This window comes from Prinia subflava, chromosome 1 (genome assembly GCF_021018805.1).
Source record: "Prinia subflava isolate CZ2003 ecotype Zambia chromosome 1, Cam_Psub_1.2, whole genome shotgun sequence".
Classification (NCBI taxonomy): Eukaryota; Metazoa; Chordata; class Aves; order Passeriformes; family Cisticolidae; genus Prinia; species Prinia subflava.
Window position 1 is genome coordinate 79,104,904 of NC_086247.1, and position 72,089 is coordinate 79,176,992.

The 72,089-nt window shown below is 35.2% G+C and overlaps 1 protein-coding gene across 1 annotated transcript; it reads right to left on the reverse strand.

Annotated features, from left to right (window-relative positions):
• Positions 1-3,978: 3,978 nt before the first annotated feature.
• On the reverse strand, positions 3,979-59,810 carry CDH10 (cadherin 10). The gene is made up of 11 exons (XM_063400449.1): positions 59,580-59,810; positions 36,824-37,118; positions 26,896-27,015; positions 26,108-26,275; positions 21,269-21,456; positions 18,192-18,445; positions 16,541-16,677; positions 14,141-14,262; positions 7,488-7,596; positions 5,331-5,582; positions 3,979-4,472 (listed from the first exon to the last, which is right to left on the reverse strand). Exons 1-11 carry the CDS (start codon positions 59,808-59,810, stop codon positions 3,979-3,981), a joined length of 2,370 nt encoding a protein of 789 aa, XP_063256519.1.
• Positions 59,811-72,089: the final 12,279 nt, after the last annotated feature.

The window sequence follows — 72,089 nt, forward strand, 5'->3', positions numbered from 1 at the left end:
GATAGCACTGTTACGGATAAGTGAAATTGTTTTAGCTTGAGCATCTATTTGTGCATCTTGTTATGAACAGATTACAGATGAGTGATTTCTGTGCTGCTCAAGTGAGCCTGATAATGATAACACAGTGTTTGAAGGCTTCTGGTAACTTTTACTATCCAGTCTCTAGTTCAACTTATTTGACAAAAAGTAAGGAAACCTAAACTCTTTATATTCTTATATAAGATGCATGTTACTAATTACCCTATTGAAATGTTATTTTTTAATTTTTTTTTTTCAGTAGTTAGTGATGGGCCAAAAGAGACTATTTGCTTTTTACTCAGTATTGGATAAACTTAGAGGAACACTGTCAAAAATCTTAATTCTCATCAAATAAGGGCAAACCAGTCTGAAGCAACCTGGAGAAACGATTGCATTTAATTTTCTCCATCATTCATGATGATTCTTGTGGGTCCCTTCCAACTCAGAATATTCTGTGATTAGCATAACCAGCAGCTCTGTAACATTAACAAGTGTTTATGTAGTTAAACCAGTGGGAGCAAACTATAACTATAATGAAGGGAAATAATGTAGCAGATTTGGTCCTCTTTCTTCCAACTTTGTGTGTGACAGCACAGGAAGACTTTAAGAAGTCTTAGGAACATGTGATTGATTCAAAGGCAATGGAGTCACACTGGAAAGTGAGTGAGAGGAATGCAGGGCAAACTCTTGACAGTAATGCAATTGATAAATAGTTTAGCCTGGAAATAATATTACATATGACTGAAGGATAAATGATGGAAATATGATACGTTGTAAGAGTGAATGAGTGAAAAACTTCTGCATATACAGAGACTGAAGCTGGTGGATATTGACCTGATAATTTGCAAAGTGAGGGGTTTTTTTGGTTTAAGTGCTATTTACTCTCCTTAGACTGTTCCGCCTATCAATCACTTTCCTGAAGGCCCTATGAAATATTACTCTTTACATTGTTGTCACTAACATAAGATCATGTGCACATCTACTTCCACAAAATTCCTTTAAAATTTTTTTTTTTTGCAACAGACTCTAAGAACTCACTGTCTACTGCATGTACAGTGGCTACAATAGTTTTTATACATTTCTGACTTTTTAAACATTCATAAGGTGTTTCGTTGTACATAACTTGCAAGTTCCAACTGAAATGCAATATTAACGTATTTTCTTTGTTTCTGTGGTCCTGTGGCATTTTTGTCTTAAGAACACATAAAAAATTCATTCAGACTAAACAACACCATGATTTTGTTTACTACATGTTGGTATGTTTTGTTAATTTTCATCTCATTTCATGCGGATAAGCTTAGGAGGTACTACTTGGTAAGCAGGTATCCTGTTTTACACTTTTTCCACTTTGAGTTGTCTAGGAGTTTCACTTTCCAATTCCTCACTATTTTAAGGGTGCAGAAGAAGACATTGTAATAATGCCCTTGATTCCTAAAATTTCCTAAAATGTACTGAGAAATAAATGTCCAAGGATATGGTAACACATAAAAAAAGATAATTTATACTAATTACATAATAATGTTAGTAGTATGTTTATATATGGTTATGTACTTTCACAATGTATACTAATATTTTATTTAATAACACATACAGGAATAAATTTTAAACATCAGATTCACATTCTGCTGAACAGTTATAAAATAACTTCCTTCAACATAGTGATAGAAAAATATTTCCTTATAGTTATTACTTGGAAATTAGTACTGTAATGCAAATCAAAGTCATAGAGTCTTATTTGATGTTTTCTGATATAGATGAATAGTCAGGAAGATGTGTGTATTTGTTCTTTTTCTTTCTGGAAACAAACCAGAGATTTTTACTGAGTTATATGTGAAAGTGTTGTCTGGACTTGTTTAATCAATTTGGTTTTTTTTAGCTTATAGGTAAAAACCCAGATGTTTTACAGACTATTTTATCTTCTTCTTAGTACATACTCATTTAAATATGTAGGATATCACTGGTCTCAGTGTTGCTGAAGAAAAATTTAGTTTTGGAAGAGTGTCTTTTTTCTATCTATATTTTTAATGGATGGATATTATCTGTTTGTCTCTTCTTATTGCATGATGTTTAAGGACTGATGGGGATTTGGAAGAAAAAAATTAGGTCCTGTTCACTAGGTGACCATAAAGAAGATCAATTGTTTGTATCACCTGTAGGACTTTTAAAAAGCTTTCTAATGCTGCTTATGTAAGACATTTCTTAATATTCTCAGATTCATATTCTATCAAGGAATATAAAAAATCATTAGTTAATAAAACTATTATTGATTGAAGTGGAGAAAAATCCATAATACTCACAGTTTCTTAATAGATCAAATAATTTAACTTGATATCAAGTCAATAAAAATTTGGTCTCCATTGCACCAAAACAGATTGCTTAATGGCAGTTTAGTCAGCTTTCAACTTCACTGGGTTTTATCAGCCCATTAAGGAGAAGAAATATCTAACTAAATGAGAACACAGCATTCTACTTTTCAAAGGAATAATATGTTTCCAATATCTCTTGGTTTTATGTCAATAATTAGCTAAGAGAAAGAAAGGAGGAAAAAACCTTCCACAGCAGCTAATACAGACCTTGTAACGTACTGCTTTGGCTCTGGAATTATTTAATCTCAGCAGCATTTCAAAATTTCAGTGCTTCTCTAGTACAAAACTTGTGTAACCTAAAGATTAAAGGAAGAGACATTTCAAAATGTTTTTGGATACCCGCTTTTTCTTGTGATAGCTAAAGTATATTTTTGGTTACAGTTGGCTAGTTGCTCATGCTTCTTTTCACTAGACTTGAGAAAACTGAGTAAATTGAGAGGATGCTAGTTTTTGTGACACTTTCTCAGTCTTCAGATTGACAGTTTAAAGGTGGTTGAAAAACAACACAGAGTGTTTGTCAGCAAATGATTTGTCTTTGGAAAATAGAGCTTAAAAATGATTGAGCGTCTTTTTACGCTTTATCTGTGGCTCTTACAGATGTAACTTCTGATGATCTAAGTATGACTCAAAATGGAGAACTGTAGAACAAATAAACTGAGATTTTGAAACTAATGTTATGTGTTTGGATAGGTAGATTGTGCCAGCGTGCTTTTAGAGTAAGGCTATTTGAGTTGATACAAGATAATAATTCATCTTTCTAGACTAGAATATGTTTAGTTCAGTTAAAAAAATAAAACAAAAAATTTCTTTTAAACATTGACCTGCAGAAAGTAGCACTTTTGAGCAAGCAAGTAATTGTATAACTTGTTCCTGTCTCAGTGAGCACAAGCACTTCCGACTGTTGTATGTATGGACAATACTTCAGCACAGAAGTATTAGCAGTTGGCTGTCATACTGCTGGCGAAATTCCATGTTCTCTTCAAGCTTGAAATTCATGGCCAGAACAGGCAGGAAGCGTTAACATAGTTGTAAAAACTGGTTTATTTTTTAAAAATAAATACAAAAATATAAATATAAAACATTGGCAGATAGAATTTGATGAAATGAAGTTGCACAAACTTTTTTTTAAACCAGCTGCATATTACACCTATTAACACCACGTGTACATTTTGTTTTATTTCAATGTACAGAACAGGATATATTGGATTTTTTTCTTCTTTGCCATCTTAAAAGCTGCACTTGCAGGAATAGGACATGTACCTAACAGAAGCGGCTTGAGGTTGCTTAAGGGATTATCACCCCGTTCAAATTTCTGAAGGTAAGATATTTTTTTACTTACTAAAATGTACAACACTGAATTTCCATAGCTTTGGCTCTTGGAAGTTGATTAAATAAAATGTTGTATATATTCCAAGTGGCATCCTACTAGAAAGAATGAATGACATTAATGGACAAGTTTAAAACAAATTTTAAAAGGAAACCATTGTGCTGAGTGGCAGGAAAATTTTCCTGAATGTTAAATACTGTTGAGTGCAGAAGGTGTCTGTAAAATTACTTCCGCTCGAAGGAAAAGAAAAAAGTAGCCTACTGTAGGTTAAGAAGTGTCTTTGTCACTTTCTCCTCCACCGTACATCTCAGCTAGCTTATTAAACCGAGGCCCCCACTCTCGGAGGTAATCATAGTTTTGGTCTCCTTCGGTAGTACCTGACTCCAAGGAGCTCAAGGATTCAGCTATGGAATCGTTCCCTTCGTAGGCATAGGTTGCAAGCGAGTCGTACGGCGGCGCAGAGGGATCAGTGTCGTGCTCTTTTAGCCTTTGGTTAATGAAATCTCGGACATCCGTGTTGTCTGGTGCCGAAGGAGTCCTCCGTGGCACAAACAACGTTTCAGGGATAATGTCTCGCCGCAGCTTCTTGTCTTCGATAGCTGCAGGATTCCTCAGGGTGCCGATATCAAAGGCTTGGGTGTCTTCCTCTCCACCGCCTTCGTCATTGTAGCTCACAATGTTGTCTCTGATGTCCTCTTTAGAGAGGATCAAAGGCTCCTTCTTTCGTTGCCTCTTCAGAGCAGCAAATAGCACCACTATAACTTAAAGAGGGAAACAAAGAATGGGTAAAAATCTCTATTTAACAATTTCTTAGCAGCAAATCCACCAGGTACAAGAACTACCTTTCACCAGATCATTTTTTTGATAAGCGGATAAACACCTCTATCTGTATAATGGTAGCACAATAAAGTCTGCATCAAAAACCTATTTTGCACACATTGTGTGCTCTGCTTTACAGGAGCATGAGTTTGTCTGCATGCTCCTTCTGTAGCTGTAATGAGCTTTAAAATAGCCAGGTCTGTTCTGAAGGTATTTTTCCTTTTTCAAGCTCAAAGGATATTGTTAAAAAGTAGGTTTGAGTTGAATTATAGGTCATTAAGTGTTATTCTGAAAACCACAAAATGGAAAATTACAAAATTTTCCTTTTTTTATTACAGCACTGAAACCCCTGGATAGACAGGGTTCTGATGTAGTCAAATTACTGCTTACTGTTATGTTATATGTGAAATATATGCTGCATATTGATTTTTAGTAGTTATTTAAATAAAAAAGAGACTTTTCCTCAAAAAAAAAAAAAAATTAAAGACATTAAAGCAATTTTTGATTATGCTATTCATCTCCCTGAACTTCTGTTTTTTTGGACAACTTAACAAAAGAACATAAACGAGCTTCTGGTTGCACAGTGATAGTTTTAACAGTCTGGGACTTGAATTCTTATTTACAATGTTAAATTAGCAGATAATGAGGGTTTGAATTTGTTGTGGGTTTTTTTCCTTTTTATTTTAAGCCACAGTTATATTCTTCTTGCAAAACCCAGGAGCATTAATGCTATCCACCTGCATAAAGCCAGGCCTCAAATGTTTGTTCCTGGGCAGGGTAAGATGCGCTTCTCTTCCTACCTAGCAGGATGATGATGCAGAGGAGGATGGCCACCAGCGCCCCGGTGCTGAGGCCGGCGGGCAGGAGCAGGGCCTCGGCGCTGCAGGACTGCATGTTCCCCCGGCTGTCGCAGGCACACACCCGGATGGTCAGCGTGCCCGTGCTGCTCTGGATCGGGTAGTCGTTGTCCGATATCACCACCGGGAGAAGGTACGTACTTATCTCGTGTCGACTAAAGCCGTTCCTTCTCGTCAGAATCCTGGCGGTGTTATCTAGATCGATTAGAAGATACTGTTGTAGGCTATGCAAACAGAAACCGTATCACTTACAGTAGATGCAAATATTTGTATTTTATATGACTTAAAAATGGTTCCTGATATCATAGTGGTATCTCTGTTTTTTCTAATAACATCCCGAATTGATCAGAAAGCTATTTATAAGTTTTTAGGTACATCTGGCCTGCTTCTCTGTGCCTCTGCACCACTTTGCGTGTGATTTAAAAAGAGAAGATTTCTCAAAGCTTAAAATGTTTTACAGATTAATGCACGCAGTGTGTGACACAGTTACAGTTCAGGGCTGAAACCCTGAAACACAGCGACCAACTGAGGAAAAATAACCTTACATTTTGTGCAGTTCAGCAAGTACTCCATTCTGGAACATTCTTTCTACGCATCACCTGCGACAACACCCACAGGAATACTGTCAACTCAGTATGATTTGCTACACCAAACCACTTTCAACACACTGTAGAACAATGAATTATGTTCCTTAGTACAGGATGTAGGGGTTTTTTTTGGATAGAAATTGTCTTAGGAATTCAGAAAATGTGAAAGATGGTAGGTATTCCTGAACATTTTTGAGAAGTGAAGTTACTAAACTGTATTTGTAGCAAACAAATCTTAGTTGTCTGCAGGACACTTCAGCATCAAAGGCTGTCCACTGAGTGGCCAGAGGGAAGGGAAGGAAGGAATGAAAAACACAGAAAGACTATTTCTTCTACTGTTAGAGCCACAACACTTGAGTGGCAGCCAGCACCAGAGTTGATAACTTTTTGGTCCAAAACAGAGAAAATACTGTTTAGTGTGCACTAAAAGGAAAATTTAATTCCCATCACTTTGTGGATTGCTTGAGGTTGGCTATGTGGTTAGCTATCTTGACAGCCAACTTCAGGCACAACTAAAATAACCCATGTGAAAAAACAAAGAAAATAATTACAGATAGCAAGATAATATCAAGATCTATACCTCTCTGTACTCAGGACCTAGTCACCAAGACATAATTTTTGTTTAAAATATTAAATTATGTATTCTTTCATAGACTTCAAGATGTGAAACACAGTTTTTCTTTATTGCTTCTTGCCACTGGTCGTGTGTATTTTAACAGTTTGTTTTCACTCAACATCAAAAATTACGTGTCTTATGGATCTTTAAATACCTCTTCTGCAAGGGATTTTATAAGGTATGCAAACTATTTGATTTAATTACTTCACTTTCCCTACCGTTAGAATTTTTTTTCTGCTGTTGTTTGTAGTCTACTACATCCTGGAATATTCATCAGGAACAGAGGGTTATTCCCGTTGCCTTTATGTATTTGGCACATTTGAAGGCTGATATGATGTACTCTTTCATTTATTTCTTCTGTAATCTAGAGTCCCCTCAATTAGTCATACTAATAATGAAGGCCAAAATTCATAGTCTCACTTCCCCAACAGAAGCTTCTGAAAATTTTCTCTGATAGAGACAGATTGAGAAAGGATCAAAAGAAAAGCCGAAGAGGCTCTCAGACCCATTATTTTCATTAATGGTCAGAAAGAAGCAAAACAGAAGGCCAGGGGAATCAGAACTAGGTGACAAAAAGCTAAAGTGAAAAATCTCAACTTGTCAGCTGAAGGCATTTTGGAAATCTATCTTTCTTTTGCAGTCAAGTATTTCATCTGTCTCTTACCCCAAGCCAATATTTTTCTGATGCTCTTTATAATTTTTTATTAGCATATTTCTGCCTCACTTATACAGATAAAAATGCAGAAGTCCTAAACCTCATTCAGGTAAAGTATTCTTGATAGCAGCAACCTTCACAGCTTCTCTACATACTGACAGACATCAAAAGCAAACATATTTCAGGAATGTAGCCAGACAGAAAAGATAAAACTCCTTCACTGGAACAGGCAAGAATTTTACCTTCATTATCCTGAACAGTGAAGTTAGGGTTAACAGCAGCTAAACTGAAGAAAAATTTTTGTCCACCAAGAGGGTCATCCTTGTCTACTGCACTTATGGTTTGAATAAGCTGCAGAAAAAAACCAAGCAAACAAACAACAACAACAAAAAAGACCAAATACACCTAGGTTTTTGACAGAGCTGTCTGATCAAAGAAGATGAGAAGCGTTAGAATAAATTAGCATTCACACATATTGACTTAATATTTATTCTGTAAAATATAATGACTAAACAAAAATGTTCAACAAGTGTCTTATGTAAGCTTTTTTGAACAAGAACATCTGTATTTTTTATGAGATAGTACATGTGCACCTATATTTTTGTAGCTACACAGTGGACAAAATTTACCAAAAATAGTTTTAGTTGTATCTGGTAGTTTTTATACTTCATCTTTGGTTCATCGTTTTAAATTCAAGGCAACACCTAAGACAGTAATTCACATGAAGTTTTCTATTTTCATGATAAATATGGCATTTTATCATACAGATATTTTTGAAAGGGAAGTTAACATTTCAAATTACATTTCAACATGAAAGCATTTTTTCTTAAGCATAACTTTTCTATTTATTAGTATAGCAGAACACACCAACATGATTCCTGAGATTAAAAGTGCCAGTTAGATTTTATACATGTTTCAACTCTTGTAAAACATTGTAGCAGGCCCTAGAGATGCACAATTTGGAGCGGGATGACAATCTGGTGTCATAATTCTCAGAGTAAGCTGCACCAGATCAGTTCCATACTCAGACTCAGAGTTTTCTGCAATGCCTACAAAATGTTTTGGGAATTTTTGGGGTAAGTAATGGCAAGCCCTTTATCAGCACTTATTGACCTGTCAGGTAAGTGAATATGGGGCTTTTTCACTGAAATTTCTATACCTAAGAGTGACAAAATATTGTTTCCCAAGCAAAATGAATTTTTTGACTTTTACTTTTGACTTTTTTGCTTAATTTCAGACTGAGGCTTTTTTTATACCATGGCATATAAAACTGAATTTATGTCTGGATTTTTGTGCGTGCATGCATGCTTGAAGGTTCAGTTACATTCTTAAGTTTAACTTCCAAATAATTTTTATTCTTCATTTCTTATCCATCATTTTAAATTGCACTGCTTTCTCAACCATGGAATTACATCTAATTTTTAACACTATTCCTTCCCTGTGGTGTACTTGTTAAACCCTGTTTGTTTTTCCTCTTCCAGTTCTTTGAAATACAGCCATTTCTCTTTATACCACAGTTTTTGTCAGGTCTGATCATCTTTAACATCAACAACTGCAATGCCCTCCTGTTTGCCTTAAAAAATGCATGACTAACTCCCAACTTCTCTCTTGTCCATCCAGAGAACAGCAGCAAATTCCTTAATGAGGCGAGGATGGGGATTTCATTTAATATAGCAACTTCCTTGCTTTTTCAACAGGAGTTTTGTCTTTCTCTAAATCTATTTTCTTATATAATCCTCCAATAATTTTCTAAATAAATAAAAGTGATAATGCAAGCACAGAATATTATTTGTTTGTGAGGAATTAATATTTTCATTATCTAGTGAGCAGCTAGCACATGAATTTTCATAGATATTTACAAAATGAAGTAAAAAACCCCACTAGTTTATTTTACTTCACAAATATGGTCACTTGTAGGTGTTAGGCTGAGTTTTAAACTCAGAGTTGAAAAAGAGTGTGTAGAATTGAAAGCATTACATTACAGTTTGAGAACTGTTTCCTGATTATATTGATTACTATTGCAATGATAAACATGATAAATCCTGTTTTATATGTAGTTTCAAAGTTTTTTTCTCTTAGACCTGCCAGCCGTGGGAAACCCCAATCACCTTGTAAGTAGGGGTATAACACTCTAAGTTGCTTCTTTGTAGAAATGCCACACAGCAGTAGCTGCAAGGAAGCCAAGGATGTTACTCTGTATGGTAACAGTCAGGAAATTAAGGGTCCACTGGCAGTCATAATGATCATTAGCCACTAAAACCTGATAAACCTTGCTGTATGGTCTGCTTATTCCAAAAAAACTCATCTTTCTGCTTGGCAGGACCTCTGCAAGCATCCTTTCTATCAATTGTTTAGGTAGAAGTTTTCTTCTAAAATATGCTATGCATTTGCTCTTAAATTTAGAAGAAAGAATGAAAATATAATGCGCTATTAAGAAAAAGAAAGCAGCAGAACTCTCCAGAAATCCTTTGAGAGTTTTTGAAAAAGGTAAGGCAAAGACAGAATTCTGATACTCATAAAGCCACTGGATGCTGTAAGATCTATGGCTATATAGTGAGGAAACTAAAGTAAGAACGAATCAGGGGAACTAGGAAAGAGAGAACAAAATCTCAAGTAAATTGATCCCTAATTGTCATTTGTTAAAATAAATGAAAGAGATGTAATAAACAAAGATAAAGTAACACTTCAGGATTAAAGGATTTAAGATTTTTTTTTACAGAAATATCTGAAAAATAGGAAGGGAAAATTGAATGCTAGAAAAAAAACTTAAAGGATTTTAATTTTTCAATAGATCTGAATTTCAGCTATTTTTAGAAAGACACTTGGTGAATATAACAAGGAAATTTCTGGAAATATGAAGATCCCAAAAGTCATGTCTAAGCAAGATTATGGTGAGAAAAGCATCCCTCATAAGGATGTTATATATAGGTCAAATGAACTGATAACATGAGGAACAGCATAAAAAGAATTGGTTCAAGAAACCTTGTGAGTTTATACAATCTATACTGAATTAAGTTATTGGAAAAAGGAAAATAGACATCATCATTCATATTTTAAAATGTCTTTGACAGAGAATCCATTATTAGCTAGACTTATTTACGTAATATTTGGCCATGTGAAAAGGGAGTGGGCACGTGTGGACTTGGTAAAATGAAGGCTAGTAACAGCAAGATAATAACAAGCCTTTAAACATCGCAGGGTACTTGGGTCAGGTGGGGGTGTCCCAGTGCTGGGGCTGTGCCGGGGCTGCCCGGGCAGGGCCCGGCTGAGCCCCTCAGAGCCCCGGGGAAAGCCCGGCCAAGGGAGGGCAAAACGCTGCCCGGCAGCCAGGGCTGAGCTGGGGAACCGAGCCACGAACAGCCCTGCCAGCCCCGAGGGGACAGCGGGAGCAGGGACGGGGCAGCAGGGACCCGGCAGGGATGGGCCTGGGCCAGGGAGGGACCCCGGCGGGGCAGCGCTTTCCTGCGGGCCCGAGGGCGATGCCATGCTGCAGTAGATTTGTCCTGAAGGAATGCAGTCCATGGGGAATGCTCACACTGGGGCAGGGAAAAGCGTTAGGAGGAAGGGATGTCCGAGAAGAGCAAGCCAGTAGTGAAGGGGTGAACCTGGGAAGGAGGGGGTATTAAGGGAAGTTGGTTTAGTTCTCTCTTTGTTTCTCACAATCCTACCCCATTTATAATGGACCGCATATTAAATTAATTTTCCCCAAATTGAGTCTGTTTTGCCAGTGATGGTAATTTTTAAGTCTGGCTTTGCCTCAAGCCATTTTCTTTTTCATCCTTTCTCCCCCAGTACTGTTGAGGCGGGAGGAAGTGGCTGGGTGGGCATCTGGCTGCTGACCAAGGCAACTTCTGCCTTCTTTTGTTTGGCAGATCATTTACAAATAGAGAAGAGTCTCTCTTCTGACATCTACTATAGGGAAAATGAATATACCAAGAAGTTATACCCAGCTTCCATGCAAGGTCTCTTCTCTAAAGTGAGACTGACTCCTGCTTTCTAAACTGATTCTCTTATCTTTTACATCAGAGGATCTTTGGAGGCTGGCAGCTGAGCTGCCAGACATGTGACAGCTGGGAGCTGACAAAACCAGTGGGATTCCATCTGTCCAGATGCCCAGCTCCTGGCTCTTCTCACCTGGGGGCAGAGGACAGCTGAACCAACTTCTTTGGTTGCAGGGCTGCAGCAGACTGAGCATTTTGCAGCTTTATTTCCCTGAACTCCTACTGAGTCAGCCTCCTGTAGGTCACATGAATGCCTGTGTCCTCTTTATGCCATCACACCAAGACTGCCCTGGTTTTTTGGGGGTCGATTAAGCAGCAACCACCAAAATAGCATTCTGCCAGAGGTGCTGCTTGTGTATAGCTTGAACTTTCTGAGATAGGATGTTTGCATCGTTTGTAAGTCCACGGTACCATCTCACATAAGCAGCAATAGCAAGCAGGAAAACAATCACAGGCTCTTGGAGTCATTCAGACTACAAAAGTCACATTTCTCTCTTGCTATATATTTCCATATATGTGTATGTTTGTATACGTAGATTTATGTGCACCTACCTAGGTATCATACATAGTATGTGTGTCTATATACATGTATGTATAAAATTTAAGCTTCTGTACAAATTAAGTAAATGGAAAAGTATAATACTGATATTTACAACATCTGTCTTGAGTAGATGGGAAATACTGAAATGAATACCACAGAATCTGTGACTGATGAAGCATCATTAGTTTCAGTGACCTAATAGAACATACAAATTTCATGGATCAAATGTAATTAATGAAAACCTGAAAGGGAAGAAAAATAGCAGAAATGCGGGAGGAATCAAGCTCAGAGAACCATGTTCACTTTGGCTTGATTAGATTCTCTCAGGACACATTGAATTTGAAAAATGAAAAATCTTATTTATGACCTGCCAGTAAACAAGAAGTATATAACTGAATTCAAATAGATTATTCATGTTATCCTGCATTATATTTTTCTTCTCCTGCGAACTGTTTTCTTTAAGCAATCATTTGAAACTTAGATTTCTTAAAAAGTGTTTATATTTATGGCCCTCTCAATAACTTTGGCAGGTTTTTCTGATAAAGACACTATTGAGCTCTATAACAATTTACATAAACATTTGTGGATGTGTAAACCTTTTTAGCCTCTTATTTATTAGTTATAAATGATTAGTATTGTTTTATTCAACTTTTTAACTGACAGCCTATTCTGATTGTAACCAATAAAACAATGCAATGTAGAAATAACCTTTATATTTACTTTTAAATTATACTATCTTCAATAGTATAGTGCAGAAAAAACTGTCCCTCAAAATACATTTACATGGAAATTTAACTCTTCTATTAGCATCTCCTGTATGCTCTAGAACTAGTAACCTGCACACAAAAAATTCTGAAATCTCAGATGAGTAAAATTTGTGGATTCACGCATTTATGTTTTTTTTAACACAGGATTTTTTTTTTTGGCAACTGGAAGAGGAAAATTCAATGTTCTTCTTTTACAGTTGTTAATCCATATGTCCTATTGAAAATGATTAAAATAATATTTTAGCATTTATAGTAGACACTTCAACTGTTCAAAATTCTACATTTTTAGCCAGTGATTTCTCTTTACCTAACAGCTTGAATTCTCTTGTGACTGTCACAGCAGACAAATGCATTTGCTCAGTACCTTTAGATATTTTATGCATTATAAATTTGAGCCACGGATTCTTTGTTCTCAGTTCAAACTTATGCCACTTTGGAAGGAAGAATGGCAACCTGAATGTGAAATCTGCAATACAACCTGAATGTTAAACCTGTGGGACTCCAACAGTTAAGACAAGCTGGCACTTCCACCACAGTCTATTTGAGCATACTGAACAGGTTGCACTGAGCTACTACTGCCACCATTTCAAAGGCTTTATTGTTGCCTGATTGTGCTCTGTGATGTGTAATAGGAGAACATTTTTTAAAGAGTTCTAATAAGCAACTGCCTATTGGGAATTAGGTATTAAGCAGTACAGTCATTTCACTTAAATTGAAGTACACATTGTGTAGCCTCTAAGAAGCAAAAAAAAATATTATGCTGCCATTTAAAATATGTATGTTTTCTTGTCAGAAATTTTCAGTGTGATAATGAAAGATGAATCTAACAATTGAAAAGAAAAAGTGTGATAGAATTTTGTTTGCCATCATGAAATAAATCCCCCTGTAGCCCCTCCAATGTTCCTAGGCTAGCCCAAATCTTAGAGGGCTTTGGAGGAATATTTCATGGACAGGACAAAGGATCCAAAAGAGGCTCTGACCCCCAGCTGCAGATCAAGATGTTTATTCCAGGTGGTGTCCAGAGGAGAAAGAGGGTGTGTGCAGAGGAACAGGGTCTTTTCTAGCTTCTGCCAGGGAGGGGCAGTTTGGGACACAGCCAATGGGGTCAGAAAGGGGAGGAAGGGTCAAACTACATGGTTACAGGCTCTAGGGGTCCCTGAGGGGGGAGAAACCATTCCCCAGGGAAATGTAACACCATCACCGTCAGCATGGATTGAAATATATTTGAATTTTGTTCTTGGAGAATTATTGAAAATATAGATCAGATTTTTTAGATACATACAGTGTTCTACTTTGTGAAATTAAGGGCAAAGTGAATCATGACCATGTCATGGAAATATCTCATCAGGATTTAACAGCAGTTCAAGGAAATAAGTACGTAAGGAAAAGTGGTGATTGAAACACTGATGTTTTTGTAACATATTGGGATTTCACCCTAAGCCTCAATTACAGAGCTTCTTTGCTCTCATTTTTAACATTTCAAAAGCTAATTTGGATATGATTTTTCCTAAGCAATCGGCAAGAATGATCTACAATTGAGTGCTGTAGCAAAACTGGATAGTGGGAAGTGTTTTTCAAAGGCATACCTGTCCAGCTCTTGCATTTTCACAGACAAAAGTGTCGTAGAATACAGCAAACTGTGGGGCATTGTCATTAACATCCAAAATTCTTACATAGACAGGAACACGAGTAGTATCTTTGGGGTTATCTGACAGCAGAAGAAAGAAGAAACATGAAATTATTTTCTTATTAAGGGTTTTCTGTTTTCTTCCAAATTTCATGAGCAATACATATGCAAGGTGAAGTTTGAATCTGGTCAATATTTAGTGTACAAACTAGTAACAAGTCAGAATCAGGCCTTCTGGAAAATAAATTAATTATTTGTGTATAGTGAAAAAAAGAAGTATTGGGATCTAGTGAGCAATTAAGTTTTTCATGAAGATAGGCAGCTGAAAATGTTAGTAATATATTCAAATATTACATATAAAAAGTATGCCCACTACTACAATAACGATTTTGATCACTTGGTGGACTCAAGGTTTCATAAGGTTTTGATCTTTAATTTTAAAATTCTTTGTGATCTAGTTTGTTTTACAGAGCAAAGACATTGTTGACTCTGTATTGTGTTGGTTTTGGCAGGGATAGAGTTAATTTAGTTGATGACATGCATACATATTCTGAAAAATTTTCAAATCCGACTTTCTTCCCTTGTCCCTCCAAGAAATTCCACCAAAACAAATGAAAGTACCCCTCCAAAATTTGGTAAAGATTTTATTAGAATAATATTCTTTTATGTTTAAATTGCCTTTAAAAATATGAATGTAGATTTCCAGACCTTAGGTTCAGAAACAAGAATAACCTCCCCCTCGCCAAATGCCCAGATCCTACTATTATTTAGAGTGCTCTTTTGTTAGCATAGGTTAATTCAGGAATTCAAGTGTCTCTGTTCTCACTTGCTGATCTTGTTGCCATACCAAAAATATTAAATAATGCCTGGATGTTAGTGCAGCTGTTTCTTGGAATTCTGCTGCATGGTAGCTAAGCACTATACGATTTTTCAGCATTAATGGAATTGGATAAGTAACAACAGTAACAGATTGTTCCAAATTACTGATTTTCCCCCCTTTTCTTCTACTTCAAATAAAACAGAAGACATTTAGTAGCAACTGGATTTACATTGGCTTGTTATCAGTAACACCTTTGCTAAAGAGCGTGATGTGGATCTTTTTTGACATCCTACATTGTTTAAATTTCCAGGTTTAGGGCACAGTTTTTCATAGCCTTCTGTAAGTTTGTACTAAATTTCCAAATCAGTTCTAACACTGCTTTCACATTCTGTCATGCTTCATAGGTAAAATCTTAAAATATTTAAAGATCTAAATCTCCCTCTTTGCTTCTTTCTCCAAAATTAACATATCTCTGTGGAGAATGCTAGTAACTCCAGGTATGTCCACAATGTAAATTGGGTCTAAGTTTCCTGACAAGGAGGTAAGTTTAGCACAAAGATCTAGTCATATAAGGATGCTAAGTTTCATCATTATATACATCTGAAAATAATTTGTACAACATTGGACAGCACTCTGTCCAGCTCTGGAGTGGTTGCAAGCTCAGGACAAAGCATCACAAGAAAAAAAAGAGTTATGGAAATTTAAAAAAAAACCCCTACAGGTTTTTTTTTTTTTTTTTTCTTAAACACAGAATGTTTAATTGGCAGGACACAATGTTCCATTTAGTCCTCTGCAGTGTAGCTCCTGCCAGACACATTTCACTGCTGATCAATATTTTTTTTCTTCTTTTTTTTGAGTGATACAGAATTAGACCTAAAAAAATTAGTGATCTTGAGAGGAAGTGATTCTTAGTTGCTGATTTCAAAGATGAGACCTTTGTCCCTTAGAAAGTTTTCTGTCAATTGATTAAAGCTATTCTCAATAATATAGTAGGTTTAGGAGGATATCTGCTCTTATCTTTACACTCTTAACATGAAAATATCTACGGAGAGATGTTCTAAATGGTCTAAGAAATGCTACAGCTTCTGGATCAAACTGAATGGAACTTGCAAGATATATTGATTCTAAGAGCTGTAGGTGTAAATACCATAGGAAGAGATAATGAAAGTACTCCTACGGAAAGGAAGAAAATAATAGAGACCAAAGCATAGATTACTATGCTAAACTCAGCTGGTTTAACAGCAAAATCATGTTATTGTCCTCCAAGAAAAGGAATAAAAAGAATTATTCCATTATTATTATTTAATTGGCTAACATTTCAGAAGTAACTTAGACATTAAAGGTCTGTGATGGAGGTAGGTGAGGAAAAGAGCAATGAGGAGACACCTGCTGTTAGCTACCCCCCCATTCACTTTTCCAGAACATCTAGGAGAAAAGGGCAGCAGGAAAATATAATAGGGATGTTTTCATCACAAAGCTGCAGCTGTAACTTTACAGGCTAAGGAAAACTGAAAGGAAAAAAAAACCAAATCAGCTTACTAATCTCAGCTGCTATAACACTGAGATTGTGCCATTGGGATATCTCACGGTCAAGTGGCTTAGAAGTATAGATGGAGCCGTTTCCAGAATGAATGTTAAATATCCTGTCAAGGTCAGTGTGACGATCCAGAGAAAACCTACATATGAGAACGAGATATAAAATATCATCAAAATGATACAAAGTCAAAGAAAACATATTTCACAAGTCAGTACAGGTTTTGTGTTCTACATTACAAAGGTTGGTTTTGAAAAGACATATATTTAGTTTCTATAAATGCTTCTTGAGAATTCTGAAGGTTAGTTCCCTAGAATAAGGACTTAAAATCTAAGTTTTAAAAACGTGGCACAGTAGTGCAATATTTGATAATTGGAACTTTTGGTAAAAATATATGAGAATTATTTAAAAAAATCAGAATTTCAATATATTAATTAAAGAATTAATTCAGTCATGAAAGAAATGTGGTGTTTGATATACTGTTTCTTAAGACTGAGACTGACAGCCAATTTACAAGCTATTCAAAAGTACTGATATAAGCTCAGCCTCTACTATTTAGGATGTATTAATTCACTAGAGATCAAGATAAAACAAACAAACAAACCTCCCACTATATAAAAATAAGTCCAAATTCAGAACTCTCACTTTCACGCATAGATGTTAAAGGACCTTCTATATTTCTTCAGCTGCTGTATTTGTGGCAGTCAAGATGTCCACCAGAATGATATGGTGGTGTCAAACTAGCATCAGAAAATTTCTCTTTCGTCCTTTTTTTTTTTTTTAATAATTCACATTGCCTTAAAATTAGAATTGAACCTTTCATGTGGAATTAAACGTAGGATTTTGCCAAATGCAGAATGATTATCAGAATATGTGTCAGAATTGGGCCATTTTTAAAAAAAAAGTTATATAGTACACTTGTATAGTACCATAGAAACAAATGTTTATGTTCCTATGAAAATTTATGAGTGATCTAAACTGTTCATCAACTGCATCTGGTTTCACTTACAGTACTTAACTAAACTGAGCTAAATAAAAAATGCTGTTATATGAATCGATAGGGTTTTGGTGGCTGTTGTCAAATAAAACCCCAACAAACAAGTCAACACCAAAACTAATATAAAATCAACCAAAGAAGGATATAAGAACAGCCAATAAAAACTTCTGATAGTGCAATAAAAACTTGATCAAATGTGGGCTTTTTAATACTAGCTTACTCTAATAACTCCGAACTATAATAAAACAAAACCCTGCTGTTTTCCAGAGAGACTTGATTTGAGACTACTTGGCTTATATGATAAACATTTCACTTTACTTCATACATGATGTTAGTTTTAGTGAAGACTAGAACTTGTTCCATCAGCACTCTAAAAGCTTTTCACAGTGTGAAGCAAGAAGCAATCCTGATGGGCCTACTTGAAATCAAGTTTTCTATGAATTCAGGCACTGGAAAATATTCTGTCTGTCTCTTGTGTGCAAGTAAATTGCTGTTGCCTGACATGTTTGTAGGTTTACAGACAGCACCATTCTCAATTCTGCCTATCTCTGGGACACTAATAAGTAAGAGAAGAAAACCTCTATGTGAAATTGATGTTGCATTACTATTTATCTTGATTTCTTTAGCAAATAATATGTTTACAGACAATGAAGTATTACCTTATTGGACTTGAGGCAGAATCAGGATCCCGTGCCATTACTGTTCCTATTATTGTCCCCAGCTCAATATCTTCATGCACCTCAAAAAGGTAAGAAGACCTGCTGAAAACAGGAGGTTCATCTACATCTTCTACGGAGATTTTCACAATAGTTGTGTCTTTGAAAGGCCCAAGGTAATAGAAACGGGGATCCACATGGGTATTTTCAGCTTCTACTTTCAAAGTATAAAGTCGTCTTGTCTCATAGTCCAGTGGCTAAAAATGAAAATTGAGATAAATTTTATTAAATTAGATTTACATATTGACAGATGTTGACCTATGTACATAACAGAAACTGAAGAGGGCTCAAGCCTTATCAGATCCTGCCCTGCATTGTGGGAACATCAACATGAATTAATATTTTCCCCACCACAGGAGTAACTTTCTCTAATAAGAAATTAACATTGTTTTTAGAACAAGTATCTTTTCCTAAATATTAGTTAAATCATCTCAGAATTAATGACAAAAATATTTCCAGTGCATATTAACCAATTATTCAGGGAATTCTGAAGCTGTTGCACAAGAATATGGATTTGAAACAATCATATAACCATTTAAAATGCTTGAGATACTGACTGGAAATACAAACCTTCCAGAACAAGGTATTAAAAACTAATATTTCATAGGAAATTCTGTAAACTCCTGGATAATCAAAATGACCAGAGTATTTTATTGTCAAGCTTATATATCAGGAATGTTTTAGGTGTCTTTTGAGGAAAGTGTCTCTATATCTAGAGAAACAGTAGGATTTAATCGTGTTCCTTTTAATTTAATTTAATGAATCCAACATCAGAGGATTTTTTTTTTAATATATTTGACATTTTTGTCAGCAGTTCCTTTTTAAAATGGAAGGAGGAACAGTACACAGTTATAATTAGAAATCATCTTGGATTGAAAAGCATTCTATTCCCTCAAATTTTTCTTGCTGTCATAGATGAAAAGTGTTAGCTAATTAATGATTCTAAGGAAATGAGCAAGCTGAAAATCTACCTTACTGACAGAGAGAAGACTTTATTAACTCCCACAGATTCTCAGAGAGATATAGAACTGGTGGTTTTCATTCATCAAAATGGGTGGTTGATGACTTATTTTTTTCTGCATAGCTGCTTTTTAATACTAATTAATGTTCACTGAAGATGCCAAAGTGACAGGTTAGATATTTAAATACACTATTCAAAAGCAGAAAGATGCAGTCCAGTGAAAGAATGAGTTTCCCCACTGCCCCGTCTTGTTTTAAAAAAGTAGACAGAGCAGATGGGAGAGTATCTATGAATACAATTGTGAAATGCAACTATTTAACCTAGATCTGAGGCTACTGCTGTGTATCATTCAGCTGTTAAGGGACACTGGCTTCAATCCTAAATGCAAAGAAGACATGCTAGTCCTGATTTATTCTAATTGATTTAATCTGGCAGAATGTGCACCATGAATATGTAAACTTGCTACTATAACATGCACATCCAGTTTGGACATCTTGTCCATCTAAAGTGCAAAACATGGATTTGAAACCTGTGGATTATAGAGGCATTCCAGTACATCAAAAGTGATGAACAAAACTCTTGCCCAAATATATGAAACTGTGGAAAATCAATTGTTTTGTCTGTGAGAAATTGTATAGAAAAATTTGTATAGAGAATGTTCTTTCACAGCAGATAATAAATACAGTCTTAATAACTTACAGGCTTTGTAAAGGAACACAAGCTATTTTTGTTATTCACCACTGAAAACAGAAATTACAATCAAAATGGATAAATGATAATGATAAAAAAGAGACTATTTTAATGAATCAATGAACTTAGCATTCTCATCTCCTTCCTTGCTTGTTAGTGCTGTTGTCTGTGGTACTGAATAAACTACTTATTCATGACTGAGAAAGCATCCTGAAAAATGCAAATTCTGTCAGATGCTTAATGACAAAATCAGATCTTTTTCATTAGTATTTATTGACATTTTTGGAACTGCTGTATTATAATTAAATAAATTTCTTATGCTTGATTCAGCTACTAGAACTTTTTTTCAAGACACTATTGATTTAATATAATAGTCTGTCTGAAAATCTGAAGCAAGAAAGAAAGGAGCATCTCAAGAAAAGCCTTCACGAACTAGGACAAGGAAAAAGATAAGACCTCCTTTTTTGGGTTTTTCTTCATTTTTTCCCAGATAAACAACTACACTGACTATAAACACAATAAAACAAATTAAAAAGGAACACCCTTTGCAGAGCTTCTCTCTTCCTTGGCTGCCATTATCAAAAGATGTGGAGGTATCTTTTATATCATTGTTTATTTCATTATTCTATGCTTAAGGACATTTGTTTAGAAAGCTAATATAAACAGTGCCTTATGTTAAAAATGGTGCCTGAACTCTTTGGAGTTCATTTCAAAGTCCCAAAGACAAAGACCAAGGGACTTCTAGAAGAGAAATTTTTGAGAAGTAGGAGAGTGGCATTTCTACTTGGGAGACCTTAGACTGAGAAGATCTGAAAGTGCTCTGATAGTGCAAGACAGAGGGCAGAACTAAACCTAGCTCTGGAACAGGAACACCTTCATTACATACACATGGCTCATGTGGCAATCCTCTCATAAATCGGAAACAGGAACAAAACCATACAGTTTGTAACTCATGTCTGTGCTCTGGCATACAGATCTCATCTCACCCGAGTAGATGAGAATCTCACAGGGAAGGAAAATCTGTGTCTCTCATTAGTGGGTGAGCTGCTGATTGCTTGCTGAAGAAAACAGGTTAGAGAAATACCTAAGAAGTCTGCATTTGAAATCACAGAGAGAATTAGTACTAACACATTGGGGCTGATGCAGTTTTTCATACTTTGCTGACAACGATGCTTTAAACCTATACTGCATCTCAGATATGGTCACCACCTTTTACTTCCAGTGCATCTTAAAAGGCAATGGTGCCTTTCAGTCACACTGGTGGGGGATGCTTGCAAATGTTAAGCAGCTAGCATGTGTTATCACACGATGAACGTTTGTGACATAACACTGACATCAAAATAATTTAGTGAATGCTGTTAATAAACACCTTTCGCACAGTGATGATGCCTTCCTGTGTGTCCTTCTGTGTCACAATATCAAACATATCAGTCCCATCGCCATCTATAATTCTGTACTCTACTTCTGCATTCTTTCCAGTGTCCGCATCTGTGGCTTTAACACTGCCAATGGCTGTCCCAACTGGGGAGGACTCAGGAATGCGGAGATGGATGGTACCTGTCAAAGAGACAAAGAGCCATTCAGGACCCCCACAGGCATGAAGCAGCATACATGAAGTAACACTGTGTGACACGGGAGCTGGTAACATAATTTTGTGTATTTTTTATTCTAGAGAACATGCCATTTTATACTTAGACAATGGACAAAATACAAGGCAAAGAACTATCCAGAGGAAAACTTTATATGGAAGACTGAAAACAAAATTGTAGAAAACTAGGGTTGAGAAAGACCTTTATTCTGTCTCAGAGAAGAATCAACTATATCTGCACTCTTCTTGCCTTTCTTTTCTTTGTAATTTTCTTGTCCTCGTTTTTCTTCCATTCATGAAATATCATCTGGAAAGACTGCTTTGTGCTCTTGCAAGGTTTCACTCTTCTTTTTTACCCCTTAATATCTAAGGGCAATCTTTGAGATATATTTTATCATGGAAGCAATAACAAGAATTGAATTCCTTGATCTTGCTGGGCAATTCTATGCAACAGACTGACATTTCAGCTTTCAAAATCAGATAGTAAGACATCATATTAAATAAATTTGACTAACATATTAATGTAGGGTGAGGTGTTTTAAAAATCTATGAGCAGAATGTGGGCCTATACTTGTTAAGGTATATTTAACAAGTATAATTGTGTTTATACTTGTTAAAGAAGTATTTCACACTTAAATAGGCTTATGAATATTGCAATTCTTGGTTTGTGCTACTTTTCTTATCTCAGTTATATCCCTTTATGATAGTGTCATATAGCTGATAAAATATGTAGGAATAAAACTGTCATCATTCAGAAATGCTGCAGTAAAATGAAATAAGTATCTTACCATTTATTTCAGCATCCTATGTCCTAGTCTTACTGTGAAAACTGTAAATAAGGGTGCACATATTTGATCTCATCTGTTGGAACATACACTAGAAAAACATGTGTGGTACATAATGGTCTATGAAGAATTCTCAGAAAAAATATTTTAAAATGAATGCATCTACAGTTGTCATTCCAAAGATGAAAGTGAATTCATCAAATCCATCTTGGAAAACATTTTTTTCTATGGCCTTAGTTACGTTTTTCAAGATTTTCTGTTCTACTTAAGAGACTACCTAAGTTAAAGGAGTTAGAAGTATGCTTCAAATAACACAAAAGTGGAAATAGTAAAGGGCAGCAACCACAACAGTAAAAAGTGGAACAGTCTACACAAAAAGCAACACATACATACATTGCCACAAATAAGTAGTACAGAGAAGTTCATTAAGGGCATATTAGTTTTGTGCAATCAAGAACAATCATGGGGAGAGATTGGCACAGCTGTATGGAAAGCCCACTGGCAAAATGGTTTTATCATATCTCAGGAAAGCATGAGTCATTTGAGGATTATTGATGTATTTCAAGCCAGCCACAGAGTGACACTCACTACAAAAAAAACTCTATTATTTTCTGGGTCATTTGAGATTTTTTTTCTGTTTCTACAGAGTTATTTTTTCTGTTCCATTGCATTATTATATTCGTATCTGACAAACTTAAAAAAAAACCAAAAAAATTTAAAAATTAATGCATTCACATTTAGTTTGCAATTAAATGTTAATAATTATTTTTGTGAGGTGTCAGTGACTCCCCACATTTTTTATCTTTTGCACGTAAAACTACATCCCTAAGCTATGCCTTGTGGACACTACTTTGACTCCCAGTGCACCACCCAAGTCACTAATTTAGTCTATAAAGTGCTAAGAGCTCATATCATGAATTGCTAATAAGGTAGTGGAAACAGAAAGGGAAAATAACCAGAAACTTATCATCTAAAAGATAATTTTTAATCTAACCTATCCATTTCTAGAAATCTCCACCATAGTATAAGATGCTTCATTTCATTATTTTTGTCACTGAAGACATTTAATGCATTAAGTAAGTACGGGATACAGTGCAGCTTCAGACACTGTATCGGAATACAGAGTGCACCAAAGTAGAATCACCCTCACAAAACTCTGCTGTCAATCTTATTTCTCTCTTCTCAAGGAAAGTAATTTACTCTTTGCATTTAACCCAGGGAATGATGTCCTTTCATTTGTCTGTCAGGAAAAGAAATGGGAGGATCAAGGAAAGGAATACTTTTCCATATACTAAGGAGAGCAGAAATCAGCTCGAGGATTGAAGTCTATACATTTGGGACTGCAAATACTTCAGTCAGTCATAGAGAATGAAAAAAAAAAAATCTTATTTTTCCATTTATCCTTCTTCCCATTCACTCTTGTATGGGCTTCTAATGATAAATATTATGAAGTACTACAAGCTACAGTCCCACAGGAGACGTGGGCTGCTGTAATTCAGGTGCACTGAGTTTCATTCAGACTCAGGCTTCTAAGTCCATAAACCGCATTTCCATTTGTCACTGATCAACACCATCTCCTTACTTTTGAGAACATTTGGAAATATTACAGTTGAAATAGAGATTCAATGTCTGAGGTCTTTGAAGACCTTCCTGTAGCACCTTGAAAATTTTTCAATCTTATCACCACTGTTATCTATATGGGTTTTAGTATATTTTTAAGAAGAGAAAAATATTCTGAAGAATCCTTGCTTCATAAAGTAAACAATAGAGGAATTGTGGTTCTTTTATATAGATATCTATATTTTTTAGAAAGTATGATACAATACATTATGTCAAATTTTCCACGATTTCTATATGAGTTTCTTGTGGGAGAAATTTAAGCTGGTATTAAATATCTTTTTGAAACATACAGCTGTAATATGCTGAGTCCTGCAGAAACATAATGGGCATTCTAATACTTAGCCTGGTAATTTATAAATCTGATATGAATATTATTGTTTCATCAACCTAATACATCTGGATGTTTTTATTAATGGAATAGAATGAAAATACTTTAACTTAATCAGTTTCAATTCCAGCAGTCTCATTGAACTCTGTTAAAATAATGAATCATTATAATGTCTATTTCCATTTTGAGATTAAATATAATTTTTTAAACAGTCAATAGCTATTTTTACTTTCATACATCAAGTAAAATGTGTCATCTTTATAAATGTTTTAGTTTTCATCTCCAATGAAACATGCATTTATATCTAACAAAGAAATTGGCAGAGAGAAAGTAGAGAGAAAAATCAAACAACAGTAAAAGCCCATGGGAGTAAAATTAAGTTTCTTTAAAGCAAATGATACATCTGATTTAAACTGACATTAAAGAAAAATGCAGAGATGCTACATTAAATCCTTCTCTTTCTCAAATATTTTGTTGGACTCCCAGATAAATCATGTTGAAATGGTCTAGAAAGCTGAGTACATCATTCTAATTTCTAATTTAACACACTGTTTAAGAAACAAGAAAAAAGAAAATGAAAAGTATAAATATGCACTTTTGAAGCTTTTGTGCTGTCTGATGTTTAACTGTTACTTTTTTTTAAGCCTTTTTTTTTTGTGTGGCTTTGAACATGACACCTCTTTGAACAGTCTTCTTCAGTGTGTCCAGAGAGGAGTAATACAACATTCCTCTCCTACACAATAATGAAAGTAGCATAATCTTCTATACACAAATGGAAACAACAAAAATATTAAATAAGAATATTGTAGGAAAATGAAGAAAATAAAATGATAAATTAACAGTAAATTCTGTTCAGAATAAGTCCTTTGCAGAAATACACAAATTCTACTTAATGGTGCATGACTTTTTTATTTCAAGTGTGTACATGCTGATAAACATCTTAGCTAAACATATATATATTAACTACAATATTAAATTGAACATAATGATGTACTCCAGTTGTGCCATAAAGAACATAATTTGAAGCTGATTCTGTTATTTTGATCAAGAAGAGTGCATCAGTAACTACTGGATTGAGTAGAATTATACAGTGTCTAAAATGTGTGGTGAGGATACTCTAAATCCTCTACGTATTAAGTAAATCTAAATCATCCTGCAAATATTGCAACTTCAATTTTATGCAAAAGGCTTCAAATGTATTTAAAATCCTTAACTGTTACAAGTTCCATGTTACATAGTTTAATATTTCCATATTAGAGGGAGACCAAGAACATTTTTACGTTTTGGTTTGAGGATACAAAGTCTTGACAGCTGTATTATCAAAAGACAAAAAAGCATTATAAAAATCTTCAGTAAATCTGTAAAAAACCTAAAAAAGTTAAACGTAATTTACTTTAATTTGAGAAAATTTCTATGTTGTTTTGTAGCTCTGTAACTGAAAAAGTACAAATCTGTCTGATTCCCTTTGAGTAATTTCTTTTCCACATTCTTCATGATTAAATATTTAAGCAGATACTTCAATTTAAACATTTCTGCATTTCTAGAATTACAACATGTTTCATTCTCCAGTGGGAGAGCATGTAGGATTTAAGCAATAGGTAAGGAAAGCAAAAACATTGCTCTAATGCTCTTACAAGTCCACCTACTATTGCTCCCCATATTACTGGGAGGAATTCCAGGTTTACTGCAGTTATATTTGATCATGTAACTGTTTTCTAACAAAAAAAAATGCTGTAACATTTAATATACTGCTTTAATAATAATAATGATAATCAGCACATAAGCCTTTTGTTTATGTGTGCCCCATAATCTAGATTTACTCTAAATTAAACCAGATGGTGATTGCTTAACTCTTCCAGCACAAGTCAACTATTAAATGCAGCTTACTCTGGGGGAAGCGAGGTGGATTGTCGTTGACATCAGTCAGTGTGATGTTCACGGTGGTGGTTCCTGATAATCCACCCATCTGGCCTCCCATGTCCTTTGCCTGGATAACTACTTGGTACTGCTCCCTGTTCTCTCTGTTCATGTTCGGCAATGCAGTCCTGATGATGCCTAAAAGAAATAAATTGGAAAACAAAATCGCTAAAAATGCATTTGTTGCTTATGTGCGGCAATCTGCTGCATCGTTTTTTTATATTAGTGTTGAAATACATCTCCAAAGTATTCATTTAATGTTTCAAAGTACAAAGTTTTGTCCATAAATCTTATTGTAGTCTTATAATTATAGTAGTCTTTTGTGCGGGCTAAGTCTTGGTTGAATACTTGTTCTACATCACAGGTCCCTTTCCAGTTTCATGCTAAAAATTATTCAAGATATTTATAGACAAGGTTTAGCAGAAAGAACACCTTTCATTAATCCAAGCAGAATCAGTAGGAGAAAAAGAACAATATTTTCTAAGAAAAAAATATTTATTCTTGCCTTTATCAGAAATGTTGTTATTTAAATCTTAAGTTATAAGTAGTACCACTGCAAAATTACTTATAATTCATAATTTCATATGTCTTGAGTTTTTATATGTATTATAAAATTTACAAATCATGAGAAAAAAGCAAGAAATGCTCTTGCATTTTAGTTACTTTTTAATTAGAATTTTTAGGTGATCTAAGATCTTTTAAATGAAAGAAAAAGTTTAAAGTTTATGGTAAATGAAAATAATGAAAATTTTCATGACCTGTTTCTGGTTCCACAGAGAAATATGGCTGCCCTTGAAGTATGCTGTAAATTATTCTGGCACTGTTTCCATATGAAGGGTCATCGGCATCAGTAGCTGTAACTTGGACCACAGAAGTACCTGAAACATCCAAAGCAAACTTAGTTGCAGATGACACGAAGTGGAAGTCTCAGAGCATCAATTTCCATTCCAACAGACACTAAAGAAAATTTCAGCTAATATCGATTGGATTTTCCAAACATATCTGTGATCTTACAGTCAACATTAGGTATATTCTTCCTTATTTCGGGTCTCCCTTTACATAAATTGAAAACAAACTTCCCTAATCCCGCAAGTGTGATTAAGATTTAATTAGAAAATGTAAACAATAGCTATGTCTGAGCTGAATTCTTATCCTTACCTAGCTACAATAATTTTGTGTATTCACATCCTCTTTGCAGAAGACATTTGTTTTTATTGCAATAAATACCTGCTTCCCATTGCCTAGAATGGGTTAGGGGTATTTTGTGGTTTGTGGTTTTTTTTTCTTTTCTTTTGTTCAATGATGCCAGGATAATATGAAACTATACATGACAGAAAACTATGATTAAACAAGTCATTGGAACTTGTGAAAAACAAGTCATCAGTTCTCTCTGCTTTCTAAGTGTCACTGTAGATAGATACTACCAGGAAAAACATTGTCATATAAACTTTGAAGTCTGCTGTTTATTTAAATTACAGATAATTTCCTAACCTTAAAGACCATCTCTAAATTTTAGCAGAATATACCAGTCCTTCAAAACATGAAATTTTTGCCATTACCACTGACAGTTTTTCCTCAATCAAAATATTTTCTACATTCTGTTCAACTCTTCCATCACAGAAATAAAGTATGAACAAGGATCCCCCCAGCTGTGCATCCGTAAAGTGCAGATATTAAGTATATAGGAAAGAATTGAAAAAAAAAAAACAAAACAAAACAAAATGCAATCATCATATGCACACGACTGGCTAGCCCATGGCTAATCTGAAGATCAGAAGGCTTTAAAACTTGTTTCTCATTTTATCCCAATTCTTTCAAAATTCTTTTCCCCACCAAATACTGCCGAATATGAAAAAAACCACACCTGTAAATCCAAGACCCTTGGCACAACTATTTACTCCCTCACATTGTCTGTTTACACTATATATTTATTCTAACATAGAAAAACAGGCAAAAGTAAATGGTATTTCTCCATTTATTGGGGATTTCATGATATGACAACAAATCTGCTTTTTACAAGTGAATTGTTCTATCATAGCACCATTATCAAGGGAATGAGCGTGTAGGCACACTTGAAACAGAGATGAGTTCATCATAAAGAAGGCAAAACGGGCCTATTGTTGGTTATGTTATTCCATATTAAAAGGGAGTGAACCACAAATTTAACAGAGAAAAGACCCAAAGATAAAGTAAAATTTTAAAAGATAAAAATTGCTACACAAGTATAAAGAAATTAGATAAAATAACTTCCTATTGTATTGAAGATTTCTTTAGTAACCATCTAGAATATGGCTATATCTGAAAATCTGAACTTTTTTTAAAAAATAAGAATGTGAGGATGATTGGTCTTTTCTAAAAGCTTTATCTCTTTATGATTCACAAATGTCTCATGTCTTCAGCCACACTGAACTACATGTATAGATATATGTCTATATAACTATTCTGTTTAAAGGTGAATAGGCTTTCTGTTTAATGTATTTAAGTTCTGAAGAGCATTGTCTTGATTTTGAAATGCACTTTTGGACCATCCTATTATAGATAAACTGCAGTACTAGAATGTATACTTGTTCCTAAAGAACATCTTCTCTGAAATAGCAGTTGTGTAAAAGAAGGATAAGAGAAATCATGTTCAACAACTGTAGTGATGCAAGTTAAAAAAAGGCAAAAAACCACCACGACCACCACCAATTAAAAACAACAACAACAACAAAAAAAAAACCACACACACACAAAAAAACAACTGAGTACACTAACCAACATGGAATTGTACAAGTGAAGTTTACAAGTCCTCCATTTCTTATCCATAAAAACAGTCATAATCAAGACATATATCACAAAAGCATGATGTATAAACTTCTACATTGTCAATCCATGAAAGTAAATACTTTGTCTCTATTTCATTCAATGGAATAATTTATTTTTTCTAGTTTTCACATTTCCTTCATTTGTGAAACTAGATGTATCTATTAATAGGTCAACTGTATGAGACTTTTATTTCATTTTACTTAAAAAATATATGGAGAATCAATTTTGAAGAATAATTTGAAAGAAAACTGAAGAACACGTTTAATAACTTTAAAATATATTAAAACAATTCCATTTTCAATATAATGATCTGTTTAACAGTTAGTGCTGTCTTATTTGAGTGTCATAATGAATAGATATTAATTAGTACTATTTCAGGGCACACGCGCATTGAACAGAGCAAATTAATATCATCTATGCTTCTCCCTAGCTGGAATGAACATGGCTACATATATAAACCCCCAGAAACTAACAGAAACCTCTAGAAACTGTAGATTTGCACCTATTCCCTTTAAAGTTTGTGGAAAGAGACTTGTACTCCTTGATTTCACCACTATCACACAGTGAAATTGGTGGGTTATGATCAGGACGATGGACACTCCATTGCCCAAATGTGGTAAGGACGAACTTTATTTTTTAATGTTACCTCAGCTCTTTGGCTTTTATGGGTCAGGTACCCGGCAGAAGAAGTGCAAGGGCACTAGTACACTTCCAAGTGCCACTCAGGATGCAGAGCTCCCCTTTGATCTCAGCCCTTGCCACGAGAGGAAAAGATATGTGCTCTCTAGGCTTTTGCAGGGGGGATCAGCAATTCCTATTAAAAACCTGACAGCAGCCATGTCGAGAAGTGAACGGGAGTAGTGCTATCATTGTATCAGCTACATTGTGCACATCAGCTGTCAAACCACCAGCTGGTTTTGCTTTGCTTCAGTGTGCTGAAGACCACTGATGCTCAGTAAAACAAATGTATTGTTTGTTCTAGTTTGAAACCTGGACCAGAAATCCAAAGCCATTGAAGATGATCAGTTGTGCCAGGGCTTAAAAATGACAGTATAGGGATCACTTAGTGATCATCACTTGGTCTAGGCCTTGCTCTGTCTTCTACATAGTCAGATGTTGCTTCTGATGAAGTTGATCTTTGACCTTCACAATTTAAAGCTTAATTTGAACATTCTAAGAGTGCACAAAGGGGACAGTGAAAATATACGGGAGAGATGGAGATGGACATTTTACAAGGGCATGTAGTGACAGGACAAGGGGGAATGGCTTCAAACTGAAAGAGACCAGGTTTAGATTAGCTATAAAGAAGAAATTCTTTACTGTGAGGGTGGTGAGACACTGAAACAGGTTTCCAAGAGAAGCTTTAGATGTCACATCCTTGGCAGTGTTCAAGGCCTGGTTGGATGGGGTTCTGAGCAAGGTGGCCAGTGGGTGGCATCCTTACCATGGCAGGGGGGTTGGAACCAGAAGACCTTTAAGGTCCCTTCCAACTCAAACCACTCTGTGAATCTATGAACATGGCACCATCTATGTTATTATTAGCACACCAGTGAATTCTGTTCTTTTCTGCTTGCATAATTGCCTATTTTACTGTACCATGAACTAGAAATTCAACCTGGCTCAGAAACAGTCTTTTGTTAGATTATTGTAGTTCTCAGAAGGCATATTTTAACATAACTTTAGAGTTTGACTCTCCCTAGGGTCTAAGACTGTAAAAGTAATTAATATATTTGGCCCTTGTTGATGTTTTCTGCAAGCATCTTCAAACACAATACAAGTATTAATGACTTTGACCTCACAACTAGTTTATGATGCACACATACTGGATAAAAATTACTGGAAATAATTATCTAGGAAAAGGAATCCACAAAATCTCCACTGTAGAGCTGGATTCTAAACTTAGATTTTGTTTTCTTCACTCCCTGCTGAGTTATGTGATATTTAACTAGAACAAGTACCCTCCATAGTAAATTATCCATAGAAATAACAAGCCAAATTAATAGAAATTTTCTGCTCTTTCTAGTGGAAAAAACAGGAAATAATGACACCTATTTTCCCCAGAAATAATGACACATGTTTTCCTCTGAAATAATCTATTCCAAGCTGCAGAATACAGAAAAGAACTGAAATGGGCTGCATGTTCAGAGAACTCAGTGTCAGAAATATCTTTGACTACATGGTAGTCCTGTAACTTAGAAAACAGTAACTTGTAAACAAGCACAGGAGTGAATAATTTTAATTTTTTAAGATGTCCTTTATAAGGAAGAATCATGTTTTATCTACAAGGATTTTTGCTTTGTATTTTTTTTTCTTTTTTTTTTTTTTTTTTGTTCCATCTCCTTATGGCAGAATTTGTGTGCAGAGTGAAATCAAACTTCGCAAAAAAATCCAAGAACCTGTAATTTGAGCTTTTGAAATGTCCTTAGTCAGAAGATGCAAAAGGATTTGGCTGAGAGAACTTTATATGACAAAAAGATTTTAAAATATCTTTGTTAGTAGGAAACCAGAAGGAAGTGTTGTAAGATGAATTCCATAGCACAGAGGACTGAGCACTGTGAATTGGTGAACAGCACTAATGAGGGAGTATAAGTATAAGAAGCCAAGGTAGAAAGTTAAGCAGCTCTAACTGCTGTCTAAAGAGAAAGAAAAACATATAACAAGAGGTAGAGATGACAGGCCAACAGGGCACCCTGTACATCACATGTAAACCCAGAAGGAGTTTCTTCTGAAGCATATATTGATATCCTTAATTTAGAAGCAGAAAAGTTACAAGGTGCAATAAGGATAGGGGATGATTAGAGAATATATAGGTTGTGAAGATACATAAATATATAAAAAGAGATCTAAATGGAAAGTTCTGAAAACTTTTCTAAAATACACTAATAGGCAAAATCCACAGGAAAATCCATCTAGAGGAAAATAGACTATCTGCAGTTCTGAAAAGAAGTCTCCAAATGCGCAGAAAGAGATAGGTAAAAAATATGATGGACAGAGCAGAAGACTGTCGTCAAAACCATAAGAATATTCTAGGTCATAAACTCTGAAAGTAAGGAAAGGAAAAAGTGAAAGAGGATGAAATATCCAATAATAAGTACAAAAACTTCAGGAGAATAAGTTGTCTTCTAGGATATCGACCCAGCTGCAAGATCCTGCAGTTGGCCCATTTATGTCTGCCTTTTCTATGTTTAATGAGCAACAGAAGAAAGATGAACAAGCAACAAAGAATTTATGGTCCTTTGTTGAGACAATCTATTTGATAGTAGAAATAGCTATATTCTCAGGTGCTCATCTGTTTTGTTCTGCAGCTGGAGGAAGAAATCAAAACTGCTGTTTGTGGTCTGAAAGAGTGGTGTATGGCTACATCATGCTTTGATACCTTATGGATGGAGGCACATGGAGTAGATAAAGAATAAATAGAGGTTTTCTGACTTCCTGATCACCTTATTATTCCTTCTAGTACAGGGAACTTAAGGATGGAGCAAACCCTGTACTCCAAGGGTGCACAGATTTCAATCACTTCAAGTTTTTGGTACTTGAGCATTTCATTCTTTTCTTTGTGAGATGTGATACCATGTTTGCCTTCCTTCTGGTATCCAGGTTAAGTGCATACAAGGCTCATATGAACACCTCACCATTGTGGCTGCAGTACAGATGTGTAGAAATAGACAACATGATGGAAAAACTACAGAATAGTTGACTTTTTGGGTTTTTTTGACACTTCTTAATAAAGTAGAGATAAGTTTAAGCCCATTGGAAACATTGATATTTAGTTCCAGGATAGAGAATCCAGTCACCAGGCCATGGCTGAGGTTTTGAGAACGCAGTCACAGCATAACATAAATACAAGGCACATGTACAAGTTGTAAGTTATTAGTCATAATAAAGATTGATACGGATTAAAAGTATAACAAAGAAAAAAAGAACAAGTATTTATTATCTATAAAACATCATTTATGTGGTGAAAATACATATAAAAGGTGACGACAACCTCCACAGGAACTGGAAACAAGGAACAAAGAGAATTGCTCCAGTGTTTTGCCCTCCCATAAGAGGCATGACGTCTGATCTCTATCTACACCATCTATCTGCACAAGGTCCTCTTTCACCTTTGACAGTGAAAGTGGCACGTATTTTGTTTTGCTTTTCTCTCGATTTTACTATTGCCGCTCACCAATCCTACTCTTATATATGAAGGATCTTTCTCTGTGCAGTTGATTTGAGTAAATTCATATCTTTAAAAACACTGTTTGGGTATGTTTAAGTGTCTGTCTAGTGGTCCAGCCTTCACACCTGATTGATAGTATACTATTGAATTTGGATGTACCAATAGTAGCAGGAGTGCAAAAATATTTAAAAATATTGATGTATTTTTAGTGGATAATTCTCTCATGGAATCATATCATATCTTGGGTTGAGAAGGACCCATAAGGATCATCAAGTTCAACTTCCTGCTTGTCATAGGACTACCTAAAACTAAACTATATGACTAAGAGAAGCATTCAAGTCACTGACACTTTCCTGGGGAGCCTGTTCCAGTGACCAATCTCTCAGTGAAGAACCTTTTCCTAATGTCTAATCTTAGCTTCCCTTCACACAGTTTCACTCCATTTTCTTGTGTCCTACTGCAGATCAGCAGAGAGGGGAGATGAGAACCTCCCCTGCCTCTTATGCAAGGGCACCTGTGACAGTGAGGTAGTCACAGAACAGATGCACTGCAGGACTGGGCAGAACTTGTCACCACTCTCCCCTACCCCTTAAGTCACCACATTCAGCGACGTGGAACAGAGTGAGGACAGGGAATCCTTCGCATGGTGTTCTGTCTGCTTCGCAGGTCTGACCCAGGAAAGGCAGGCTGTGGTTCCAGCAGTATCACTCTTAGACTCCCAATATAGAGCACAGAGCCATGCCATGTTGACTATGCTGCATTAGATAATGAAAACATTACAGTCCTGACAGAACCATACTTTTAATGGAACCATATAACTCACCAATACTCAGGTAAGGGCCATAGTAATCTAGTTTTGTAATTTCTCTTTCTGTTACCTATCACTGAGCAAATATTTATATCATAAACTCCTCTTAATGTTTCCAGACTTTTATAGAAAGATTAAATGTTTCTATATTTTCACAGAAGTGAGTACTACAGGGGGCATTCAACGAAACAGTGCAATTACATCCAAGACTGCAATTTCTATCTGCATTCCTTACATCAAGCCTGACAATTTCTTAGCCAGGGCCAACAGTAGTAAGTAACAGGCTGATCACAATACTATAACTACTAATAATAATCCAGAGAAAAAAAATAGAGAAATATAGGAATATCTTCCTATTTTCCTTTGAATAGGAAGTGAAATTGTCATAAAAAATGTGATTGTTTCTTTTTTCATAAATATCTCATGTAAGTTGCTGTACTAAAAATGCTTGAATTGTATGATATCAGAAAAAATACGAATTTAAAAATATTTTGTAATAATTATGTTATATTATTATTGTACCAAAATGTGAAGAATTTTAACATAATGACAATTTCTGATTAACTCTATTTTTCTCAAAAGTTTTACATAGCTTATTCTTTTAGAAGATTCTCCCCTTCTTCATTCAGCCTTTAGTTTTCAGATTACTAAATAGATTTTTTTTTTTAAGCTGGAGAATTAAATTAGTGTTATGAAGAACTGCATAAACTTTGATGAATACTTTATAAAATCACATCATTCTCTCATGGACCATGGATGAATATAGTCCTCTAGGGATCAGCCATAAGGCTAAAAGTAATAAAGCTAAAAGAAAATACTGCCTATCAGGTAGTCAATCAGTCACTCTAGCAGCTGAATGACTGCATTTATAAAATCCAGAGACATGATAAATTTAAACTGAGTTATAATTCTCTTAATTTTATTATAAATGGACAAAATAACGTCCATTTGCTTCAGCACAGCTACTTATGCAAGATACAAGGTTAACACACTAAGTACACTCAAGTTGATTTTTTTGTTGCTCTTTTTCTATAAATTATTGTTTTCTAAATATTTTCTTATCATTTTATTTCATTTTTGTTGTTTTTACGCTGACATTCTGCAGTTCAAAATTTTATGTTTTATGTACAGCCGTACAGGTACACTGGAACCTTGCAATCTAAATAATTTAGAAGCATTGAAATAATGTTGTGATAGTCTGAGAATACTTAAAGAAAAAGATGTTACTTATGGAATTAAGACTGATGAAATGAAGAATCAACAGCTTATAACTTAATAATATATAATAGCATAACATTTAATGAAAACACTGAGTAATATTCTTATATCTTTCCAATCATGTTTTAAACAATGCATTTTGGAATTTATAGAAAGAACCTGAGAAATAAAGTGGAAACTCTAAAACATACTTTTTCAACCCTACCGTACTCTTTCTGTATACTTTGCTAGAAAATGCAGCAATGATCTTTCAGGATGTGCTTTCAAGACGCTCTGCCTAAGTCTGTATATGTTTATGGAAATTCAGAAAACTAACCACTACGTTAGTAAATTGGTATTTACTAATATTTACTGTATGCTAGATTAGGTGTTGGATTTTGGAACAGTAAAGCTGGAAGACTTTTCAGTTCTCCTCTTTATGTGGGCTGATTTGATGAGATTTCAGTAAAGGCCTACACAATCATCTGTCAGATTTCTTGATCTTTCTTTATAAATTTATTTTCCTTTATAATAAAAACCACTTGCTGAATGCTGGAATTTAAAAAAATGATTCAATCACAAACTGAAAGATTGAATTATTAAGAATAAAGAACTATTTGCATTATGCTTCCATAAGTTGCTGCACAGATTTGCTAAGGCCATTCTCTGTCAGTAATTATGTATTCTTTTTTCTCTTTTAGTATTTTCATAGGCCCAGGAAAGTCATCAAAATCTGTATATATAAAACACCTTAAAAACTTATAATTTCAACAGGTTAATTTAATTATCTAACACCTGTTTGACCTATTCAGGCAGTGGAAGGGATTAAATTGGTAATAATAGCAAAAAATTATATTGAATTTATTGTTTGTTTTCTGAATTTTTAGAATTTCATATTATAATAGCAACAGTTATACAATGAATAAATCATTTTTTTTAAAAAAATAAACTTTACAGATTTTCAAGTTTTTTGAAAATTATTCCCAATGAATTGTATGCACTAATATCAATAATAGCTCATATTCCAAAATGTTTTTAATAAAATTCACCAGCTGGCATGATCCAAGCCACAACTTTTTAGTTAAGATAGGAACTGAAAATACATTGCAAGAAGAAGAATGATTTACTCAAACATCACTTTAGTGTTCATGAAGGTGTCACTCATGGATGGAGTTAAGGGAGGACATGAAAGCACAAGAGGATTTGTCTATAAAAAAGAAAAAGTGAAAAAGTGAAAGAAAAGAAAATAAAGAGGATGTCTACCTTCAGAGAGTGAATCAACAGTACATGAGTCAATATATAATTCACCTCACCCACAGAGAGAGTGGAGACAGCTCTCCATTCAGTGCTTATCACCACTGGGATCTTCCAGTGAAAATGAAAGAAAAAAAAATACTGAGCTTTCAACAGGCTAATTTAGTCATCTTATTCTAACATCCTAAGGAGAAGGATGATTCACCATTACCTACTGTCTCTAATATTTATATTCCAGAGAACTGTAACATCAATAATTTGGATATTCCAAGTAGAATTCTCAGATCATAAAAATCTGTTTCGGAATGCCATTTCAGAATTTGAACAAATATGTCAAAATGAAACATACTTAACTCATCAGGTAGAATTCTGCACATGACTGACTTTTGAAAAGATGGGGAAACAATTTTTCAGGTAATGAAGAAAAAGCATTTGTGCCTCAGTATAGAGAACTCACCTACTACTGACATTTCAGGAACACTAGCAGTGTAAATTTCTTCTGGAAATGTTGGTTCATTGTCATTGATGTCATGGATCTTGATGACAAATTCAGATTCAGGTTCCACTGGTCTCAGAGTCCTTCTGTTGATAGCTTGGGCACGCAGGGTGTAAAAGGCTTTCTCTTCCCTGTCAATTCTCCGAGTTGCATGAATATCTCCTGTTTTCTCATCAATTATAAAAAGAGTACCAGCCCCATCTCCTGACAAAATGTATTTGAGGGATCCATCCCCCTTATCCTGGTCAGAATGAAGCTGAAATGGAAAAAGACAGTATTTTGTTTAGCAGCAATGAAAAGAATGGAGGTTTTTAAATATCATTATTTTAAGTTATTCTATATGCAACAAATGTGGTTGATACTATCAAGAAAGTAACTTTTATTCACCACTGACTGACAGCCAGTTTCCTAGCTTAGCTCCAAGAATCTTTCAACTTGACTGTTCTAGAAGGTTTTGCTTTTGCAGCAACACCTGTTCTCTCCTAAGAAACCTCTGCACCATTCTTAAAGAAGATTTTTATGTTAATATTGACCTTTTCTTTCCTTGAAGAGATCCTATTAAAAATTCACAACTGCTGTGCTAGTTGTAAATTCACTAAGCAGATAAAGAACATGGCTAATACAAGACAATTAGGGGAAACAGAACCACTGGTTTAATGAAATTATATTTTTTTATTTCATTTCATATTATTTATATTTCTCCCAAATTGGGGAACATTTCATTTTAACTCATTATCACTTGCACTCCATCGACTAATGTGAACAGACTAAAGGAAAACCCCCAATTTATTAGGCATATAAGGTATTGATTTACACCCATTATTTAAGAGGTATGTAGCTTAACTTCACATATATAACGTGCAATCCTAACTGCCTGTATATGAAAAATTATTCAATTATGTTTTGTTGTTCAGCATAGTAGTGTGGACGATTGCCCATTTGATCTTTTGGATACATTTAGCATAATTTCTATCAGCACCTTGTTGGAAAGGTCCTTCCAATCTCATCGATTCCATAATTAATTGAAAGAAGCTGGCACTCAGATTTATTTTCACCATAAAATATATATTCTTTTTTGTACACTTACTTTTGAGTTCAGCAGAAGGATCAAATAAAGTAGAAGCTTTTATTACAAAAATGAAGTGCAAATGTATTTGTTTTTAAATCACACACAAGAAATATCAGAATATTCCACTTTAAGAACTAGTGCATTTTTTTCTTTCTAGAAATAGTTATTTGCACAGGTAATAAAAGAATTGATGAGATCTGCAGTAAAATTATATTCAGTCATGTGAAGGATTTTTGTTTATTTAAGCTTACATTTCTGATAATGAAAAATGTTATACATGTAGCATAGTATAAATATCCCCCTTGCTATGCAGCCATGAAAAGATTTCTTATTTTCATCTATGATGCCCTCATATTGTCTTCCATAGCATCTGTTTCAAGTATTAAGTAGTAAAAATGTTTAATTATTACGGTTTTGAATGTATCTTCCCTTGTCTTTTGTGCTGAAACCAAACATACAGACTGGAGTGGGTGGGACAAGACAAAGTCAAACAGTAAACCCCTACGTTGTGAAAAATTTTCAAACACTGAATATTTCCCACAGACTTGATGTATGTGAAAAGACAGAGCTCACCAGGCATCTTGGATCAAAACCTCCATGGTAGGAATTTGAATACCATCACATTCTGAACTTTGATTTTCTACATAAAAGTATTTAGACCTATTAAACTTTGCTTACATTACACATATATGTTTACTTTACAAAATAAGTATTTTCTTTTCATTCTACAATTAAAAAAAAGAAACTCCACTAACACAAAGCCTAGGAAGGCAGATATTAAAATAAAACCTTTTGTGAATAAATATTTTTCTTTCTTTTCCTTCTGTTTGTCTTGATGACTTCTAACTGAAGATTTCAAGCCAGTCTCATACCTCTTTTGAGGAATGAATTTTTCAAGTGAACTTTAATCCCTCATGCTCCTCCCTTGATGGCCCACGAAAACTGTGATCTTTCATACCTCCAATGAACCCTTTCACTCTTCTTTTTAAGAGACTCAGCAGTATCTTCCAAGCTGTGTTCCATTTTAAAATGTCATTTAGTGTAAGTAGTCCTTGAGTGTTTTCCTCTCTGTATGTAGATTATAATTTCACTTCAAAAACATTTTGGTCCTAGGAACTCACTGCTTGTCCATGACCACTCTAAAATATTTTCACAGCAGAATGATGAAGAGCATGATAAGGGGCTGCTCTTCCTCAGACCTGTCACAGAAATATAAAATAAGGTCCCATTTGAGAGGATGTTTAAATGGGCACAACTGCAGTTTTCCCAGATGCTTTCCAAAGCCAGGTCTGGTATCATTAATTCTCGCAAAAGCTGACAATAGTGTATTGCTGCAGCAGTGCCTGTTCTTTGACTCAGAAACCAGCAAGCAGCCTGGCAAAATCTATTCTAATACATTATCTCCAGAACAACATAACTCCATGCACACACTTCCCAGCAAGAGAAGAGTGTCGGGCCAAATTTAACATACAAATGATACACGGAAATTGTTTTGGAGAGTGATACTTAGCAAAACCATGCCAGGAACTTGAAAATAATTTAGCAATCCCAATAATCATATTCTGGTGCCTTAAACTATTGCTTGGCACTAGAAGCCTGAACAGTGTGGTGAAGAGAACTAAATCAGAAAACTAAAAAAAATCCCTGCACTAAAAAATATGAGGCTTTTGAACAACTGTATTTAGATCAAATTTAGCATGCAAAGATCTTTTAACATAATTATTTGACAATGATGTATGGTACATCATTGTTGATGAGTTTCCATTGCCTCTCCTGTAGCTATGTGTATATCTTAGTGGGGTGATTTGAAAATGCTTTTTATGCCTACAAAATTTTTAACCTATTAGCTCTGCCAAATTCAAAATTTCTGCTTGTGTGGGGTTTTTTGTTTGTGTGGTTTAGGGATTTTTTGTTTCGATATTTTTTTCCCCCAAACATATATTAGCCGAAAGTCTGTAAAGGAAGCTGAATATGAGACTTTGAAACATCCACGTAAAGACTTCTAGGGAGCTGAGAGTTGCACTTCACAGTAACATGTTTAAAAGGAATACCAACCCACACAGTTAGAAGAACACTTTACGCTATAACACTATGTTCTTAAAAAAAATATTAATAATGCCTTTAGTTTGATGATCCAATTCAATGCATGTATATACACAGGAGTCCAGAGTTATTGTAGAAAAGCTTCAAACTCAGTATAACCTTTCAGGTCTTCTTGGGTGATCAGGAAACACAAAGCTATAGATAAAATGAGCAAGTCTTCCAGACATAATTCAAGGGGTGAAATGGTAGTATATATAAACAATGAAAGAGAATGACTCTGATTTTGGTTTTTTAGCTCTTAATGCAATCCAGATGTTACTAGGAGAATCAAGGTGACTAAAGACTGCCCAAGGTGCTTCACAGCCCTTTATGGTGAATCAATACTCAACTCCAAAATGCAGGAGCAGTTTGTCAATCAGTCCTGCAGAGTCTCTTTTATTTTACTCAAGTAAATGTTCTGTGAAATATTTCTCTGCTACTTTTAGTATAAAGTGTTTCCTATAGTTATTTTAGCTAATGGGCATCTGTGATTCATGTCAGCCAAGCTGAGAAATGGAAAGACATCTGTTTCATTTAGCAATTTCATTGCACAAAATGATCAGCTGTGAAGATGTGGTTTTGTTTTCATATCTGTCACTGATATTTTGCAAACTCCAGTTTCACTGAATTTTTTGCTGTTCTTCCACAGAAATACTTCCCTTTTCAGCTGCACTGGTATACGTATTTTATGCATATTTTTTTCTCACTTTATAGGAAATCAGAATGTCAGTTGGTATTATATAGCCCTGTTTCATCATACAGTATTGCAATTACCATGAAAGACATTTTTGCATATCTCCTATCTAAATTGCTTGCAAAAACTGCTAATCCAGAAGGATTTCATACAGATAAAAAGGAAGGAGTTAAAGGGAATATAATATTTACAGAGGGTCTCAAAATGGAGTGTTATCTGAGTACCTAAAAATGAAGCTGAATTACCAATCCAAGACAGAGGCAAAAACAGGTTTTAAAAGACAGCTTTATCTCAATAAATTTTCATATTTGTAAAAGACCTTTGTAAAAATACTTCCACAAGATTTTGTTGAACAACATAGTAATTCCGTTTCAAAAATTACAAAACAGGAAATCCCTGTTAATTAACATTAATGATTCAAATCAAACCTGTCCACTCAGGATTCTGGGATTTCTCCTTACTTCGCCCATGAAATCTACTCAATTCTAAAATCCCAAAATGAGTGTAAAGTAGGTGGACTTTTTTTCCAAATAGCATACGAAGTGTTAATCCTATTTTCACCAAAAAGTGACAAGACGCTACTGTGGAAAACAGAGAGAAGACAGGGCCAGTCAGATCTATTTTATCATACAAGCTACTTCTGGAACTCAAAATGATTTATGACAACGCCAGATAAAGACTTTAGGATTTGTCACACCTATTTCTATTTGAATTTCAGATTGAGAAGTCCCTCTATGATTTTTTTTTAGTGATTGGTATTCAAATAACTAGACACCAGATGTGACTGTACTAAGAAACTTCCCTCTAGTTAGAAAACTTACTGTAGGCATTAATACAGTTCATGTTATTTTAATCTTAATTTAATATACTATAATGTATAGGACACTTTCCAATACAGTTTAAAGTTTTTACAGTCTTTGCCAAATGACAGAATATTTTAATAGTAACTTAGTAAATGGACTATTAATCTCTTACTTTGTAGTTGTCATTTTTAATTGTATAATGCAACAACATTTTTTCTACTTTCTTTGGCTATCTGTCAATATATCAATTTAATTCTAGTTTCAATGAGACCGCAGTACACTCTTGAATTACTCTATCTTTTAGATTTTATACAAATAAGTCTTGAGTGTCTCCTAATTCTAAGGACAAATTTCAGGGCACATTGTAACCTATTAGCACTTTTCTAATTGTATTAGCAATGTGAAACCAAAATACACCATAGAAGCATTTGCCATTTCTTTCAGTGTTCTAATGCACATTTAATATTACCAACCTGACTGGATACTTAGTTGAATAATGATTGTGTCTCTAAAGAGAGAGAGATGGGCAGATATGACATGAAGTTAGCAAAAAATAATTGATATAGAATTCCCACAATGGAGATATTTATTTTAAGCATCATGAACTGAACTATTAAATGATGCAGTTGTTTAACATTAGCTGCACTTACTGTAAAAGATTTTCAGACTAGCTCATATCCTGTGCAGTATTCTCACAGTTGACAGATTTAACAGTCATGGCTTTAAGCCACACTTTACTCACCAAAGAGGTTCACTTATTTAAATTTATAAAAAATGTAACATTTTAAGCATTCTTTTTCAGTGATTCTATAATTTGCACTTTTATTCATACATGTCACACATTAAATTTTCTCACACAGTTATACTGTCAGTTTGCCAGGGCCATGCTATTGTGTATTATTTAAGAGGAGATGGGCAGAAAGGAAGAAGATTTCAAAAAGAATACTTTGTGAGACTGGGAAAGATAAGGTATGAGCAAACTAAAGTGGAAGCACAACAAGTAATGTAAGATGAGGAGTACTCTGAAATTCTTTTCAAGAAACGGAAATGAAAAACTCCAGTCTGCAGTGCAGACTGTTTGCAGACTGTAATTGCTTAACTTGATTCATTATCAGAAGGAAAGATAACAATATTTTCCATCATTTTTACTGATAAAGATCACAGAAGTTCCTTGATGTTCAAAATTTTTGTTTGTTCTTACCAAGGTTTTAAAAAGGTAAGAGATAAATTAAAATTAATATACTTTTTCAGCATTTCTTTCCACATCCCTGAATGAAATATCTATCACATAAATAGAATTATAATTTTCACAGCTCACTACAATTTTCACTGCTGATATAATTTTGAAGATTCTCAGTTTCTAGAAACTAACCATGCAACAAAAATATTTTTTCATCACTGGATTTGTGTCTTTTTCCTCTTACTGTAGATTATTCTAAAGGGAAGAGTCACAGTCCAGAGAATGGTCTTGTTACTGACAAAACATTCAAGGATTTCAAGTGAGAAAGGCAGGATTTTTTTTAAGACACATCATATGAGCACCAGCAAAAGGTCTTTCACAGATTCACAAAATGAATGTGCCAATACCCAATCTCCCTTCTCAAGCCAAGGTCTTTAGCTGGTGTTCACAGAGTTAGAACAAGAAAGTTTCAGCTTCATTAGGTTGTTGTAGCTTCCACTCCAGAAGATACGTAAGCATTGAGCTAAGATGAGAGACTAATTGAATTTCATACACCAAAAAGTTCTTGCATAAGCCAATATGCATACTGTCTTCCAATTTTCATGTAATGAGTCTGTACATCAGGTAAAGACAGAAAGCAGAGAAATGCCAGTAGACCTGAAGTGCCCTTACTCTTCCTGGCACCTCCAATACATGTCTGGGTATAAGTAAGCAGAAGGGAAAGAAGGGGATTCTTGTGATAAAGAGAAAAAAAACCTCCTGACCCATGGCGGTTGTTGAGGTCTCCATTCATTGAAACATTGGACTGAACAAAGAAACATTGTTTGGCTCTCCTCCTCCTGAAATCGATATGGCACAAGTCTACATTCCCACTTCTACCAGTAGTCTCTGTACACTATCCTGTGGTCTAAGAATGAAAATATAGCTCATAAGATTTTCCTCAGACTTGGTTGGAGGCTTTTTTAATATCCATGGTTTTTATGTGCTATGTTTTTTGGCTGTTTTTTGACTAAAATAAAAATCTGTACTAAACACTGTATAAAGAATTAAGTAGTTTTCAGAACAATTTCCCTACACCAACAAGGAACAGCCTAGGATGGTAAATATGCTAAAACTGCATGCTTTTCTTACACTGAATTCACAACAGCTTCATGTATTTGAATACTTAGGGGGTTTTCTGTTTAGTTCAAAGTTTTTTTAAGGAAAAGTCACCACCTATTCCTATGCTCTCTGCATTAATCACAAAAAAAGTGGTTGTAAGAACCAACTGTAGGTTTGGGGTTTATTTGTAAACAAGAATTGTTTTATTATATGCTCATATATGTTTTCCTAAAGTAGCCTAGCTATTAACAAAATTAACATTAAACCAGTTTTTATATATCCTAATGTACAATTTGCACTCTACATATAAAGCACTGAATATTTTAAAACAAAAGCAGGACACATTTAAAATACAGATTCTTGGTTTATTTTGCCTACTGCTGAAGGTCATTTAAAAATGTTACACAAGATTGTTTTTGTTTCCATCTGAAATCATTGTAACCTGCCTACTGGTAGTAGCTTTGAAGGTTTTCGCATCACCCTTGTGATACGTGCATTTTCTCCTCATGTATACTCCGTACTTATCGCACAGAAATGAATGACAATATCTGTTAACCCAGGAAGTGGAAAATGTCAGCTTAAGTGGAGGCTGTATATCAGAATTAAGGAATAAAAACCATTTTAAATCTCCAACACAGTGATATCCACAATAATAAAGTATTACTGTTAAATTCAATCTCAAGGAGGGAAGACGGAAAAAAAGAGCAGACATATTTTATCATATGTTTCAGAAGACTTCTGATGAGTCTGAATTGATACTATATCTAATCATAGCAATTAAAACAATGAGGTATAAAGATGTTTTGTATCAATCCTGACCTCATTTATATCATTATGAAATCAGTGGGACTATATATCCAGGAAAGAAATCTTAGAACCCTAAACAGGTAGGTAAGGCATTAAATGAGGATCAGTGATAGAAGAGAGGTGGAATTTGTATGAACTCTTAAATGCAACTCATATTTTTATTTTTCCATCAAGTTTGTCTCTTCTTTTAGTAAATTATGAGATCTGTTATTCTAGGGAATGCTATTCTAAAGAAAAATCCTATCTATACACCAGTTACTAAATAATGAAGTTGTAATTGAAATCATTACATAAAACTACATTGCAGAAAGATTGTGCCAGTGCTATCACTCTCACAGGACGAAAGTGTTTCCCGATATTCAGAGGAATCTCTTGCTTTTTGGTTTGTGCCCTTTGCCTCTGGTCCTGTCACTAGGCAACTCAGAAAAGAGCCTGGATGTGTTCTCTTGGCACCGTCCCATCAGGTGTCTGTGTACGTTGATACGATCTCCCCAAGCCTTCCCTCTTCTGGTGCAAACAGCTGCAGCTCTCTCAGTCTTTCCTCATATGAGAGATGCTCCAGTGCCTTGATCATTCTTTGCTGTACTCTCTCCAGTGTGTCCATCTTTTGTACTGGGATGCCTAGAACTGGGCACGGCCCTCCAGGCATGGCCTTGCCAGTATTGAGCAGTGAGGAAGGATCTCCTCTCTCGTCCTGCTGTGAATATGAGGCCATTTCTATCTGTTTCTAGAGAGCCTCATCCATTTATTCTTCTTGGTCAAGTGGCCTTTAGCAAGCACCCATTATAATGTCACCTTTGCCTGTCCTCCCTTTAATCCTGCTCTCTCTCACATAAAGGGCAACTCCCTCTCTTTGTCTTCCCTTCCCATGCTTCCTAATGAGTCTGTATTCCTCTGTTGCAACACTTCAGCCAAGAAAGTAATTCCACCAAATATCCATAATCCCAACAAAATCAGAGCACTGCAGCTGTATGCAGGTCTTTAACTCACGTCATGCTTTACTATATGGCATTTAAGAGTAGAATCCCAGCATGCTAAGTTTCCAGAGACAGTTTGGGGATTTATCCACAATGGTGCCTTGTAGACACCTTGTGGGCACCTCAATTATGTAGGGACTTACAATCACGTAATGACATTTAATTGAATTTAATCATGTTTTATTAACACCGTGAATATAGCTATAATTACAAATAAAACCTTTCCTATAAAAGCAGCATGTTTTATTCCACTATCAGACTGCAAAATACCAAAACAATCAGGTCTGGATATAAATCTTGCCACAAATCATACAGAGAATTGCATGTTATGGTGTATCCATATGTGGATACATATACAAATGGTGTATACATACAAAAGACAGTATCATCAGCCCCAGTGACCTCTATTCCTCAAATAATTTTACTGGGGGCAGAAAACCTCATCCTGATCTTGAGTGATACAAATTAAGAACTGTATTCCATAGTAATTATTCTCCCTTGCAATGTTAATTGCCGGTTTCAAAAAATGTGTTCTGTGGACACATCAATGATGAAAAATTATTTCTAGTTTATGTGAACTCTGGTAATCAGCTGATAGGCCTAGCAGTATTTCCATAAAGCTTCTGTGACATTTGCTGACATTTTTAAGACATCAAAAGCACCCTTTACTTAATCTCCCTTTTCCTAATTACCAATAAAGTATACTATATTAGTTATGCTGCTGCTGTTTCATTTTCTTTGTGAGGGGTTTTATGTTTTGTCTATAGAACAAAAGAAATCCTTTACATTATCTTTTTTCCCCCAGAATTAGTTCATTTCCATGAAGCTTCAGCTCTTGCCTTGTGTATTATTTGCTCTTACTTTCTTCTTTCGATAGTAAAAAAGAATTCTAAACTATCCCCAGAAAACTTCCTAATTCTCTTTTATGATACACAGACTTTTACATGGCATTTGAGATAGTATTCCTTATTCCTTTAATGACTCTATTTTCTATAGCATGTTGTTATTCTTCCCTAGGACATACATCAGTACTACTGAAATCTCTTCCATTATTCTTAAATGATAAGCCTTGATTAATCCTGTGCAGCTCTTTCCAATGTCACAGCCATCAGCACTCCTCTAGCTATTCCATTTATTTTACTTGGCTCTTAGTAGACAACATGCCACTCCTGACACATAGAGAATGGTCTGTCACATAGCCTGACCTAACTAAATAGATAATTAAGCAGTTTCCTTATATTCCAACTGTATTATTTATATAGCAGTCTCATTATCCTTTCTGAATGACGTAAGACATCCTGCTGATTGCTAGAGGTATTTCTAAGTCCTCTATGGCATCTTTAGGAACAACAATGTGTAAAAATGAGGCTGTACTTCTGCACAGTAGTTCTTACAAGGGACAGGTAATTTAAAAATACAAGAGGAATGGAAGGTTCTGTAATAGATTTAATTTAAAAGAATTATATAAATTAACAAAAGTTATGTTTTATTCTCTCTCCTCATAGATGTATTTATTTGTTGTATGGCTCTACACTAGTGGCCTCTCCTGAAGCTCATATATTCTACTTGCCACATTAATTTCAATTTTTACAAGTACTTTCACTTCATTAAAACTTTTCTTAACTTTTAGTAACACGACTTGGAACACTGCCTCACTCTATATATTTTCCTCTTTCCTTTCTCAAAATGGATTTTTGTGACATTTCTTCAAATTTCTACTCGCAAAAACAAAATTTTAAAAAATGTAACATTCTTTTTCTCTCCCCATTTACTTTACCTCTCACAGAGCTGCATTAATCAATCTTCTCACTGCCAAAACTTAAAATATCAATGTAATTTTAATAATTTAGTACTAAGATAGATAATTTCTATCCAAGATTGCCTAGGTAGTAATAGTTGTTAATTATTATGTTCACTCTAAAATAATATTTCTTAAATATTTCTCATTCCTAAAAATACCATTTATTATGGAATTTACAATCATCAGCATGGAGATTCAAATTTGAATTTAAGCATACTTCACAGAAAATGCCATACATCAAAATGGATATGCAAAAACTATCATTAGAAGATGGAGTTCTTACTACAGAAAGAAGAAATTTGTAGTACTACTTCATGTTTCTGCATATCAAGTGCAATTTATTCTATGAATCCCTATATTGTAACATATGTACTTCTAAATTACATATAATTACTAAGAAAACTATTAAAACATTTTAGGAACAAAACCAAGAAAAGCACTTTTATAACACAAACCAGTTTCTAAACCAAATGGTTGTAAAGAGTAGCTGCATCTTTTATCAGCTGTTCTTGAGTGTGGAAGAGACAAAGTATCCCACATGATACTCTCTAATGTGTCATGTACTCTTCTAAAGGTTTCTGCGAAGTAGGATTTTTTGGTGGGTTTTTGTTTGTTTGTCTTTGTGCTTTTTTTTTTGCCACCAGTTTCACCCAGAAATATTTCAAGTCATCATGTGCAACCTCTGTTTCCTGTTGTGTTAATAAATGTCACTTGCTTGAGAATTATTAAGGAAAAACATTCTCAAAAAAACCCCAAACCAAACCCCAAAAAAACTCAAAAAGCCCCAACCAGAACAACAACAACAAAAAAAAATCCAAAACCTCAGATCACTGAAAAACTGGCAGTGAAGGACAGTATGATTACTACTAATTTTACACCAAGAGTAAGTTTAATTTGCTTATGTCTTCCCCCCCAAATGCTTTGAGTTACATACTTAGGCAAGTTGAGAGGAAGGGTAGGATTGAAGGAATATAGTTTCAGGAGAGCACCTACACTACTGCCTAAAGAAAAATGTCACTAGAAAAGTTAATTTGGTAAAGGTCTGCACTGTGTGTCAGACAATAATTCTAAATCCAGACAGCATAACTGGACTGTAGACCACAGATCTAGGGAACAGAAGAAAGGCACAGTCAATACGAAGAAGTAAGGCTTTTCTACAACCTTGATAAGGGGAACAGAAGAGATAAACGAAACTGCTGTTGAGTACCAGGGTTTTCTTCAGCTGTTACATGTTCTTGCAAGTATGCAGAATATTTTCCCACTCCAATTTTTCATGCCAAATCATCTGAAACTACAGTGCAGGCAGCAATCTTTGCAACTTCTTTGTTTTAAAAACTACAATACTGTGAATATCCCAGAACACTGTCTTTCTTTGTTCAGTGCCTATTTTCCATCTAGCTCTTTGAATAAATCTGTTTATGCATGCCTTTTAGTATACCAAGCCTAACTATTCACTCCTAACTATTCACTAATAATTTTCTAAGCTCTGAAGTATGTTCAGATGTGTAAGGCAGCTTTGTACTTGCCTTTCAAGCATTTGGTTGGTCTGTGAATTCAACCTGTGAAACAAAAGACAGCTTCTGTTCTCAGGCTTGATGAGATAAGGAACTCATCTATGGTTATATATTTAAAATTGCTACAGACCAAATTATTGTAAAATTAAAGGATATTTCTTTCCCTCAGTGGCCCTGTTCTCCTTTAATGCTCTGAAGTAAATAGCTATTGAAAAAACTCAGGAAACAGAAAAAATTGTTTGAGAAAGTAACACTGATGAGTTGGACAATGATGCTTGTTTACTCCTGTAAGCAAATCCTACTCTGTCTTCAGGAACTTCAGATAGTTACTGCCTCAAAACAAAAGGTATCAGATGCTTTAGAAGAACTTACCATTACAGTCTTTTTGCGTCGCTTATTTTTAATTTTTTCAAAGACAAAAACACTCTTGGAAATATAAGGAAAACCTTCCAGCAGGAAGACATTTTAAAAGGGTAAACATCAACTTTTAACTTCTTAGAACTCTCTCCCTCATGGGTATTTTGTTGCAAGTCACCAATTTTTCCACAGTATTACTCCCAGATCTTCCTTGCTATCTGTGTATACAGGATATTTAAAAGGTCATCTGCATCTGATTTAATAAAAAAAAAAAAAAAAAAAAAATCAAGAGAAGGGGGAAAAAAGAGCCCCTGAGGAGAATCAGCCTTTGAACTACTGCTGAAATTATTGGCTATTTACACATTTATAATTTCAAATAATGTATAGGTCAAACATTTGTAAAACTCTCTTTTATATTATGTTTTTTTAATTCCTTGAGTGAATGAATGTACTGTGATGAAGCAGACTCTACTTCTCCTGAGTTGTGGCTTTGAATATAAATCATTTCAGTTTTATCATTTCTTTCCTTTTTGGACTATCTTTTTGTGACAAGCAGAAAAAAATTTTAAACCAAGAGATAAATTGAACTGAGAGGAACTGGAGAGTTTAGATTAAACCATTTCCCAGTTTCTTATACTATTCTGAAGCATGATGTTGTTTGAAGTACAATGCATAATCAGATATAAACTCTAAATGAAAACCACGCAAGAGAGCTATAGCTGTTCTTCATGAAGGCAGCAAAATGTATCCTATTGGTGGTTTTACACCTGCTGAAGTATGCCCGTAATTTAGACTGTCTTCCTTCTAAATATTCCTGACAACTGACAGATGTTATTTCACTTTGTGCTTACACAGATGATAATTATCTATTTTAGAAATTATTTTCAAAATGGCAAACTACAGCTACTGAGATTACTAGAATAAAACTCAAAATTTACCATTTAAAAATAGTTTTCCCAGGATCTGAGAAAAGCAGTGCCAAGAAACCTACATCTGTGACTAGCAGAACCGTACTGACCCCTCAGTCTCATTTACAACTTCTCATCAAATTGAAAAATGGCTTGGACTCAAGAATCAATATGCAAAAGAAAAAATTGAGAAGTCAAATAATGTTATTCATTCTTGTATCAAAACTAGATTGTTTTCATTGAATTATTTAGATAAAGCAAGCCTGTCAGAATTCAAGGAGCATTGGACAATCCTCTCAGGCATGTGGTGTGATTCTTGGGGTTGTTCTGTACAGGGCCAGGAGCTGAACTCAGTCCCTGTGGGTCCTTTCCAACTCAGGAGAGTCTGTGTTTCTATGATTCCTACACTCCCAGTGTTTTGCATTTACCATGCTACCTCAAAGCACTCAATACCAATAGATGTGTAGCTTCCATTTACTTTACAGAAGAGGAGGAAAAAACATTCAGCTGCTTGTACCTACTCATATTTGCATTAGTTTATGAGTAGACTTGCAAAGTATTTGCATAAGGGTAAAGCACTTGAAAGCAATGAGATGGATGGACTTGGAATCACATGAAGGGACACACCCACACTGTTTAGAAAGTGGTATTTGCGAAGCACTCATAGCAGATTAAGTACGAACATAGTGTGTAATTCTGTAATACTGAGTGCTATTGACACATGGACAAGGAAACAGTAAAAAGCTGTTTTAATAAACGGTGCCCGGGTAGTGGCAGCGGCAGCGCTGGGGGCTCTGCCGGGCGTTCCCTGTGCGGAGCGGCCGGCGCTGCCCAGGCCGGGCCCAGGCGGTGCCGGCGGCTGCAGGGCCCCAGCGCAGGGCCCGGCTGAGCCCCTCAGAGCCCCGGGGAAAGCCCGGCCAAGGGAAGGCAAAACGCTGCCCCTGACATATCACAGCAAATAAGAAACACTTTTTTAGTGCATTACCTCAAAAGTTCAACGTACCAGTTTTAGCACGCAAAACCTGTGGTTGAACAGAAAGCTATAAAATGCCTGCAAAGGGTCATTTTGGTCAGGAAGAACGATTAAGTTCATTTAATTTTCAATCGATTTTTAACTTTGTTTAGCAGAACATAAAATTTCCATTAGTATCTTCCTCTACTTTGCACCTCCTAAATTCAGTTTTAGTTTGTTTTTCTTAGGGGGGGAGAAAATTAAACCACCTCATTTTTGTAAAGATTTCTTGCAGATTCCAATTAAAGACCATTAAAATGTTAAACTTGGTAAGTAAAATACTTGTGGTTCTGTAGAGGCCAAGGAGATACAAGAACAGATTATAAAATTAGTATTTGCTTGAAAGCTGAGCAAATATAATTTTAGAGGTTATATCCCATTTCTTTGTCTGTAACTCCTTCAGTTATCATGACCTTTAAAATTATGCAAAGTATGCCTAAAACTACCCATGGAAGTGAAAAAGGTCCTCGACTATGCTTAATGTTTAACTTCAAGATATTGTATATAAGCACATTTACCTTCTTCTATTTTATATCTTTCTACCTCACATTATATTGTTAAACAAGATCCATACTGTTGATTTATGCATATGGTACTTTTACACCATATTTTGACCATTTTGCACATTTTGACCAGAGGTATCTCCTAATATTTGGATCATACCAGGAGCCTTGGAATTTCAGAGCATCGTGAGACCACAGTTCACTATTTACCAATGAATCACTTGCCACAAGTATGACACAAGTTGCTCCAGCGATTACCTGCATATGGATATGTGATGTGAGCTTGAAACTGGCACAAATGTCATTGCCTGTGAAGATTTGATGCAGCTATACCATGAATCTACAGAACTTCCCTCTTCTCACTGTTTGGTTAAGAAGATATTTCCACTTGATTAAAACTAGATTAACACTGTTAGCCAAGAAGCTTTTTCCTTATCAATACCTGTACCAGCACTGGCATGCTCTGAGGTCTTTTTCTTGTGTCCTAGTCCCACAGTATAAAAATACAGGACATGCTGACTTTCAGCTCTGTCAAACCAAATCTTCTCAGCTGTGGTAGAGATTAAATGATACTAGTGTTAGCAAGCCTACTGTTTCAAATTTTTAGTCCTTTTCATTCTAATTTTTTGGTATCTTTGCCTATATCCATCCTTCCTTCCTTCCTTCCTTCCTTCCTTCCTTCCTTCCTTCCTTCCTTCCTTCCTTCCTTCCTTCCTTCCTTCCTTCCTTCCTTCCTTCCTTCCTTCCTTCCTTCCTTCCTTCCTTCCTTCCTTCCTTCCTTCCTTCCTTCCTTCCTTCCTTCCTTCCTTCCTTCCTTCCTTCCTTCCTTCCTTCCTTCCTTCCTTCCTTCCTTCCTTCCTTCCTTCCTTCCTTCCTTTCCTTCCTTCCTTTCCTTCCTTCCTTCCTTCCCTGCTTCCTTCCCATCCATCCATCCATCCCTCCCTCCCTCCCTCCCTCCCTCCTCCCCTCCAATTCCTCTGCCCCCACAGGTTTTATGGCATATAGTTCTTGCAATGCTAGTTTATGGAAGATGGTTCTTGCACACACAGTCCTACTGACTTTACCATTTTAGAGGAAAAACACACTGCAAGTCATCTGCCTGTTAAATCTCTAAGGACAAATTTGAAGCAGAGGCCATTCAACACATCTAGCATTTGTCACTGAGAGCACAAATACTGACACTGGACTCCCCAAGAAGGGCAAAACTGCTTTGGAACATCTACCTTCAGCTCTGTCAGATGTAGCCCGCACACATGTAACAAAGTCTAAAATGACAGTAATCCATTCCAGAACCAGTTCTCTGTGAAACACTAGAGTTTCACTGCAGCACTCTGTGCTTCCTTACACTTTTCAAAATTTTACCTGTCTTAAGAGGCAACTGGGAGTGTTCACGTAGGTCTTTCATTTACAGTGAGGCACTTCTAAGCAAAAATATCATCAGATAATATGGACACTAGGAATCGTCCCCTTAAGCAGTCTGGTTAAGTATGCCCTCAGTATGCCCTGCTCAAGTGATTTTACTCCTCTTTCCTTCTGAGCAGACAACACATTAAAGAAACTTATACAACCAAACTCTGTCCAGGGCTATGAAGCCACAGTTTTTGAACAAATATATCTAGCTTCAAATTCAGTCACACAGCAACCGTGGCTCTTTTAGTCATTGCTGAAAGACTTGTGGACACCACTAAGCCTTTGCATTCAACAACTGTCAATTCCATTCTGTGTCATCCAGCAGAACCCCATGTCTTGCAGAAGTACATCCAGAACAGTAGCTAACAAACAATTCATTATTTACGAGAATAAACCTTAGTATTCAGCCTGGTTAGCTCTTTGTTACCAGTACCTTCTGCTGCTGTTTCATGAAGCAAGAAATCAGGGCCTCTGGCATACACTGAAGTTTCCAAAGGAATAGTCCTTTTGCAAACAGAAAATATCAACCCTCTGCACACTTACCAATTTCGGGTAAGTGATGAATCTAAGCAGTTATAGCCATAAACTTCCTACTAAGCTGAGTCTCAATAGACTCTGAGAATTAATCTTTCTCAGCACTCAATGAAAATCAATCAGCCTTCAGGACAATCCTACAGGAAGCTTTTGATGTCTCTGATGTTATGGGAAAGCCTTATTTTACTCTGACACTGCTGACCTGTTCTTAAATATCTAGGAGGCCACACATGTATGCCCAAAAGCAATCTTTCATATGCTTGAAATGAACTCGTGCCTTAAATAACCCTCCTCTCAGTCTATGTTTTAAGTCTTGCTGAGAAAGAAATAAATTTCTAAATGTTGTGGTATCTCAAATGTCAATTCCACCACACCGCAGTATCTTCAATCAGATAAGGTTTTTGAAGATGCACAGCTGTGAATAACTTGGGCTTTGTTTCCAGTAGAGTTACACCAAAAGCACCTCACATGGAAACTGCTAAAGGACTCGCTGCCCTCTTTCACCTTGACAGATCACTATTCATTTATTCAGTTTGCAGAATATCTGCCATCTCTTTCCATTCTATTTCATTGATCCCTGTCACGAGAATCTGCTCTAGCTGAAAATTCAACCTCTACTGAACTTCAGTGCCACAGAGCTGATTACCATCACCTGAAAGGAAAGGCACTTTATATCTCTCAGTCAGATCTTCACACCAAATATTAAGCCTTCACGTTAGCACTTGCAATTCAAAACCCTACCCTTTAGTCTCTCAAAGCAGCAAAGATCCTTACAAAAGAAAGAACTATGGTAGAAACCTCCTTCAGAAATCAAAATGCAGAGATTTTTAAAAGGGTTTGGTAAGTCTTCACCTTACCACTCCAGTAGCATCACTTAAATGGGACCTTTTATTCTATGTGTCACACCTGATGATGAATCCTTTGAAATCAAAAAAATGATCTTTTGTACTACCCTCTCCAAAACCAGTGCTTTTGCTGCTTCATCAGAAAGAAAAATACAAGCAACATCTGAGGCTTCACTGACTTACATCTTTATGACTGTTACGTGGTACATCATCCACAGTGTCAACAGTTACTAAAACTGTGACTGCTGCTCTTGAAAATGTGTCATGCACACACAGCTTGCTAAGTCTTTTCCTCAGAATCATGTCTGTGCTGGGATTCTCGAAGTGAAAGGAACTAAGTGAGGTTGACACGTTCTGCTCTTTACACCATCAAAGATAATAACTACACTTACAAGCATGTGATAGTGAATACTGCCAGGATAATCCTTTCTGCTAACAGTTCTAATATGACACACACAAATGTTATATAGATTTATGTGCAAATATATGATAAATTATCCCTTGAGATACTGAAAAGCACTGCAGTGTTACTAAGAACTTCAGTCTCTCAAAGTCCTGAAATATTTGTGTCACTCGATCCTTTATGCAATAAAACTACTGCAGTGGAAATTGCTAGAAAAAGTCAATTATCTATCTCACAAAGCTAAGTTAGGAAAATATCTGCAAAACCAAGCAATTGACAAGATCTGTTGAAATAGTAAGAGGGGAAATAAACTTTAATGTGATTAAATGTCTCAGTGCATTGTCACAGTGCAACTAGTCTGAAGTTGCCCCCCAAACTTGACCAGATGAGAAATAAAACAAGTCCCTAGGTGAGCAATGATAGCAGGGATTTGAACTCAAACAGAGACCTCAACCAATTCCTTCCAACCCTAAATGCAAACATATCATTGGTCAAAGAGCTGGGCAGTGTTCAGACCCAGACCAATCAGCTGTCTAAACCTGGGAAATTCAAACCCCCCCATAAAAAGAGCTGCAGTAATAAACTCTTGGCTGTTTGTTGAGGATGCTTGGTGAGTTTGTGTAATTTCTGTCTCCAACTAATGACCATTAACGTATAGATGAAGAATTTATTTGTAAACTTATTTTTGAATTACTCTGTACTAAGATATTGTTGGTAAACAGTATTTTGTGCAGTACTGTTGTCACAACAGTGCTTCCTTTAGGTGACAATTACTAGAAAATAAAGTTTAGATTTAAAATGATTTTTTTTTCCGCATATACTCAAAGTAAATAGAAGTTTTTCAGAACAGGTTTGAAAATGCATAATAGTTTGTAATTTCAGCATTTAATTTCAGCCTTGAAACTGTGTATTAAGAAATAAAAATTATGAATCAAATTTCCATAATATTAATAAAGTGAGTTTGCTGACATGAGGCGTACACTTCTTTTAGAACATTCCTGCATTTTTTAGCTAAAATTGGGAGGACCGCTTTTACTCAGATTTTCTTCTAGTATATTTTTGCAAAGATACCTCAAAGGCAAATTGTACTCTCTCTCTCTCTCTCTCTCTCTCTCTCTCTCTCTATATATATATATAGAGAGAGAGAGAGAGAGAGACAGAGGTGTGATTTTCCACATGGCTCTTCTTTATGACTTCAGTCTTTAGTAGAAATACAGATGGAATTATTATTTGAGGTTCTGCATATAGAAAAATCACTTACACAATTTTGATTTCTGTTTTAAGGATGCTGTATATTACATGAGGAAAAGGATGACCGTCCTCTTTCTTGTGATAATAATAAATACTGACCTAAAAAAACTTTGGTCAATATGTACTCTGCCACCATGTCACAGACAGCTGACTTAAAGAAGGAATGCTTCAGTTGTTACGGGACCATGTATCCCATTAATTCTTTGTACCCCATTTCCATCATATTATTCTAGTTCAACATTCTCAAGATGAACCAAACAGTGAATAAATGAGTGCATAAATTGCATTGTGAATTGTAGACACTTGTTTCAAGAGTACTGTGATATTCACCAGTTACTAAGTTTCCCTGACAGATATTTAGATGCAGGTTAAGAAACAAGAAAAATTGTATCAGTCATGAGATCAGAAAGCAAAAGATGTAAACCATAAACCCAGATGAATCAGCTTTGGAAGTTCTGCTGATTCTTCCACTTGCATTGCACACAAAAAAAAAAAAAAAAAAACAACCAACCAACCAACCAAAAAAAACCAAAACCCAAAAACCAAAAAACAACAACAATAATTTCTCTCTTAATCCTTGGCCATGAATCATTGAGTTCTAACTTCTGCTCTTACTATCTCCAAAAATTTCCAAACACCATCTCCAAACATGTTGCAGAGAAATTAACAAGAAAGTGGCATTTTATGTCATCCACCTGTCAAAATAATTTTGTCTCTGGATAAAATCAGGTCAAAGGAAACATGCAGAAATGTTTTGAGTATAGAACTGAGATGGCCATTGGAAAGGTAAGTGCAAAAACAGGGAAAAAGAGATAGGTACCATAAAATTTATACAGAAAAATTTTAATCAGTAATTATTTATTTACCTAATAATTATAGATTTGGGACTATCAGAATAAAGCATTAATTAATGCAACAATCTTCTCTTTTATCCCACATGTAATTATATCTCTTTCCTTTAGCTTCCTTTGTATAAAGGAAGCTCTCCCTGAACAAATATCATGCTATGATACTCTTCATTTCATATATGTTTTCTACCCTTTTCCCAAACTTGTCAGAAAATTACTACTGGGCAATTTTATATACTGTTGAACTTTAAATTCGCTTTCTCAGATTAACAACTCTTCTATTCTAAACAGAGCAAACTAGATGAAAGGGCTGTCTTAACTGCTCAGCAAGTTTCTTCTCAGTGTTGTACTCTTAATCCATCATTTTACTTATCTTTACTTATCACTTCACACTGGCAAACACTTATTTTCTCTCAGACAAACTAGTTCAACGTTTATCAACAGCTCTCTTTTTCTAATGCAGGTTAATCTAAAAGATGTTAACCTTTTCCTTTGTAAAGAATCTTCTTCACTCATTTATGACTGGAAGAAAATTTTTAAGTAACATCACTCCTACTTCATGATTTGAAATCATAAATACTCAAAAACAATACAATAGCAAAAAAAGTAATCAGCTTGCTTCTGAAGGTCCTTAAACAATAAGAAGTCCTGAGTGCCCTGGAAAGTTATTTATTTCCTAGGACTGTTGTAAGCAATATACTTTCAATAAAATCATATAGTGTTTTGATTTTGTGGGCAAGGTTGGTTTTCATAAGCAATCAACCTGACCCAGGAACTGACCTACTTGCTTCAGAACACTTGGGAGTCATGACTTTAAACTTGAGAACTGTATGAAATAAATATAGGAACTATTTACAAGGCTCTCAACATTCTTTGGAAATGGCTGCATTATTTAAATGCTGGTGCTAATATTACAGACTCAAAGCAACAAATAAAAAATGGATTACTCGTTCACAAGCCTACACTCTTAAATTTTTACTTAGTGTTTAAATTTCATAAGTTTTAGTAAGAATTTCCTTTCACAAATCCTCCAGCGTCCTTAATTCCTCCAAGAAAGGTTTTATAATATAATATTCCCACACACCAGTAGATGCTGGGACCCAGCTGGCTGGATAGCAGTTTTGCAGAGTGACCTTGGGGTCCTTTTGAGCAGCAAGCTGACCAGAAGCCAGATATGTGCCCTTGCAGCAAAGGTCATCAGCACCCTGGGCTCAGTTTGGAAGACCATCACCTGGAGATCAAGAGACATGATCCTTCCTCTCTCCTCTGTCTCGGTGAGATACATCTGTACTTCTGTGTCAAGGTCTGGGCTCCCCATGTGAAGAGAGGTGCAGAACTACTGGAGGAAGTCCAGGAAATAGCCAGAAAGTGGAGTAGGAAATTAGGTCATTTTTCATATGAGGTGATGCTGAGAGAGCTGAGGTTGCTCAGCCTGGAGAAGAGAAGGCTTAGCACAGACACTATTAATGTATATAAATACTTCTTGGGAAGAAGAGAGGCCCAGTTTCTTTTCAGTGGTGCTCAGTGACATGACAAGAGACAATATGCACAATGTCATATATAAGAAATTCCCTCTAAATACAGGAACAAGTATTTTAGTGAGTGGGTGGCCAAACATTTGAATAGTTTGTCCAGTAAGACTGTGGAGTCTCTGCCTTTGGAGCTATTTAAAATCTGGTGGGTTTTTTGATCTTCCTCCTTCTTCTGAGGAAGATCAAGCTCTCCTGCTTTGAGCATGGGGTTTGGACAAGATGATTTCCAAACACACCTTACAATCTTCACTGCTCTGTGATTTCATGATTTTCAGAAAGTCAGTATTCCACTGTGATATTTTTCAAGTTCAAAACCACGTAAATACTGAAAACCTGCTTTATAGAACACAGAATTTCTTTGTTTAGAACTGACCATTTGCTGCTAAGTTGTACTCATTACTGCTGACACCATTTTGAATTAACGTCTTGTACCTGTTTGAACATTATTGTGGCATTATACATTATTTATTTTTTTTAATAAATTACATGGTAAAACTTAAACATCAACAGGAAACAATTTAAAGAACACTTCCAGTGTCGTTTATGTAATCCTCTAGTAAGCTACAGAGTCATACGTACTAGTCTCTATTGCAGTTCACTTCCTAACCAGGTCATTTCTATCACATGGTTTGCAAATGAACTTCACTCCCTGCAGTTAATTGATTTTCAGGGAGAGGTAAAGAGGAAGAATATTTTTTTTTCAAAACAGGTTGCATTCCTCAAAAACAAGCATACAAAAATAATGCCATATCTTGTATGAAACATGAAATATTCAGAAACAGAGTTGGAAAATTATTTTATAATGATTTATATAATATACTTTGATAATGAAGACTTACTGAGTGGGCTGCTGGTAGGTATGATGTGCTGAAACAAACAAATCTGTCAAAAGTATTTTCATTTGTTTCCTTCAAGTATTTCTCAGTAGCTCTAACTAGCAACACTGAGTTAGTGATTCTAGTAGGAGAATATATCTGTTTCTTGGAAATCTGCTTCTTACACATTAGAATAAAACATAGAAAGTAAGACTCTGTGGAAAGATAAGAACACTTAAAAATTATACAGCAAACCTTATGAGAAACCTACCTTGCCTACATACTGATAATCAGATCCTGTGTATTCCTCTAAAAGAAAAAACTGATTCCACATCCAGCCTCTCTTCTGGCGGTGAACTGTTTTCCCATCATTCCCTAAAGCACGTCCTCCAAAGCTTTTGGGTCTGAGATCAGGAGTCCTTCTGAAGAGCATTTCTGTATGGCAGGGATGTGGCAGCCACATCCAGAGCAGCAGAAGTAATAGGACTTGCTGTATTGTCATAGTTCGCCACTGCTGATGCTCTTCAAGCCGTTGGCAGAGGAGTGTAAAGTTTTGTTTCTCTTGGTTTGTTTTTTATATATCTAGTTTCTGATGCAGCCAAGCGGTTTCCAGCAGCTCATCTCTGAAGTGTACACAGCAACCAAATCCTGAAAGCAAACAGAGAAGAGACAATGTAAGTTGAAATGCCTTCACTCCCTACTGTCCAACATCACTGCTACTGTACCCTTCATATACAAAGCATAATGACATAGAAAGCAACCTGGTCAGAAATATAAAGGTTATCCATATTTGGGGAACACTGAGTATATCAGGTAGCTGCTGCAAGAATGTTTCCTTAAAAAAAAAGTAAGAGAGTCATTTAAAAAATTTCAATTCAGAAACTTCGAAAAGTGTTCTGTATTTAGACTAGTGGATAAATATTGCCGAAACTTACACATTAAACACTGCTGCCTCTGCTTCAAATGTTTTCCACCCAATTTCATTTACAAGAATTCCAGTGTTTTATTAATCTTAGTATCAAGAGACACGAAACTCTAACACAAAGTAGTTTTAGAAATTACAAATGGTAAAACACCAGTTCTCCAGGGTATTTTAAATGGTAAAAGGGAATATCATATGCATCAGAAGAACTACAACATGACAAGAAGCAAACTTTTGAACAGAAAAAGTTCTTGAGATAGTCTTTCAATATGGAGTGAAATGAGCTTAGCCTTAAACTGTAGGAACATTCTCAAAAAATATGAGGGACTGTGTTCCAAGTATCCTGGAATGTCATTGTGGGAAATGATTTTGCAGGGAGAAGGCAAGCGTCTCCCAACTCACCCTTTTTTTTTCTCCACTTTTGTTTTTTGCTTTGCTTTATTTTATTTCTTCCTTCATCTAATGAAACCATGAAATGCTATTTCAGCAAGAGAAATTTACTCAAGTTCTCTTTACTTTATTTCCATACCAGCATTTAAGGAATAGCAGATTTTGTTAGTGAGACTATCTGGTCATTGTTTCCTCCAGTAAATCACAAAACCTTTGATTTGTCATCTTGACAGAGTGTAGTTTCTGCAAACTTTCATCAGGGTGGTTTCACTATTCTTCCTTGCACATCCATAAAAACATGGATAGGTATTGCATTTCCTTGAATATTCTTCCACATGTTACACTCAAGTAGTAATAAGTTTGGCTGTTTTTTCCTCCTCTTTGCTGATTTTAACAGGTAAGTAACATGTGCTCTTCTTTAAATAACTTTATACTATATTTCACAATCATCTTAAATAATTGTATTTTTCAAAGAGCTATGTAAAAATTTCAGAAATTTTTCTGTATTTCAATTTGATATTGATATGTTACTCAAGATATTTCCAGTAAGCCTGTGTTGATTGAAAGAGCATATACTTATACGTCAGGATTTTTGAAGTGGGTACACTATGAAATATAGTGACATAGCTTAAAAACTGCATGTCTGTGTGCAGTCACATTAATAACTGAACAGATTCTTTTCAGAAACCAGTTACTGTCTTCAAGTTATATTCACTCAGGAGTACATTTCCCCTCTCTCCCAGCATTTGAAAGTCCAAACGACATCTCAAAGCCACTGCCAATAAGAATTTGGGCCCCATCTCTGTTCTCAGTAAAAGAGAGATACCTATTTCCATTGGTCTAAATAAACACCAAATTATGTATCATTTCATTTACCCCTTTTCCCTTTCTCCTATAATTTTGACATTTACTTCACTGTGAACTTTGATTAATATACAAACCAATCTGTTCTAAAACAAGTTACTAATGCTGAATATGTAACATATGCTGAATTATATCAGCATGTACAAAATGGAGATGTGGTCCTCCACCTTGGAAATTATTTATCACAACTCATACTTGTGTTCTTTTGAGACAAGGGTATGCTGAGTGAGCAAGGAGATTTAAGATTTATTCTGAGATAGTTAAAAATGTTTCTTCTCCAAGATCATAAGAAATTAAAAGTTGAAATTCTCTCAGTTTCCCTAAAATTTGGAAAACTATTGGGTTTTTTTGAAAAGGGCATATAAAATTTTCTTTTCTCGCTCTTTCTCTTTGTGTGTGTGTGTCTGTGTGTATGGTGGGGAGCATTTCCTTTTTTTTATTTTTTCTTTCCTTTTTTCACTTTCTTGTTGCCCTCAGTATATATATTCCATTATCCACACATTATTATTTGATGTAGAAGTGTTGTTAAATGCCTCTCGGGAAATAATGCTTCAATATTAGGGGTTGTTATTGAATTTCCTTCTTGTTAAATTAGGTCAGCAGAATGAAAGCTCAGATGAAATTTGTTAAACTCACAAAAGTAGCTAATGTACGTGGACCTGGCAAGCACAGCTGCTTAATGGATATGCATACCAGCAAGGCCTTTTCCCTCCTTTGAGACTCCTGGTGGAGTTCAGTTCCCTGCTTTAAAAGGGATGAGTTTGATAGCAGTCTGCTCTAAAGCAGTAACATTTACCTTTAAAAATGAGCTAGCAAAAAGGAAAAAAAAACCAGACTAAACTAATAAAAAAATCGTATAAAGGAAAAGTTTGAAGATCATTAGATGAAGGAAACCTTTTAATCTGTAACTACAGAAAGTAAATAGAAATCTGAATTCTGTATTAGATTGCATATCTGGATTCTGTGCTGGAAGGGTCTATGGAGGATGGAACATTTTTCATCTGTTTGCGTTTTGGGTGTTTGGGGGTTTTTTTGGTGGTTTTGTTATTTGTTTGTTTGGGGTTTTTTGTTTCTTTTTTAAATCCCTGGAAAACTAGTTGTAAGACTGTCAAACTTTTGGCAAAAAAAAATCTTAGGGGAGGGTTTGACAACTCAGAAGAGCTTTAGTATCTTCGCTGGTTTCAAGTGGCTTATTTTAAAAAGAATTTAAAGAGTTTAAAGTATCTTTAAATAGTTTTAAATGAAACTATTTGACCAATCTTTCTCATCAAATCTCTCTCTACCACTTCTTCCAGAAGATCACTTCTTGAATTTTTGTCACAATAGAAAAGAAACAACAGGAAAAAAAAAAAGCTTTTTAAAATGTATCAGATATGTCCAATTTTTGTGTAATATCCTCCTGTGTAATGTCCATATTTCTGTGTAATATCCTTCTAAATTACATTAAAGTTACTACAAAAGAACATTGTGCCCAACTGTGCTCTTGTTTATACGGGTTTTTTGTTTTGCATTATTTTTAATGTGTTTTCTTGGAACAATGCCTAGTATGCAAGAGATGGATCAATCATCACTGAAGCTATTAAATCACCATTAGTTTTCAGGTAACAGTTTTAAAACCATTAGGCAGTACTTTCCACAGGATGATCACTTCTGTATCTCTCAGAACTTAGAAGAAAATGTTTTAACGCTGCTCAAAATGTATTAATGTGATTTTTCAACTTCTAGTAAAATTTGAAAAATACTATATATTGCTTCTCATTCATGCAGCTCCTCCCCCCAATACTAAAACATGCCTCATGTTATTTGAAACCCCTAAGATTTAACATCTATATAAGATGGGCCATGAATGTTTTTAACTGATGCATGTGTCAGAGTTCCACTTACTGTTTCAGGAGACAGAACTTTTACATCAGGGATGTTATTTCTATATTAGATTATGTCCTACTTTGGTCTGTTTTTTGGCATTCATATATAGTTACTTTTGAAATTCAGCAGAACCAAATTTTAAATAGAAATTTTAATACAGATCAAAAGACTGTGTTTAATTTTTTCTAACAAAGACATTTTAGTCAATTGCTCTTGTGAGGAGCAAATTTGAACAATAAAAATTTACTTGGGATAGCTACTAGTTAAGAATTTTTTTCTGTATTTGACCTTGGTCAAACTTGAACTGAATTTTAATTGTGTGACATTTCCAAAAGCTTGTTTAAGGAAAGATATATATGCAATACTGGTCCTGTTTTCTCTATTTCTCTTTCAGCTGGGAGCCATTCATAGCTCTAAACTTGTCTTTCAATCCTTTTTGCTATGTTTGTACAGAAGAAAGATAATTTTGGAACTGAAGATGCTTTCTGAAAAGTTAGATTAAACTGTGTTGGAACCTCATGGAGAGAACAATATTTGATTTTATTACACTGGAAGTAAGCAGAGAAGATTTTTGTTCTTGTTTTGTTCTTGCTCTGCAGAGTTGGTGCAAATAGTGCTATTCTTATATACAGCCACAGTGAGACACTTTTATTACTTTCTGTCTGACTTCTACAAATTTTTGGACCTTCTGCAGCCACTGGTACAGAGTTACCACCAAAGTGTGCAAACCTTCTATCATAGTTCCTGCAGTCTCCAGCCTCCAGCCAAAGTTCTTACGGCCATCAGCCATGAGACAATTACAAGCATTTTGGTTCTTCCTTGAATTAGGCAACTTGCTAAAGTGCCTCTGTTACATTAGAACATCTGGCTCCTGGCTCATGATGTCAAAAATAAAACTCAAACCTCTGGCTAGGATTTTAAATAATAGGCACTATTCAACAAGCTAGTGAAAGCAGAAATAGCAGGATAGTTATGTGCAGAAAAATCTGTACTTTCACTGAGCCTCAGAAGAGTCTTCAGCTCAGATAATTTAGTTGTGTTTATTTATTTGCCATCTCTATCAAAATCAGAAGTTCTAATGCTTTAGAGCATAGTGTGATGAAGCAAATACTTTAAAAAGACATCATTGCAAGAGCCTGTAACTCGAAGCACAGCTAATCTTTCTCTCTGTATGTATAAACTATTGTCCTAAGACATCCCTTAAGGGAAGACTACATTTTTATGAAGAATTTTAAGAATATTTGAAACAGACAGGTTTGTCAAATGATCAACTTGTAATGGATTCTAATCTCATCATTCCTTGTATTATAGATCTATGTTCACTACTTTATGTATTATATTCCAATGAAGTCAGCTGAAGTAATTCATAATTTAATTGCTTGATTCTGTACTAAGGAGATAATTGGTAAATTGTCAATAAGCTGCTTATTTCATAGCCTGCAGCACAACCCTTGCACACCACAGTGACCACACTTCAAGTTATTAAATTATAACAGGAATTTGCAAAGTAGTCAGTTATACCTTTGAACTTTATAATTCAGTCTTCTTTATGAAGTACTGCAACCATTAATCTGCTTACAAATTTGAGTTGAATACACACAGTTCAATGCTAAAGCAAAAAACCCCCAAAACCTAACATTTCAGTAATTGGACATTATAATTTGTAATACTAATAATATTTCCTAATCATTGAAATTACTTCATTCAAAGGAGTGTTTTCTGTTATTTTCACTATTCATGGGGAGAAAAGTACTGAAAAACAGGCAGAGAAAACAAATGAAAAGGAAATACTGAACATTACAACTTTTGCTAGAGAAGTTGATTTTCTGGGCTATGGAAGATTATATATAAGCATACCTTATGTCTTATTTTTAACTGTATTTATGTATTAAAAACCTGCTATTAAAAAAAAAAAAGTAAACACGCACTACACTAAATTCAAAGTGGAAGTTTAAGGATGCAATCTGCGTTCCACTGGTAGTTTGGTAACTGGATATCCACAACTGCAGTTAAGCAAACAGAAATCCAAAATATGGAAAATATAACTCCCAGCCAATATTAAAGAGGAAAAAGGTAGCAAAACTCACTCCTCCCAGTTCCCCTGCTGAGAAGAATATAGTCCTCCAACCTCTAAAATTCTCTGGATGCCTTATCAAAACTTCTCCCTTGTCTTAAGGAAGACTGAAACCTTCAGGCTTAAGACAGAATAAGACATTCAAAGGGTGTGCAGAAGACCAGAGACAAGGCAGATGATATTAGTAAGTTATCTTACATAACAATTTTGACTGTTTATTAATGAGGATTTTGTGTGTTGATTAGATTATCTGGATAGCTAACAATAATTCTTAGTTCTCTACATACAGTGACTACACCTTTTGTCACAGTAAGATATTTAGAGTACCACACTACTATGGCAGTTTTCTATATAGATAGTTAAATTTACCACTGTCACTAAACTTTTGTGGGAGAAATTACACATGCAGCAGTGACAAAATGGTAGGTGACTTGTGAACACCCAAAAGTTATTTGAATCTTTATAATTTCTGTAACTTGTGAGGTACCCAGAGCATTTCATTACATGTGGCACCTTGCTCTCCCTTCTAGATAACTCTTTCCTATCTGATTATATATACTAAGTTAAAGTTCCACAGGGTAGCTACTCAGTATTTTTTCTGCATGATAAGGATGGACAAGTATAGAGTTAATTTATTAAATTTATAGAGTGTATAGACCCTCCTTGGTGAATTAAATTTTAAAAAATCAAAGTATAAAAAAATCCAAAAAATTAAAGACACTATCTGAAATTTGCAGGATGTAGCAAAAAAGTGGAAAGATCATAATAGGTTGCACAACATAACAATAAACGACTGTGTTGAGTTGACACAGGCAGGCAGCCAGAACAACCAAAAACCCATGTCTGAAATGCAAAGAGTAAAATTATTTCGTTACTCACTAACCAGAGGATCCTGAAGCAACACTGGGCAGAGATAGCTAAGAGGGAGGGCAGGCACCACCAGGCTCAGTCCATCCTGATGGACAGCAGCCCTACTGTTTGCACACATTTGTCAAGGGCCTGTGTACGTGTAGTTTACCACCATGCTCTGATCTCCTCTGTGGTTTTTATGATCTTTTCTTTGATCCCTCTCCCAAAGCAGGGAGCTCAAGCACATCTGTGAGACTGCCTCAAGACCTCTCAAAACACCGACATCATCTCCGCACAGAAATTCTACTTGACAAAACAGACAGAGGAAAAACAGCAGCAGCAGTAATATATGGGGTATCCCATACTGTAATTCTCCAGGCCTTGGCATTCCCAGATGCAAAGTCACCTGAGAGAATCTACAATCCCCCTCCCTCCACTATTCTTCTGCTTTTAACTCTGTCCTCTCAACAACTACCTAGCCACAATGCTGGAGAAAAAATTAAGAAGTAGAATACTTCTGAACAATCTCAATATAAAGGATTTTCAATCACTTATCTTGAAAAAAAGAAAAAAGAAAAAGAAAAAGGAAAAAGAAAAAGAAAAAGAAAAAGAAAAAGAAAAAGAAAAAGAAAAAGAAAAAGAAAAAGAAAAAGAAAAAGAAAAAGAAAAAGAAAAAGAAAAAGAAAAAGAAAAAGAAAAAGAAAAAGAAAAAGAAAAAGAAAAAGAAAAAGAAAAAGAAAAAGAAAAAGAAAAAGAAAAAGAAAAAGAAAAAGAAAAAAAGGGGAAAGAAGCTATGTGGACAGTAATATTATTCTTAAGAAGTATGAAATAGTCCTTCCTCTCCACTCAGCCTCCTTGTAAATTCAGTGTTCAGGTTTGAACACATATCTAATTATTTATAACATGTAAATTATTAGTCATCAGGCTAGCAACAAAACTTTTAGGAAAAAAAAAATTTTTGAGGAAAGAACAACTACACCTAATTACCCAGTCTACAGAAAGAAAACAAGAAGGACAGACCATGGTTGTAGTTTTTAAAACCACTTCTTGAAATTAAGAAATTATTTTCAATGCACACCACAGATAGTCTAAGCAATGTACTTCATTCACAACCATAGTGATTTAGGTTAAGTGTTAACTAAAGCTTCCTATGTATTTGCAGGATAGTTGGCAGCTGAAATGAGATGTCACTGAAGGATTGGAAGAACAGTCTGTGCAAACTGCTTTCCGAAATGGGCTGCCTGCAGCTGGTATGACCAGAGTATTTCTTAAGATGTTTTCAAGCTCTATCCTACTGAATTCTGTCCCCTCCTTTTCCGTGTCATTATTTCTTTTCATTATGTCTTTCTATGTCTGATGCCAATGCTACCAGTGACCACTTCTACCGTGGTAGTCCTATTCTCCTGTATGAGTATGGATTGTTCATTCCAGATCAAACATATCTTTTTCTATTTATCTGATTTCATATCAGAAGTGGCTTTAGATTTGCTTTTGTGGGTTGAAACTGAAATTCTCTTGCTTGCCAGCAAGCAAACCATGCTTTTCAGCATCAAATGATACGGTCCTAATACATTGTTTAGAGAAGATCTTGCCAGTCCCGAGTTTCCCTCCGTAAGATTTTGTAGTTGTATTTATCCCATAAATTTCCTTCCTTCCTTCCTTCCTTCCTTCCTTCCTTCCTTCCTTCCTTCCTTCCTTCCTTCCTTCCTTCCTTCCTTCCTTCCTTCCTTCCTTCCTTCCTTCCTTCCTTCCTTCCTTCCTTCCTTCCTTCCTTCCTTCCTTCCTTCCTTCCTTCCTTCCTTCCTTCCTTCCTTCCTTCCTTCCTTCCTTCCTTCCTTCCTTCCTTCCTTCCTTCCTTCCTTCCTTCCTTCCTTCCTTCCTTCCTTCCTTCCTTCCTTTCCTTCCTTTCCTTCCCTCTTTCATCTCCCTCTCCCTCTCCCTATCAAGTTTTCTTTTTCTTATTCCTTACATTTCATTTTTGACAGACCATGGCTTTTCTGGAAATAAAAATACCAGAAAATTCCACATGAATTTTGCCAAGAATGAAACCTGAGAGATCATCTAGACTTTGTGACTATTCCTTCTCCCTGTAGTGAAGTGTTTGCCTGAGTGGGGTGAATTATAAAGAATAATGCTGAACAGTTAAGGAAAATACATTCTTTTCCTTCAGGGCAGGTGGAATTTTAAATCTCCTAGCCTTTGCTATCCAATGCTTTCACCTGCCAGCAAACTCTAAGCCTTATTAGGGAAATAGAATAAGCACAGAAGCGTGCCAAATATCTAAAAACTCACTCTAATCTCATCAGGAGTTTATATCTTCAGCTCAGGCTGAAACCTTACAGCTTCAGAGAGCAGAGGCAGTTCACTAAAGCGTAAAGAACTGGGGCATTGAGAGACTGTGCCTGCTTAGAAAACTGTGTAATTTAATAAAGTGTTCATTGATGTCTACACAGTGGCTCCTCAAACTTGTGTTAGTGCCTGTGCCTGCAGCATGGATAGTCACATTCCTGCTAATTAGATGATAGCAGAAGGATTACATTCTTTCTTAGCAGTCAGGAAGAAATGGAAGCAGCCCTTTCTCAAGAAAAATCACAGTCGAAATTAGCAAGAGGATTAAATTTTAAGGAAGTTTTTTAAAGATATTATTTTATTTCTTATGGTTATTTGAATAAAAGTGTAGGTATTGAAAAATTCATTTAATTATTGACAAATTTCATAAAACTCTTCTTTGGAAGAAAAAAATCTTGAATGACAAGAAGGTACATTTGCAATGCATTTGAATTTTTTTCCTATAAATATTTTTTAAAGTGCCTGGAGTTTCACCTTGTGCTCAATTACAATTATTTTAGCATACCAAAATTCTGCTGTGACTTTTCATATTGTTCTCAGTTTATCTGGCAAAGTAAAAGTATGGGGTAACTGCAGCTTGTTGGACCAGGAAGACCTGTTATTATGGAATAAAAAATTGTAGGGAGTGTTAATATTCAATATACTAGTAATATTATATTTGCAGTGGTTGGATGAAATGATCATAATTTCTTCACTTTCAGTGAGTCAGAATTATAGATCCTCTTTTATAAGATTGTTCATAAGCTGTTACAAATGTCAAACCATGACAAGAAATCTCTTAAGAACATACCAGATACGTGTATAGTGTATAATAGTCTGTAGCCTTTTGTGCCTTACATTAGACAATCTGCAGTACACTGCAGCACAATGAAGTGTTTACAATTTAGGCAATATAATATTTGCTGTTGCCTATGCAATGTGAAACTGTATATGTTGTACGAGGTATGCAAGAAGAGCTCCTTCTTCACAAAAGGGTCTTGCTTTAAAACATTACACAGCAGTCTGCATCTGACATTTTTCAAAAGTAGTTTTACAGCAGGATTAACTGCAAAAATCTGCAAATCATATACTAAAATTTACCTCTTTCTTGCCTATCTCAGTAATGAAAATTATGTGTCTTTACTAGTACTGTAAAAGGATATCTGCTCTTCAGTAGCACATGAGCATGGGCCTGATAAACTGATGATGGACATGGATCAATTAGAAATTTTGGAGGCAAGGAAATTTTCATTTACGAATGTTTCTGTGTACTGTAAAACTGCACTATAGTTGGCATTCAAGAGTGCTTTTCATGTTCAGAAAATATGATTTATACATATACTAACACTGATATGTAAGAAAAGGGAGGTAGACATTGATGCGATAAATTAAATTATGCATAATTTGACCCTGGGTTCCACACTTGGATCAAGTGTGTTCTGAATGCCTTTTGTAGTATCTGTATAGTTCTATGCTTTATACAACCCCTGTCTGTGTCTCAGCCTCCAAGGTACGAGAGGTCAGGCCAGTGCAATAGATTCTGCTGGACTACCAAGCTGAGCTGGACAATCAATTAAACCTGTGGATTTCAGAAATATTCACTGGACAAATCTGTTGACATTTAAGAACATATTTGTATTGACTTCTTTTGATACATCTTTCATGTCTGATGGTTATACAGAGATATATATGTTGGTTTGCTAGCCTTCTATAGATTGTAATTTTTTCATGTTGACCATAGCATCTGATGTAACAGCAATAATATTGGACTACTGCAGAGAAAGCCTGAAGAGAGCCACTAAATTTCTGATAAAAGCCAAATAAGGACATGTCTACTTTTTCCTGTCCAGGTATCATCTACGTAGAACACTTCCTGAAAAAAACAAAAAACAAAAAAACACCAAAAACCTTAAATTTTTTTTCAGGAAAAAAATATCAATTTGCTGAAAAACACTTGTAATACCCACCTCAGTGATGTGAGGAGAAACTCTTCCCAACAAGAACACTTCTCTGGAGAACTAAATCACTGAATTCTACTTTTTTTTTTTTTTTTTTTCCCCATAATGTAGGACGTTTCACAATCTTTGCTGCGTGCTTTTTCTGAGAAATACATGAGTTGAAATCAGCAATCACTTTGCACTGGAAATGACCTTGCATGGGTAATTGGTTAGGGCTACATCCAGCTGCCACTAGAGACATTTTATTCAAAACAGTTATTGAATCTCTGATCTTTCTCTCCTCATTTTCAAGGGTAACCAAAAAAACACCTTTCAAAGATAAATCTGGAACAGAACTTAAACTCATTCAGGACACAAAAACAATGAACTCAAGTGAATTTTATCTTTTTTAGAGTGAACATATTCTCTTTCCCTTCCCTTTTAACCTCTGTATGTCTGCAGGTTATAAACTAACTAAATCTCTCTCCCTTGAGAACTAAACATCTCTTGTTATTCTCTACAACATTATTTTCATACCAGTCCATTTCATTGGTGGCAAATATATATGTACATACATTTTTTCTTTACAGAATTAATGCAATTGATAGCTATCTCATTAAAATTAGAGAAATTTCTTCAACTTCTGTATAAACTCCACTTTTTCTATTTCAGATAGAAAGGGTTTCTATGCCTGAAAGAATATTTTGGATTATGGCTACCTTTTTTCAAAATACATCCAGATAGGCTAGCAAAATATTTTGACATTATTAAAAGAGTTATACCTCATCTGTAACATCTTGGCTCATTACAGTTACAGCAACACTAGTAATCTTTGTGGCATTCATTACTGCTTCATCTATGATACTGAAAAGGAATATACTCTTTTCTATTGACTCTACAGAACACAAAAATAAAATATTATTCTGCTATTCTAGATCATCTAAGATTGCAGAAAAAGTATGTGACAGGCAAGAAGGCAAACTGCACCTTTGGAAGTTTCAGCATACAATACTGAGTGGTCTTTGATTTAACTTCTTCTGAGAGGCTTTTATTCTGTATCATGTACTTGTGTGCCCTGTTCCAAGCCTGCTTGATGAGGTCATTAATATATGACTAGCAATAAATTTACTGTTATTCAAGTGAAATCATTTGCCCTCTCAGTAAGAAGAACACCTGGTAGACAAGATAACAATAGTAAACTCCTACCTGTAGGATAAAGTTATGCTCTGGAGAGCTATAAATACATTGAAGTTATTATACCTGCATAACTCAAGTAATAGAACATTGACATAATTGAGTGTGGACTAATGAGCAACTACAAAAGGGAGTAACAAGCAGAATCTCCTTAGTCCATAGAGAAAATATCTGCTTTGCTGCACCAAATGAAGAAATCTATGTGTCAGATGGAGTACTGAGTGAAGTTATGTGGGTAAGCATGAGCAGCCCTTTTCTTCAAAACATGTGAGAAATAAGGCAAACTCAGAAGGGCATTTGTAACTTCTGCAAGAGGGATTGCAACCTGAAGGTTTTTTTCACAGTTTCAGCATCTGG

Excerpts from the sequence above, each read along its gene's own strand:
- CDH10 (XM_063400449.1), bottom strand. The coding sequence starts at position 59,810 with ATGACAATACAGCAAGTCCTATTACTTCTGCTGCTCTGGATGTGGCTG. Across the intron at positions 7,597-14,140 it reads AAAATGCAAGAGCTGGACAG|CTTATTCAAACCATAAGTGC; the intron begins GTATGCCTTTGA and ends TTTTTTCTGCAG. Across the intron at positions 5,583-7,487 it reads CACTGTTCAGGATAATGAAG|ATAACACCGCCAGGATTCTG; the intron begins GTAAAATTCTTG and ends TAATCGATCTAG.